This window comes from Microchirus variegatus (genome assembly GCF_963457635.1).
Source record: "Microchirus variegatus genome assembly, chromosome: 8".
In the NCBI taxonomy this organism is placed as follows: Eukaryota; Metazoa; Chordata; class Actinopteri; order Pleuronectiformes; family Soleidae; genus Microchirus; species Microchirus variegatus.
The window spans coordinates 8,951,562-9,009,505 of record NC_139809.1 but is presented as its reverse complement, the minus strand read 5'-3'; the positions used below and the strand labels follow the sequence as shown (position 1 = coordinate 9,009,505).

General features: G+C 40.1%; 1 protein-coding gene across 1 annotated transcript; it reads right to left on the bottom strand.

The window, feature by feature from the left end:
• Positions 1 to 9,761: 9,761 nt before the first annotated feature.
• Positions 9,762 to 54,909, bottom strand: insc (INSC spindle orientation adaptor protein). Its single transcript, XM_083893112.1, has 13 exons — positions 54,838 to 54,909; positions 35,828 to 35,919; positions 26,346 to 26,712; positions 25,453 to 25,505; positions 25,236 to 25,359; positions 24,004 to 24,117; positions 18,488 to 18,613; positions 13,947 to 14,118; positions 13,016 to 13,194; positions 12,812 to 12,878; positions 11,706 to 11,861; positions 10,857 to 10,933; positions 9,762 to 9,991 (listed from the first exon to the last, which is right to left on the bottom strand). The coding sequence occupies exons 2-13, from the start codon at positions 35,899 to 35,901 to the stop codon at positions 9,863 to 9,865; spliced, it is 1,638 nt and encodes a 545-aa protein (XP_083749238.1). The 5' UTR covers positions 35,902 to 35,919; positions 54,838 to 54,909; the 3' UTR covers positions 9,762 to 9,862.
• Between the last annotated feature and the right edge of the window lie 3,035 nt (positions 54,910 to 57,944).

The window sequence follows — 57,944 nt, the reverse complement described above, 5'->3', positions numbered from 1 at the left end:
TGTTAGAACAGGGTTGATATAAAAGTTTTAAAACAACCAAACATTTTTATTTAACCAGATATAATATAGTGTTTTGATGCTGTCATTATTTAATTGAAAAAAATCTTCCTGTTCTGTTTGAGAATATTCAGTCATGTAATACTCTACTCTGTCTGCGACCCTGTCTCCAGGAAATCATAGCAGATTTGTAACGTTGACTGAAATGCAGCTTCTTATCTCTTTTTTTTATCAAAATAGTGAGGAAATGCAAACCTACAAACTATTCATTACAAATGTTTCTGCAGAAATATCCACTGGCAACTTGTTTTCCATCAAGACACACTCTGGTCATGATGTGAGACGTGTGTTTTATCAATCACTCGCTAGGACTGCGATTACAGTTCCACAACATCTCTATTTCCTCAGATAAATACGGTCCACGTTGAACCATACACTGCAACGGGACAAACAATAAACCGTCCTTCCAGGAGTTAAACTTTGAGACACTGCATATGCTGTACATGCATTTAGGACTGAAAATGAATATCTAATTTGTGATTAATTCTGACAGGAATTGCGATTGCGATATGATTCTAGATACTAAAGGGAATGGTCATGTTTACATCACTATTCTCATTTTCATTCGAAAAACATTTAAAGTGATATTTGTGCAGATCTGTGAGAGACAAAGACCTACATGCATGCACAAATTAATGTTACATGAAAAAAACTGTGTGACTTAATTGCCCTGGTTAGCATCTAAATATATCAGTCATTTTTTTTAAAAAGTGGACACGTATTTTTGCTTGTGAGCCTGTGTTCTAAAAAAAACTGAATAAAATCAAAGTAATATCAAAACAGAGATCATTCAAACATTAAAATATCACAATTTGAAAATGGACATTTTACTTCCTTCCCGGTGCCTTAATGGAAACATATCACACACCGTGTCATTCAAAACATAAATGCTCTGGAAACAAGAAACAACTGCTGCCAATTTTGAACAACATTAAACTTACTCTGGCTTGTTAGACCAAAAGAAAAAAACGTATCTGCGAGGCTGTTATGTGACATATGCCTCGATAACTGTCGACACAGACAGTTAATACACGCAGCCAAAGTGGTTTGCTACTGTCTGCAGTTACAGGCAGCTATGGAGAGAGAGAGAAAAAACAAATACAATTCTGCTGCCTCGTCGTCTGCAGGAGAAACAATCTCCACACAAACCTCCTGAGACCGCGTGGGCCGGAAGAGTCTGCGAATGCTTCCACAACAGGGGTTTGTGTGGACTAAAGGACGTAAATGGAGAAGGCGTGCTGCGGTGGCCCCGTTAATGACGAGGAGGGGGCTCTGAGGACCGGAGAGGGAAGAGTGTGTGCATCCATCTGTGCTGCTACTGTGGACATCACCATCATTAACACATTCAACAGCATGAGCAAAGAGATCGCAGTGTTGGGACAACGCAGGTCCTGGCCTCAGTTGATCCAGCACTGTGAACTCTCATAGTATATCTATATATGTTTTCATGACAGATTCTAGCTGATTCATCTGGATTCATTGACTCTCTGTAGGTCACAGCTGGATGGTACAGGTCCTTAAATCAGATAAAAAAGAATAAAATCACCACACCATCACATCCTGAGCCTCTTTCATGCTACTCATGCCGTGTCTTATCGGATACAAGTACTATATGTAGAGAAATTATTACACTAGAATAGTGCATGAAGTCTGAGAGGTTCCTAAAACCACCTGTTAAATTGCCTGCCGTGCATATGGTGCAGACTATGGGGGGGGCCGTGTAGGGCATAATTCCTTTTTAACCTCACACATACACAATTTTATCTCTCACATACACAATTTTGCCTCTCACATTCACTATTTTTGGCTCTCACATACTGTCTTTTACATTGCACATACACAATTTTACCTTTCACATACAATTTTTTTACCTTTCACATGCAATTTTTTTACCTCTCACATACAATTTTTTTTTTACCTCTCACATACGTGTTTACCTCTCACATACGTTTTTACCTCTCACATACAATTTTTGTTACTTCTCCCATACAATTTTTTACATTGCACATACACAAAACACATCTCTTGCATACATTTGTTTGTGTGTGTGAAGCGTTTTATGTGAATGCGAGTTACAAAAGGGAATGTATAAGGTCCAAAAATAGTGAATGTGAGAGGTAAAATTGTGTATGTGTGAGGTAAAAAAGTAATGATGGACTACACAGCCCCCCCCCCCCCCCCCATACAGACAGTGTTTCCTCCCTTCTTGAATATCATTGTGTTCACCTTCTGTGCAGCAGGTTAAGAGGACCATCTAGTTGCTTATGTGCACTGTACATCAACGTCACTCACTTACTCATCTTCTACCACTTTATCCTCCACATGAGGGCCGTGGTGCAAATCCCAGCTGACATGGGGCAAAAGGTTGGGTGTGTACACCCTGTACAGGAACATGCTCAAAAAACAGAACCATTTCAGTATCAAAACACCATGAGCTATTGTAGCAGGCCATGCTTTCATCATGAGCTCACTCAACACGACTCAGACAGGTCAGGTCACACACTGCTAAAGAGAGATTATGTGTCCAGTACACTTCCAGATTTAAAAAAAAAAAAAAAAAAGTGTATTTCCTTTTGTGTATGTGCAACTGTCACTGATGTAATGTCCAGGCTGCTACTGCATTTAAAGCTACGGCATAATAACCAACAAGCACCAGATGTGACAATCAGCTCCACCTGACACTCCACCTCCACTTCTGAGTGCCAACCACTCCCACAAATGTGTTGTGGACAAAGTTACTTGCCGGCCAGGACATTTCATACTTCACGTGAAACTCAAGTGTTGAACTCATAGGGAATGACAACATTTCCGCATTAACCACACCCACTTTCTGGCCAGTCACACAATAGTTGTCGGACACCACATGAGAAAAAAAAAAGCTCTGCCCAGACGATGTGTCAAGAACAAGCTGCAAGAACTCCCAAATGAAGACTGCAAGAAATTAATGACGTCATTCTTTTCTCTCGGCTCTGGGAGAGAGAGAGCACTTTCCCATGTTCTTGCAGAGCATGTGCAGACTTTATTTTAATACATTTTGAGTGTTACACTTCGTAATCTAGTGCAGATTGATCCCCGAGCTCCATAGCTATTTGCTCCAGACTTGACCACTAACATGCACTGCATTCTGTTAAACTTACAAAGACTACAGCTGAGTAAGAATGTTGCCGTCAGACTTTTAATCCCATCGGCCCCTCTCTGGCTACCTGTGAATGGTCTGGCTCCTGCATATACATGGCTGCCTTGTTAATACCCTATGAACCTGTTCACAGCCTGAGCTCCTCCAGCTGGAGTGACTGAGTGAGTGACTGAGTGTTCCAAAATCCAGGCTCGTCACTAAAGGTGACAAAGGATTTGCTGTATTCGCAGATAGGCAGATATTATCTTTTAAAGCTTCTCATAAAAGTCTTTGATCCTATTGTGTATTATACATTTTTTATGATTTTGGCCACAGTATATTTATTACCATGTTTTGATAATTTCATCACTTGTATTGTTTGACTTATTATAGAGCTTGATCTTGTAACTTTGCTTTCAAAGGTGCTATATAAATAAAGTTATTATTATTATTGTAGTTTGGGTTCCCAGACTACATATATATATATATATATATATATATGCACATGTATGTGTGTATATATATATATATATACACACATAAATATACATATACACATACACATATATATATATATACATATACATATATATACACATATACATATATATATACACACATATATATATACATATACACATATACAGTACATACAAACACATATACATATGTATATATACATACGTGTGTATAATTGCTCTGGTGCTGAAAGTGCAGTGGTCCCTTTCTCTCTTTCCCACTTATGCAAATATATTTACATGCAGGCAAGCACACATACAGGACTACACACACACACACACACACACACACACACACACACACACACACACACACACACACACACACACACACACACACACACACACACACACACACACACACACACACACACACACACACACACACACACACACACACACACACACACACACACACACACACACACACACATACATGCAGGAACACACACACACACATGCAAAATAGACATTAATAAAAACAGCCTTTGAAACTAACAAGACTGTGGCTGCTCAAATTTTAATCACCACATTTCATTAATTCATTCCTTTTTCCACAAGCTCGCTGTCCAATGAGCTACTGTACACCACGCCGGGGAATTATTTTAGTGGAAGAGAGAAAAAAAAAAAGATTGAAAATGTTCATTTTCTTTTCACTGAAAATTAATCACCTTTGTTTATCTTTTACTTTACGGCGTGAAAAAAAATAAATTACAGTCCTGAATATGCCGAACATTTGATCAAGGCCGTGCGTCTTGAGACAAAAATGAGCTTTTGGAGCCTTGACGCAGTGCTTTTATTTGAGAGTCAATTCTGACCCACACAGAGCAACCTCCTGCCATCCCTGCCTGGCACGAACAAATTAAGGTGCACTCAGGCAACAATTGAACAAATTCATGTCAGTCCTCAAGGAATTCTTTTTTTTTTTTTTTTTTAAGAAAGAGTTACGTTTTGTTTTACCTTGAAGGACTGTGACAGTAAAGTACAGCACATACAGCCTGACTTACTTTAACGGCAGTTTCATTAAAAAATTAACATGCATTTTACCTAAATTAGATCATTTACAAATGCCTTAAAAATTTAATGTCTTGGTCTTACGAGGTGGTGAACAAAGCAAATATATTGGGAAAAAAAATGGGTAAGCAACTAATCAGACACTGTATACAGACAACCAAAAACATTCTAGCACTTTTTAGTGACTAAAAAAAGAGTCTGGAAAGTATTTTTTTTTTTTTATCTTATGCACATGTACATGATAAGTATTTTGTGGGAACATTCCTTCTGATGACAATCCTAGAGCTAGAAGCAGCCAGCATGTCTTTATGTGACGCACGAAGGTGACAATAAAACTTGAATAGTTGAGTTGACGGCAGCCGTGAGGATCTTTAGAGACACGTGTGAAATATGCGCAGTACTCTTTTAAACTGGAACGATGTGACTGAGAAAATGCAGTTGAAACAATGTGGTGAATAAAGCTGGCATAATAGACTTTCTTTTTTTCTCCACAGCATAAAATAATAGAACAAACAGGTTTTTACCAATAACATTAATTAGTGTTCCACTCCAGTTTACGAGAGCCAAGGTCATGCTGGTGGGTCACATTGAACACTTTAACAAAGAGGCGGTTTTATGTGTTTATTTTCATCCTGAAGATAATGCAGCTTTATATATTTTTATACCGTTAGTTCATTATGGCATTGCTAAAACAACAAATCCAATTTGAGGCATTAGATGTTTGAATTGTATGTATTGTAGAGGTGCACAAAAGAAAATAATCTTGTTTTGCACTAGATAATATCATGTGTGCACACCTTGTCTAAACTAATCTATTGGAGAAGAAGAAGAAGAAACTAGCAAATACAACGCACCTGTAAATAACAGGCCAGATAAATGGCTCGTAGCACTTTCTCATTTTAATTTCTAAGTACTTTTTGGATAGTATGGTAAAAGAGACGGAGCAGAACCAGAAGAATCATGGAAATATTGCATTTAAGCACTCATGGCGTTAACTTCTGCTGCGCCACAGAACCGACAGAAAATCCAGTTACTCAGTTAGTGGTGGCGATGGTGTCATTATTGCATTACATGAAATGTGCTGTATTGAATCAAAATCTGAAATGCGTTCCAGTGCATTTGGTTTGAACTTGATATTGTGCTTATGCGTGGCAGTTAAATGATAAATCCATACGGCCACAGTACACAAACCTCTGACCGCTGTTGGCATTAAGTCTTTACCCTCCACTGATTTTGGCCAAAAGTTGTGAGAACAAAGTGCTGATATTAATTTGCGCTCAATGCTCTGGTTGTATTTCAGCAATTACTGTAAAATCTCCCTGTTCCCTCTAATGGGAGTCAGCTGGGGACTGGACCAGGCATGGTGCACTCTTAATTGGCTGTCCATCAGGTGATAGGAAATAATTAGTCTTGATACGGACGGATCTATATGTGCTGCTGCAGGATGCTAATGTGGAATTAGTGTGTGTGTGTGTACCTGGTATTGCTTATGTTGTGGGGACCTTAATCTGTTCACACAATCACATCTTGGGGACTTGTCTTCCTTATGGGGACAAAAATGAAGTCAGCACAATGTAAATTACTACATTTTAAGGTGAAGATGTGTTTTAAACTTAGGCTGAGGTTCAGGTTAGGTTCATGGTTAGGGTTAGACCGGTAGTAATTAAGGTTAAGTCTCCAGGAAGTGACTGTAAGTCAACGCAATGTCCAATTCTTGGATACCTGTTAACTTATGTGGACAAAAAGTAAAGCCCAAAACACATGATAACATTTTAAGGTGATCGGATGAGCTAAGGGTTAGGTTAAGGTCATAGTTACGGTTAGGTCAGTAGGAGTTGTTCAGTGTTTGAAACATAATGTGCAAACAGAGGCGTGAGTGAAGCTAATACACAGTTCCTCATCAATGCGTGCATGTGTGAGTATTTGGGAGGTGGTCTTGTCGCGTTGGTTTAATTTTGTCCGATGCTCGTCTTTATACCTCTTATATCGGTAATGCGTACAGAATTTTAAGTATTTTTAATACATGTAATAATAATGCTTGATTGCTTAATATCTCCATTCAAACAAAAAGACTATACTGACATTACACCAACATTATTGATGCAATCATGTTAAAGATGGCAACAGGGTGACTTTATTTTGAAATGATCAAAACTATGTACGAGAGGAATCCATTTGAATGAGCCAATAATGTGACATATATGACTGTATAGTTATACTACCTCTAACTTTCAAATTTTTAACGTCACATGCTTCTCTCTGGAGTTTCTAACCTTAAGTTATTGAGCTTAACTACATCTGTAGCACCATTCGTTAGGACACTAACAGTAGTAGCTCCCAATTTGTGAGGTTCTTGTCTTTTTAAAAAGTTACATATAACGTATAAAGTTTGGGAAGCAGATTAAAAGCAAAACAAATTTGGGGTTGCTTTGAAGCAATGAGCAAAAGACAGAGGGGAGCATTTCCCATTCAGAAGCAAAAGATGTGACACATAAAATATTAAAGCCTCAAGGGGAATCACAAAGAAGTGTCTTTCTGCATTAGACCACAGGTCCTCAGATCCCACTCTTACACAAAATGTCTGTGATTTGGGACGTGAAACAGCAAAGACGGACATGGAAATCACATCTATGTTTACGTCTATCTCGTTTTTCATCATTTAGTCGCCCTCTAATGGCATTGGCTGCAGATTAAAACATTAACAATAGCCACAACACACATGCAGAACACAGGGAAGAGGGGAAAACGGATGAGCCAAGAAACAGAGAAGCAGGAAAAAAACTCCACAATACTTTTAGACTTGTTGTTCAAGGTCCAAACCAAAACAATATCAAAGGAACCTGTGTTTTGAGGCCGTCTGTTTAGTTCTCCTCTGCGTCTATACATATTTCAGTGGGTCTCAACAAAGCGAGGCAGGAGCATATTTTATCACAAAGGCCTCTGAACACAGTCCCACGTGGATGCTGGACAACACACATGCACACATACAAAGCAGCTCAATTGTCCCGACACTGGGTGAGGGTGTAACAAGTTGAGGCTCAGCATAAGTGCCCTTAGGTGAAAAAGAAGCTACAGAGCGAGCAAGAGAGGCCCTCGATTGTCTCTCCAAGGAGAGGAAGACTTACACAGAGAGAGAGAGAGAGAAAACTGAGAATGTTTTCATCAGAGAGATGACAATACGAAGGGCAAGTTTTTCAGATAATCCTCACATTTTCTTTTCCATCACTCGCTGCGACTTGTGAGCTAAAAAAGACGAGGGGAAAAAGAAAACTCTGCTGGACTGCAGCTCGTGAGTCCTGTTTCAAAGTGATGACACGTGTTTGTTTTGTGCACATCTGTTCTGCCGCTGCTATTCCTCCCGATGAGTAAGTGAGGTAAGATTTGGGAAAATTGGAGGGGCAAAATTGCAAACGCCCCCACCTCCCCCATATTTCTTTGAGAGGACCTGCTGGTTCACTGGTTACTGAGTGTGCTAACCTTGAGTCGCCTTCCTTCTTTGTGTGGCTCATTCAAAGGCTTCACTCGTCCCTGTGCCTGCATTTGTGACGATAGACAGATGTGTGTGAGTGGAGTGTGAAGGCAGGACCTTCTGGAAGACTCGAGCTGTGTGGACCTAGACCTTGTTCGGCTCTCGTACCAAGGTTGAAGTTCTGTTCAGAGGTAAAGATGAGCTAAACTGCCTTTGCATTTAGAAATATTGGCATTGTAATAATAATAATAATAGTGTGTGCATGATTAAAACTCTTGTTTGTCCACTTGAGGGCAGCAGATATAAGGTGTGTACACATTATTGTCCACATGTTCTAAACCTAAGCAGAAAACTCATGAGCAGTTTCTCACATTCAATGTACAGTCTGTACTTTGTGTTTTATTATAGCTGTTGAATTATAACCCATAATACAGTAACGATAAATTAGGACCGTGTACCTGTATAAGTCTCTTACCTGCACACAACTTGCCCAAGCTCCAGCACCAGTGACCTCAGTCTTCATGAGCTGCAAAAAAGTCAGAGGTTAGTGAGCGAGTCATGAAAGAGACAGGAAAAAGTGCAGCATTGATGAGAGTTTTGTGTTACCGTCCTCTTCTCACTCCCTATATCATCCTCTATAGCTGCCAACAGCTATTACTGTAGCTGCTTATAATGATGCGATATGAGAGTGAATCAAATGGACTTGAGCGGAGCTGCAGGTCATATTCTAACAATAAGAACGTATTTACAATAAACAATAAACAATCAAATCACCACATACCAGTTTAAATGCTGTGGCTGATTATCATTATCTGATTATCCAATATTGCGAAAAATGAAATGAACCACATAATATCATTATCAAAACAGTTATGCAATTCACTATTTTAAGCAGAGTCATTTGCGTAATTTGCAAATATAAAATACACATCTTCTCATTGCTCACTGTAAATGGAACACACCGATCATGAGTGAGATGCTTGCCTTTATTCCATGCATAGCACACAATAACGGTAATTCTCTTTAAATAAAAAAAGCAACTTAATATTCAAAAATTCATGAATATTTTTTTTTAATGATATTTTCCAGTAGGAAATATGGGTTTAACTTGATTAATGGCAAATTACGTTGCTATTAAAGAGACAATTCATTTCCACAACAGGACAAATAGATAACGTCGCCATATGCTTCTGTAAAAAATTAAATATCAATTGTGCCCCGACAATAAAGGTAGACAAATAACATACAGACAGAAAACATGTATATAATTTAGTTGTAAATGGTTATCCGAAATAAAGTGGCAGCTGATTTACATTAAAAAAAAAAAAAGAGTTACAAGGAAATAAACCACATACACTTTGGTTTTACATCGTGAAATCAGACAGGAGCCTTTTACTGTATGATCCACTGTTTTTGACGGGAAAAAAAAAATCAAACAAGAAGAAAAACATTGCACAGTGGTAGCAAATAAAGTGTTTCATTCAGAACAGGTTGTACTTTCATTTTTTTTTTTTTTTCAAGGAGTAGCATTTTCATGACATCACCGACGCGGCACAAAATGGTCACTCCGAATGTTTTGGAATGTAAACGCTCTGTCGTCCTCTGCGTGTCATGACCCATTATAACGTACACGGTTGTGTGTGCTAAGACTTCCAGCTCTCCACTCTCAGTGTCGAGTGTCCGGAACCATCATACAAAGCTCTCCTCCATGTTGGAACACAGCAGGAAAGAGTCCACCAGCCGCGGTTTGATGAGCTGCTGGTGGTCGGCTGCCTCAATGCTGTCTGGACACCCTGCTGCCAGTCTCCTCAAGGCAGCCTAGAGACACACACACACACATGAATACACACGTGTGTTAAAGCGTGTGTGTATAATTTCACATACCAACATGTGTGTAAATATCAATATAAATAACACAAATGGATCTGGGATCTATTTTATTTTTTAAACCGGGTGTATTCTTTGTGACGTCTGCACCCCTTTGAGTCAGTTTTTTTAGCGTCCAACATTTACATTTAACATTACAAATGATCTGTGAAAGCCTCGGCGTCCTTTGAAGATACAAACCCAACACCTCCAAACGCACTCCTTAACCCCAGGGCCAAAAGGATTAAATAGAATGAAGACTAATTTGAATAGACTGACGAGTGTGGTTACAGTGAAGAGGAGGAGGAGGAGGAGAAGGGCATTCCGCAGCAGTCCAATTAAGACCGTGACCGTTATATCGGCCCTAAGATCTGGTTTTTAATAATCATGATCGGATTCACAGAAAGAGCATGAGCAGGGATATTATTCATGATATGTACATATTTAAACACAGAACATTTGATTCACATCACCTCAAATGATGTGAATCAGTCTACTACTTAAACATGACTTATACATAGAGGTGGAGTTATACATATACACGTAAATATATATATATATATATATACACATGTTCAGTTTCAAACGTTACCCTGTGGATATAATTATACCGGACAGTCATTTGCTGCACTCGTGTTACACATGCAGGCCTGTGCTCGAACGTCCTCCGTTTGTTCTTTTGAAGTCATAGATAGTATGCACAACGGCAAATTCTTGAAAGCGATATAGACAATTTGAATGCTTACATATATTACACATTTGTATTCAGGACATATATCTGAATGTCCACGCACACACACACACACTTTACACCCACCAGACAAGCGACCAGCACTGAGTCGCTGTTATTTCTCTCAGTAGGGGACCGACACAGCTCAATAAGAAGAGGAACAGCTAAGACAAGAGAGAGAGGGGGAAAAAATCAGTTATATGCTCGTCTCATTCTTAGATATTGATATAAAAAACAGCTGCAATTGTGTAGAATAAGATTTCAGAGTAAAAGCACATACTAGGATATTAAAAGTTATTATTTGCTTTCACGTCATTTTCTTTACTAATAACAGAGTCGTTTAGGGAAAAATACACTTTTTCTTTACATGGCTCGTTATGCAGCGTCAAAGACCAAATTGTGAGACTTTATAAAGTATTCATAAAGGAGCTAATTCCCATGGAGACAATGAAGTATGCAGAGGTATGGAAATACAAACATGCAGTATTTACAAGACCAGTGATCAGATACATGGTGGTATTAAAATAAATAGAAGTAAGAAAATATTAGTATCAATAATTAAGTCAATATTCAGGCTGTTGGATGAGGGAATAAATTCAAATCTCGTACAAACTCTTCAGCTACAAGGAATAGTTTATAAATTAATGTTCTCTTTATACATTAATATAATTGTTTTCCCATAATATTGTAACAGAAGCCTTAAGACGTTCTAAAATCTTAGTGAGAGCAAATATGTTTTATTTGTTTGTTTGGGAGCCCTCTAGTGGTTGCAGGAACCTACAAGGAGGTCATTTACTCAATGTTCTGTGGACTGTGGTGCTGGAATTTCCCAATATTTTTAGTTTTTATTTCTGTTGCTGAAATACTTGCACTTTAGTGACATGTGTGTATGTTTTTAATTTGACTGCTTGATACAACTCAGACAAGGTGTGGCACCTTTTAGCTGGATAGCTGTTTGGGCAACATCAGGGTCTCTGCTCAGACGGGCCAGCGTGACCGCAGCTTTCTGCTGGACGCGCTCGCAAGCAGCGCCCTCTGATGGACTGGGAGAGGACGGCTTTTCTCCCAAAAAGAAGAGCAGTCGCTCTGTTCCTAAAACACAGGAACAAACAGCACAGATTAGATTACAGTACATAAGAAATCTAAAATAAAATTAAATAAAGACACAGCAATATACGACAGTCAAAAAACATATTAACAGATGAAGTTGACACTTTCTGGATGTTAAGACTCAACATATCCATGTTCATGTGAATTAAGAAGAAGCCAGACATAACATTTAGAAAGTGCATTTAGAATTTAACATCTAACAACAGCACATCAGTCAGTCTGGCTGATTCTAGCTCTAAAACAATGATTTAGAATCATAATAAAAACACATACGTCCATATTTGACCATGAAAAATAAATGGAAGAGTGTGTACGTACACACTCTGGTTTCAGAAATACAAACGTGATGAACTGCAGAGATAATAAAGAGCAGGACAAAATAATGAACATCAATCTGGCCCAATACTGCACAGAGATTACCTGGTGCTGCCATCATGAGGATTACAGAAGAATTGCACTCATTGTTCATTGAATTGGCAAATTAATGCAAATGAGTAGTTTAGTGGTTTCTGATACATACAGAGCTTAACACATTATTTATCACAATATATTTGTTTTATGTTTCTGTATGTAGAAGCTCTTTAAACAAAAATCCATGTTTTAATCCACATTTTTATGTCTTATTTTTTGTTGTTTTAGATGTATCTTATCACCTCGTGTGAGCTTCTATGCCTTTTATTTAGTGTGGCTTTAATTTATTATTCTGTGCAGCACTTTGGTCCACAGTTTAAAGATGGATTGGATCAAATTGAATTATTATCGTTATACATGACTTCAAATTTACTGTTTTACAAAAAAAAAAAGAAAAAGGAAAGCACATTATTTTTATTTCACGTCAAATTATAGTTGTTGAACATAAACATCTGTTCTCTATAATAAAGAATAATTGCATTTAACATTCAGTAATAAACTCTATTTAAAAAACACATTACCTTGTTCTTGCAGGACTTCAGAGGCACACTGCTCTAAGACAGACAGGTTCGCCAAAATTGTCACCACCTGAATAACAAACAAGAGACAATTAAACACTTAGGCACTTTTCTCACTAGTATGTTCAGAGAGTGTCAGTTTTGTCAAGGTCATTCTCACCACAAACAAAGACAAACTGAGAGCGATGAAGGTGCACATGTGTTTACCTGGTCTTTGGAGTACGGCGTGTCCACTCTCTGGCGATCTTTGCAGGCCTGCAGCAGGATGTGTATGGCGTTGAGCTGAAGGAGAATCTCACAGGCCATGCTGTCAAAGAAGGTGATGTTGGCCAAGGCTGCGGACGCAAGGAGGAACACTTCACCACAGGAGGCGCTCTCGCACAACTCTGAGGGAAGAAGGCGACACTGGCTTAAAATGTAATCCAATGAAAAACAGGCTCAGTCTTGAAGAGAACTCTTTCATTATCACATTATTTGTGGTCCTTTTCTCACACTGTGTGCGCTCAGACCCTGGGGTGATTGTAACTTCACTGCCTTTTTGTTTTTAAAGTATGACAGTCATTTATTGTCTGTACACTGTATACTGTATATTTAACAAATTCCTCTCCTTAGAATTAATAGTAGTAGTAGAATTAATGCCATTATTATAACTATCCTGTAACTATAACTACAGGAGATCAAATGTGTTTAAAGTTTTGATGCTTTTTGTTGTTCATTTAAGTCTTATTTATTAGGTTAATTGTCACTACCTAAGATAAGACTCTATTCTCATAATTACTTTGTTATTTTATGTGTTTTTGTGTGTGTTTTACTTGAAAACAGCATCAGTACAACATATAACAGTAACATAAAATATAGACTCTAGAATGACTATAATGTTGGAACACCATGTAAAAAATTTATCCAGCCAACAGTTAAAATGTGTTACATTCATAAAGACATGGTTTATATCAGGGATGTTCCAGGATTAATAAGGTGTACCCAATAAACTTGCATCCAGGATTTTATGAAGATTCTAAGCACAATATTAATCAAAAGAAAAAAAATATTTTTGTTGTAGTTTTCATTCTGTCTTGTTTTGAGAGTTTATTCCTGCAGGTCAAAGGTCAGGGTCGACATCAGTGTCATATGTACTCACTGATGAGCGAAGTGACAATGTCATGCATGCTCTCCAGGAAGCTGGCGAGGTGCTGCGTGGACGTGTGGTGAGGCGAGGTGATCTGGGCCACAACCGCCGCCGCCTCAGCCCTGGCTGCTTCCACGCTGCTTTCGTCAGTCAAGATGTCGGCCAGACACAGGATCCCATCCACCTGCACCACAGGCGACACACAGTCTAAGTATAACAACTCATCATATAGCAATAAATGATCAAAGCTCTCAGACTGACTGTGTGTGTGAGTTATGTGGAATTGATTACTCTACTTCTTCAAATGACTAAAGATAACATTAATGAGCACAAACAACATAAAGTCCACTGTGTGTGGCCCTCATTGTGTGAGTGTAACACGCAATGCACCAAATAAGAGGATCTTTCACACTCCAGTCACGACTAATAGCTACTTCATGGTCACAACAATGTGTTATTGATTTTTAGTCAGTACACTTAAATCCCTGAGCTCGCCCCACCACAAACCCAATGGAAACTAACTAAATAAGACTGGATAATTTAATATAAGAGCATTTTCAAGTGAATACATCTCAAAACGAGTCAATTATGTTGGATAAATACTTTAAAGGGGCTGATTTTTCCTTCTGTGCTGCAATGAAGCTCCATCTGTACAAAATAGTGCTTGTTGGAAATGTAGAAGTGTATATACCACATATACATTTAACACTTTCTATTGCCTTTTACAGAATTTTAGGAATCCAAGGATACAATTGTTGGTGATATGATGGAACATTACGTATATGATCACCATACATCTGTAATTTCAACACTTGTAAAAGTAATAATATAATACACTGTATCTGTGTAGCACCTTTCATACTAGGATTGCAGCTCAAGTACAATTTTAAAAGAAAAGAGATTTTTTAAATAAACTAAAAATGCAAATAAAACACAACATGGGGTGGAATAAAAAGGAGCTAGTTGAAGGATAGAGTAAAAATATAATATCTAGTGAACTGGCTTCTTTTTTCTTCTTCTTTATTCACATAATTGAGTCATTCATTTTAGTGTACGATATGAGCTACAGTACTGTGTTTATGATCTGCTTTCATAGTGGAGAGGCTTTAAAAAGTTGTAAAATTGGTTTTAATCCACTTGGGGGCAGTGTTGCTCAGTTCGTACCATCTTTACAGCAGTTGCTGGGTGATGACGATTGTTACTCAGCGCCTGAACACAACTCCGGTCTGTGCTAGTGTTGATAATCAGTACTCACTTCCAATTTGAATTCATTGTTAAAAACCTGCAGGAAGATGATACCCAGGGTGGGGATGGACACATAAGACCGTCCACTGCCTTTTATCACAGCCTCCTCTCACTGATGTCATTTAGCAAAGAAAAAAAAAAGGAAATAAACTCTAAAAGTTTAGAGAGAAACATCCAGGGTGACGTCGACACACCTGTCAGTCCTTGCTGCTTACGGGCATCGGTGCACTCATCTTCGCAGGGTGAATCACTATTTTTTTGTCTTGCGGACGTCTGCAGCCGTGAGCCCGTGTGACCCAGTGACGAAGAAGCTCCCAAAAATAAACTGTTCTCCAAATCTGGTGCATGTCAGGACAGTTGATAAATAACTGTCAACAGTCATAACTGTTGCTTTCAACTATGTTTGATTGTGATGAGGTGAAATTGACACTAAATGTTTTCACTTTTGTTCAAGAAAGGATTTGTCAATTGTGGGCATGAATATAAAGCTTCTCACTCCCAAAGTAGACGTCAGTAAATTTTAAAAAAAGGGACATTGCCAGCATCATCATGAATCATATAGTTTTTACTTTTGACACTTCAATCAACAATATAGACCATGGAATCTATCTTACTCCACAGAGAAACAGAAAAAGTATAAACCTGTTGTATGGAGTAGGGGGTGTGGGGGTATGAGGATTTGTATGTTATCTGTTCCAGTTTTCTGGAGTGTTTTAAAACTGTATGATGTAGATATGAATGTGGTCAACTTGCAATCTGTAACATTTAACGCTCATCAATGACGGCGTGTAGGATTTAGCAACATCTGTTGGCGAAGTTGAACGTTGCAGCTGAATCTCTCTCTCGAAGCATGAATGATCAGTTTGATTTATCAGTAAAACTCGAAAGATGTTTTGATTTTACCATTGTGGGCTATTGTAAAAACATGGTGGCCCAAACCGACACCACCAGTGATTGCACTAAATTAAGTATAATTCTTTTATTTTGAATATCTGCCAAATGAAAATTGTACACACTGGATCTTGGTACATCCAACATGGTGGCCTCTGTGGAAAAGCCCCACTCCTGCTGTAAATATAAATGGCTCATTCTGTGGGGGATTGTATTATCAAAAAAAATAAATGTATATCTTACATACTGGATCTTTAATGTGGATGTTATCTTAGTTTGTGTGTTTGTCATTATCAACATGTTTCTGTTTACATCATATTTCTTTCTGTTGGGAGTGAAACTAAGAAGCATACTGTATATTCACCGGTGAGCAGTGTTGCTGCGTACCGGCCCCTTCTCTCCATCACCCTTCAACAGAGACAGTTGTGTTTCTCAAGCTTGAGCGATCGCCGGCAATCGCTTGGTAGCGTACACTTGCCTGACAGCGTCTCCCCTGTGGGATGAGGATGCTAATCTGGGGCGGACTTTGGTTCCTGTTAGAAAGTTTTCACACTCAGATGATTCATGCCGTCCCAGCTGCTCCATACATGTAAACACAGACACCACTGTGGCATCATTATTCGCCGGAATCGGGGTTTATATTTGTCTTCCCGTAAAGGCTCACTTGACACAGGTGCACATGTTTATTTTATTTGAATTCACAAAAGGGAATAAACAAGGAGAAAAATGAAAAGTTTTATCTCCATCTCTCTTTCCCCTTTAACCCCAGAACACTATCGCTCAAATTCAAAACACCATCATTAACGCCGGGTGATTTTTACCCGAGATAATAAATACACCCAATAAAAAGTACTTGTCATCAAAAGATATCAAAACATGACAATGCATGACACAAACTGTGTCATGCCGAACAAAATGAAAGAAAAGCATCATGAGGGGACCATATAAGAATGCTTTGGGAACAAAACATTTCTAAAAAAAAATAAATAATGAAAATGAAAACTTGGTTTTCATGAAAATCACATAAATGTATTTGCTCGGGTGAAAACCACCCGGCAATGGTGTTCTAGGGTTAAACACAAATCAAATTATTTGACCTCTCAGCTCAGAGGTCAAACATTCCCATGTTAGAATGTTACTCATTGCTCATCTCAGTGCTCTCTCAATGCAATGCAGTCAAAATGTATTGCTTTAAAAAAAATAAAAGTAAAGTAATAAACCTGTATGAGTCAGCGCTTGCCTCCGAAACAAATGAACAAGCTACATCAAGTATTCATTAAGAAATATAAAGTTGTGTTGCAGTTAAATTGCCCCCGCGATGTATGGACTCTTTTAGGAAGGAGTTGAAAACTCATCTTTTTAGACAGGCTTTTACTTAGGGTTGATTATAATTTGTGTATGACAAAATGTGCATAGTATGTGCTCTTATTTTTCCTTGCTGTAGCACTTTATTTATGATTGTTCATCTGTGAAAAGTGGTTTGTTCAATAAAGTTTAAATAATGGAAGAACATTTGTCAAGTGAGATCTATATGTAGTGATAATGCCATGTATAAAATAATTATATTAACACTTTAAATTACACTTAAAAGTACTTAAAGTTCAATACATTACAAGAAACAGATTCATTCAATTTCCCAGTAAAGAAATGCTTTATTTCTGCTCAAACCTCAGCCAGGCCTCTAGCTCCTGATGCAATTGTTCCACACTGGCCAGTGAAAACAAACTGCAGCCATAACATGGACAGGAGGAGTGGAACTGAACGTGTGCTATAGAGAGAATATAGTATGCTGCTGGAAAGAGGAACAACTGCCTGTCTGAGTTACAACTTTCAGCTGATTAGTGTATATATAATCTGTCTGTGCTGGCAGTAGCCAAGATATTTTACTGGAAGTGCTGTATTTACTTACTTTTGATTAATGTTGAATAATGTCCCCTCTATCTCTCTTGTATCGTACACATCCAAATAGCCTTTTTAATATTGCAAGAATGTTTGGATTAGTGCTCATCCTGTATAGCCCTCCCCCATTTTCATTGATTAGTTATATCTAGACATAATTAACAGAGAGAGGTTTGCCGTGACGCTGGTTTCGAATCCCAGTTTGACCCTGTGTGGAGTTTGTGTGGGTTTTTTCCAGGTACACAGGTTTAATTGGACACTAAATCGACTGTAGGTGTGAGTGTGATGGTTGTTAATCTCTGTGTGTCGGCTCTGTGATGGACCTGTAATCTGTCCAGGGTGTATCCCAAGTCCTGTCCTATGTCAGCTGGGATTGGCTGAGAGGGTCAGTGAGATTTGCCTTGAAGGCTAACAGTTGCTCAGTGATGTACAATAATTACTCAGTTTTCATTGGGCAATGACCAATATCTTGTGCCCTTTACCCTAAGAATTCAAGTTTTGGTAACTTTGAAACCTACCTTGTCCAGCTGGTTGATGCCCTCCTCCACACAGCAGATGGAGGCCACCGTTCTGAGAGCATGTGCGTAAAGGTCTTTAAAACGGTCCTGTCTGCAGATCTTGAACAGGGCGACCACAGCTCCTTCCTGTGGAGGAAACAATAAATGTAACGTTATCTTTGAGCCTCTTGAAAGTATGCAATGCATATTTTTGTTTTAATCCCTTCTACAGTAAAAGCGTGCCATGAATCATGATCAGAACTAAGAAAATCTGTGTTGACTCCCAGTTTGACTCTATTGAAGAAGTAGTTAACTAGTAGCTAATAAGATAAGTGAGTGTTAATCCTTTCCTGCTGTTTAACAGTCACACCATGACTGTTAAACAGCATTTTATGGCTCGTACCTCAGCTTGATACAACCTGGCTTTCAAACAGGTATGTTTAGGTAAGTATGTACTATGCTCAGGTTTGTTTTGGGACACGTTCCAGGCTGTTCCATCATATTAATTGGAAAATTGGAATAATAATAATGTGAGGAGGACTGGGAGCTAAAGACGTCCGAGCAACCTGCATTTGGTATCAATCAAATCAAAGTAGCATCTCATATGCAGGTTTTGTTTATTTGTGTCGTTTGGTACACTGAGTTCTCTTATAAATGTATAAGTTAGAGCAGGATAAACAGGTGGATAGTTTCAAGATGATGACTATTTTTAGACTTTTGAAAGATGACTCTTTCATCCACAAATTATACACACCCTCCATCATCATCTTTAGCTCTTGTCCTGAAGCACATGGGACTGTGCAACAGATCAAATCTCTCCTTGTTAGACGGAACAGTGACCGTCATCACGTCCCATAGACCTAAGCTAATAGCAGCATGCTGCTTGTAGAAACCCGAAGAGACCTGAAATGGCCAAATATTTTGGCCAGCACTGCTCACAACGCCTGCCAAACCCACAGCCAATCAAATGGCTCAAGCATTTTGTCACGTCTTCTAACAACAGCCAAAATATATATATATGTACACATTTCATGAATGGAAAACATTGCACAGAACCAAAAAAAGCCATAATAGCAGAGCATTTTCTGTTGGATTATGCTTGTAAACATACAAAAATAGCTCCATGTCTACACTAAAGCACCGCACTGGCAAAAAAAAAAAAAAAAGCATTTGCAGGTATTGAATTCTATTCACTGTGCAGATAGACAGAATTACCAGGAGGAAGACGTGGCCGATAACTACCACCATTATCCTAATAAGGCCATTATACCAGGCTGCTATGTCTCATGCGCTGTTAAGGCCACGCTGCTGAGGTTTGGAGTGGCTAATCATTCTGCTCTCTAGCCTGACCGCTCCTCTCTGTTCTCTGCTACATAATATTGGTCCGCCATCTCTGGAGGAACTGCCAACACCGACAGACACTTTTCAGTAAACCTTTCAAAACTCCAGAGTGGCTCACTGGCTTATTGAATCTTGGGCGGCGGTGATGAAGAGGACATTGAAACCTGTTTTGTTATGTGGTGAAAAAAAGAATCTGTGAAGAATCTGAAAATGGCCTGGTGTTCTTTTAAAGCCTTAGTTCTTTGGTTCAAAAATGATAATGTAGACTGAAATTCAAACATGTTTCAATGATTTACAGAAAAAATGTCCGTGGCAGAACTTGAATAAAACAGAAAACATCTTTTGACAAGGTGATGTCTTTGCCGTGCTAACACCATGTCGGTCTGCACGGCTGCAACACTTTGGTCCAAACTAAAACATTTTAACGACTGTGGGATGGATTGCCATGAACGCCGCTCCAGATGGTGCACAGAGTTTTTTTTTTTTTACCCAGATCCCCTGACCTTTTCTCTACCTTCACCATAAGGTTCACATTTGTGGTTGTGAGTGAATTACCGACAACAGCTGTTTAAGGGATTGCCATAAAATACGGTCAACATTCTTGTCCCACTTTGGATGAATTGTAATAATTTTTAGTATGTGTCAACTTCTCATCTAGAGCCAACACCTTAGCATTATGTTAGCATGTAGCACAAAAGCATAAGCAGGCTTACAGCGATACTAGCACACTTATTTTTAATTTAGCTGCAACTACTACTTCCATAGTGTATATTTTTGATGGGTATTTTTCTTTCGGCTTCTTCCTCTCTAGATGTCACCACAGCAGATGATCATATATTTTATTTGGAAGTAATTTTTACACCGAATGCCGTTCCTGATGCAACCCTCCCATTTATCCAGGCTTGCAAGAAGTACACTGGATGTGGCCCCACCTGTGGCTAGGGTCCAATTAACAATAAGCAATGGGGATTGGGTACTTTGCTAAGGGGTTCCCTGGTGGGGACTCAAACCAAGTTCCCTTTCTGCTTGGCTGTAGGCTACCCTTTCTACTACAGCACATCACAATGAACTATAATTACAAATGTTTCAAAATCCACTCTAAAAAACAGTGAGAGGAGAAATGAATCGGGAGGAAAAAAAACAAAAAACTACTACCACACAAACAAACAACAAGCCCAACGATTTGTGAAAATCAAACAACTTCCATTGTTTCCACTGACTTCATACTCATCCTTTATACAAAACCCATTCAACACATTTGTTCACACACTCTCACACCAATGACTTTTGGTACTTGTTGCGATAACATCATCATTTTAAAAGGTGACTGCTCATCTAAAAATCCCTCTCTATCCGTGTATCCCATGCAGTGTGTAATTGCTATCCCATCATTTTCCGAACCCTTGCTTTTGTCTGTTGTACATGGAGTTGAAGTTGCGGGGCAGTTTATTTCTTACTGGTTAAGGGATAAAAATATTTTACTGTGTTAAACAAAAGGTGGGTGGAGAATCAAGTCCAAGCCAAACCATAAGTTAACCCCCCAAAAATACTCCTTTCCTTTGTCTTATTCTAAAAATCTCCTCCCTCTCTGCCCATGTCATTTTGATGACATGTTGACTGTAGCCAGGCCTGAGTTACCGCCACATCATGCTCTCCCACACCCTGCAATCTAAAGCTCTCAGCGTGACAAGAGCTAGGACGCACACAATGAGTCTGTCAACATGGACACATTTAGATCAGCATCCATCACTGCAGGAACATGAGGCAGCAAACTGGTTTGTATGTCATGACACAGTTGCTCTTTAATATTTTACATGATTTACGAGGGGTCACATGTTTCTGTTTTATGTCAGTTCATAATAATATTGCTCATGTGTTTGTGCTTTTGTTTTCCTCTCCCATAAATCGAGAAAAGGAAATTGGACTCGAATGACTTTGGTGGATTAAGGAACAAAACACTTTGTCTTTCGATATACAAAGTATTAGTTATGTCATCATTAAATAAATAAAGACAAGGATGGTGTTTGATTTGTTCATACGAGGTTTGTGAAAATAAAACAAAACATATATATAAGTCTTCCAGGAGCTGGTTGAATAGAAAAGGTGAATGAAAAGTTTGTCATTTGACTTCAATTGTCCATTTCAACCCTGTCCTGTACACTGGTGTATTAGCAACAGATAAAACGCAAAATGGGCAAAAGCACTCCAATATCATTATCATGGAAGCCGGGTGTAATGTTTGTAAACTGATGCATAATTATGGCTCATTAATCTAATTTATTTTATGAAACTGTCATTGCGTATTCATGCAGTGGCTGTTGCTGGTCTTTGAAACAAGGGAAGCTCATTTCAGGCCCAGTTATAATACATAAATTCTGTAAATGAATAACTACAACACGGAAAATTCAGTAAAACTGAAATGCTATAATAGTGTTTTTATTTACAGTGTATATGAACAAACTGAGCACCATGCAGAATCCCAGCATCTGTGCCCGCCCACTGCTCCATTGACTCCAAGAGAAGCTGAGCTTCAGTGGAAGTGATGATTTTGTGATTCTGTAAAGCTCACCGCAGTGAAAGAAAAAACTATTCTGTTCTGTCCCAGAGAGAAGTTTTAATGCAGATCAAGTAAAATTTTCTGTCATCCGTGATAAACGGCTCATTCTGAACGCACTAGTGACACACGTTCTAATCACATTATGGTGCACGTTTAATATTGCAAAGTAAATACAACACGGTACATATTTGACAACATTTTAGAGGAAGCATTTTATTGTCATTAAACTCCACCCATGCAACTAAATCAACATAATAAACCTATAAATACACAATGATCCACCTGTCTTTATCATGATATCTGCTTCAGTGCCACACATTTAAACTATACCTCCCTCTCCTCTCCACACGCAGCTCACCATTCACCAAACATTGTCTTTCAACAGCCACGCTGGTAAAGAGACGGAGGAGACAGAAGTATCAGGTCCCCACCCAACCATTTAAAAGGCTAATTGCTGTTATTCAAAACAAGGGCGTGCAGGCTGCGGAAAACGATAATGAGCAAATAGCTCGGATGTGAGCCAGATGATACGCGATACTGTAAATGTTGTGTGCGACTGACAGACTCGTGGAAGCCAATTAATTCAGGTGGCAGGTGGATGATTGTTTTGTATTGGGTATTCATTAGCAGCCATTGGCAGGATGGTTTCCCTCAGATAGTTCTCTGACAGTTTGATCAGCAAAGCTACAGAGGGAGTTAAGAATGTGGGAGCAGACCGAGAGTAAGATGCCTGAGCAACCCGCATTGCGTGATCAATGCTTAGTCCTAATGGGAGCTGACAGAATTGATCTGATGATCTGTAAGCAAAGATGTGTGTGTGCATCAGTACGTGTGTGTGTGTGTTCTTGTATTTATAGCTTTGTGAGGAGCCACAATCGTATAAACCATACGGAGTGAGGACATTTTGGCAAAGTGAGGATATTTTGGATGGTCCTCGATTCCTTTGGGGGGTTAAGACCCATTTTAGGGTTTGGGTAAAGGTTAGGGTCAGTATGTGAGAGTGTGTTTCGTCGTATTTATTACCTCTCTGGGACATTGCTGGCATAAACACTCACCAGCAGTCCTCATGGTGACTAAAATCAACATATGTGTGTGTGTGTGTGTGGGTGTGTGTTGTTCCACGTGTGAGCATCAGGAAGAGTCTTATCAAGATTATTCTGGACACAAGCAGTGACCTAATGGCCACCTGAGACTAACCGTCTGGTCCGTCTTGTCTTATCGCACAATGAAATAGAGCAGCTTTTAGAAGCATGTACAAAGAGATAACTGCAGTTTTTTTCTCAATAACGCACAGAGGTGGAGGTGGATCTGATCACAGTGGTACAAAGAAGCATGTCACTTCAGTCAAGGGCTCTTACAGTGAGAGTAAGAATATTCAGTCTTTCTCAGTCATTTTTGTACATTTCTCAAATTTAAATTTAACCTTCACAGCATTTCGCACCTTGCTATCTGCTTGATAAATGTGCCAAAAGTGACTGAGAAAATCTACTCGCCTGTCACTGATTTAAAAGCATAAGTGGAGGAGCATTAATCACAGACACACATTTCAATGGGTGCTCATAATCTCAATGTAAGAGTGAATATCCACTCAGTTGAATCAAAGATCAGACCAGTAAGTTCACTCTACTGTCCACAGTACCTTGGCAATGATGCTGCAGAGCTGAGGTCCGTCCTGCGTGAGGGACAACAGGTTGCTAATGGCACTGCCAATGATGTGAATGCTGTCCGACGATTCAATCTGTTTGATCAGGACCTGCAAAGAGAGTTTATATTGTCTGTGATTATGTATCCAGGTCATAATTCTCCAAATGAACCACTGACAGACAAATGCAGTGAACACTATCAAGCTGCTGATTTTATCTTGAAGTTAGTTTATGCGTGTACATTTTTCTGCAATTACAAAATGTTTTATTATTCAAAAACTTGAAAATGTGTACTGTTTGTATGATAGGGCTGAACTATTCTGAATAAATATCTAATTGCAATTATTTTGACTAGAATTGTTACCGCGATATGAGTCAAGGTATGAGAGGGAAGTGTACTTTTTACATCCTTATTCACATTTTCATTTGAGTGACATATTTGAAATATTCTTAAGTCTGTAGAATATAATGTCACAAGCCAGGCCAATATTTAATCTAAAATGGTCATTTGACACACATTTTTGCCTCTATTGCCCTATTGCGATTTTAATAAATTTATTTGCAAATAAACCTATCCAGGAAAGAGTCTGAGAGAGTTGGAGAATCAACAAAAAAAACTCCATTGAGTGAAAGCACAGGACAGAGAAGTGTGATCTCAAAACCTTGGTGATTTGACAGCCTGTGGCTGAAATTTAAACTAGTTTTTTTCACTTTCCTGCCGAATACAGTTTTAAGATGATCCATAACAAATTTTCCCCAGCTTATTGGCTGGATTTAAGTGAGCACACAGAATCACAGATGTTTCAAAGGAAAACAAGTTGCGTAGCGGGCAAAGGTCTGATATGCAGTATGTGAAGTGTCTAACCTTTAAATAATAACTATACAATGAGAAAATATATTTATATGAAATGTATTTGTGCAGTCGTGGTTTTATTATAATCACTGAATAATTCTGCCCATTCCTTATTATACAAAGATGATGTAATCCTCCATTAGCACTGCTCACATAATGGTCACATAGCACTCGTGTTTACATTTCCACTCAACCGTTTATTGTTGAATGAACTGGGAAACTGCACCTTAATTGACTCGCTGAATAAACAGATCGAATTATCAGTTTTAATCCCAAAATAAAACAAGCGCTATCACTAAAACCGAAAATAACCGTGGTGCATTATAACCTTCAAATAGAACAATACAGTAATGATGAAAGCAAACCACATATTACCCGGATCTCATTAGCTAAGGCCATGTCGATCATGTTGCTAAATGAATCGCTGACATCAGTGAGGATCTCATGGATGGCCTCCCTCATGGATTTTAGGAACAATTCGTCGTCGGTGTGAAGGCACCTGTAGGCGAGGCGGTGATTAGCACAGCATTTAGTCACCATGCATCAATCCACGTGTGGTGCTTTTTCTTATGGTTGTGTATTAGCCATTTACCTCTCTGTGATGTTAGTCAGCTCCATGCACTTCTCCAGCAATGATGTCTCATACTGCACAGGAGACACAGAAAATAAACAACCCAGGTGAAAAATGAACCCTCGAGCATTTTTGTTCCTTTAAATAATAAGTGTGATTAAATGTGGGCTCATTGTGATGGCAGATTTCAGGCTAATTATTTATATTGTTATGCTCTGTTCTTACAAAATGTATTAAATATCTCTTGAAGGTAAAATAAATAAAAATAATAATCATAAACATCGTAAATTTAACAGTAAAACAAAAAAGTAGTTGTACAGACTACATTCAAAATATGAACTATTTCCATGGCGTATTGACTTTTGATGACACTAAAGTGACCAAGTCTCCCTTGAAAAGCTTCATAAAAATTCACATAATTTCTAGCTTCATTATTTATTTATTTTTATCCAGTCAAATTTGAGATTTTAGGAGTTTGAACAAACAAACCTGACAGGAAAAAACTTCTCAGTCTGGTAAGTATTGTGTTGGTGAAGGACAACAAATCTTAAATGATTTTTATGTAACAGCATATCTGTATTATTATTTAACTCATGAATCATGACGTCTTTACTATATCCTTTCATTTGTAATTTCAGCTGAAAATAATGTATGTCACTGAAGTATGTTTGTAGTGTATAATCGGTTTAAAATGAATATAGTTTGGTTTTCATAACCTCAGAATCAGCCTTTTATTTTAAGTATCTTAGGGCAAAGGCCTTGTGGACATGAGTATTGTGGGTTATACAAATAAACAGTGCAAAAAGGCAGAAAGAGTGGGAGAGACTAGTTTTCTTTACATCCTTTCTTTTATGTAAAGACCACCCGATGCACTTGATAAGGTAACGAGTGAGTGAACAAGTGTCAGTCGTTACCTTCTGCATCTCAGGCGGCGTGCTTCGGGCAGTGCTGTACTCGTGCACCAGAGAGCGAACGTGACAATTGGCCCGTACGGCCGTGCTGTGGACCCTTTGCCAGCGTCCTTTCTCCAGCCGCTGGAACATCTTGCCGAGCTCCGTGCTGACCACCAGCGCTCGGCGGAGGAGAATCTGCAGGTTGTTCCTGGCCACGTGGTCACCTGCGCCCACTCCGGTGCCTACAATCAGCTCGCCTTGCTGGGAGTCCTCCTCCACTCCGATGGGTTTGGCCTGGAGGACACACATACACTCCACCTCTGTCATATGCCGGAGATCCTCCATCCATCGCTGGACAGAGTCCACCTGAAGGGTTTGCATCCTGGTGCTGTGGGAGAAAGGCACACTTATAAATACCAGATGATTGCCATGCTCTTCATTCAGTGGTTACAGAATAACTTTGTACCATGAATTGACTCATTTGTCTATGAGAATAATGCAATTAAAAGCAAGGGTTATAGGGGATCAGTAAGCGCTGTTCAAACTGTTTAAACATCATAAAAACAATACTCTTGTAATTGCTGGGTCTGATTCTTGATGTTTGAGTCACCGACAATCACCGGTCCTACCCACTCATTAAGCACTACATGGGTTCAGGGTGAAGAGTAAAATTAAAGAGGCAACATTCTTCCCAGAACAAGTCACTGACTCATCAAAATTACTTTTAGGCGATTATTTTAGGGTTAAAAAAAAGTTGCATTAACCAGCTTTCATAGGGTTTACAGAGAAAGGTTTTGGGTCGATTGCTGTTCTGTCAGTGCCAGGGTTCAGTTTGGAATGTACACCAAGAGAAACTGACATTAGGAATGGCTGCGGTTTACCAATACCAATGTGTGCACGGATTTCCATGGCTGCTCAAATTTCAACCGACACGCCAAAGAAGTCAAATTAGGTCAGACGGGATAGAAACTAAACATGGCTCGAGTTGATTCACTCACTGATTACTGTTCAATTCACAGGGAAAATTCAGTTTTCCTTCTTGCAAACTGATTGGCTAAAAGGAAATAAACATATATTATTTATTTGGTTTATCAATAGACACTCATTATTGACAATTGTATGCTCACTATGTGGAGTCCAATGGAGATCGGAGGACTCATCTGCACCTATTAACTAATGCATTAACTTTATAAGCCAAGATAAGAGATAACTAAGACAGTCCTTTATTTGACCTGCAGTGGGGGACTTTACAGCAAGACAGTAAAGATAAGGATAATAAATAATAAACATGGATTAACAAGAATAGTACAATATAAAAAGATATCTACACTGAGACTAAATCAAAAAGTTAAATAGAGTAAAATAGAATAGAATGTATAGCGTACATAATAGACAGTATGGACTACATATTTACATTATAAACAGAGATTGAGCATGGGATATTATATGCTTATATTGCATAAATTGCAACTTCACAATTAATAACCTGATTAATCATTAAAAAAAAAAAAAAAAACCATCAGCTCTAGGTTATGACACAAGATTGGTCCGTTAAAAGAAAACAGCATACACGTTATATGGGTTAACATTGTCATCTAAAATCCCACAAAATGGTCACATGAGCCTTTAAACATACAAATAAAAGCATAAAAGCCTGTTAATGCCACACTGTTTAGTGTTGATTCCCATTGGAAAGAACAGTGATAAAATCAAAAGCACCACAGCATTCCTAAAATCAGTGCCGTGTACCCAAGGTCAATTAACCGCCAATAATTGCAGTTTTCCACAGCTGTAAGTTTAACACATCATTTCCTCACAGCGTGAACGCAGATTCAACAATGGGTTCATCGAGCAAACAAGACCCCCCCCCCCCCCCCGCCTGCCCCGCCCCCACCGTCATTAAACACTATGGCACTTCTGAGGCCCTTAAGCTGGTGTTATGAGGGCGATTCAAAGTCCTGCACCAATTACTGAAAGCTCCCTGAAAGTGGACAGGTCAATGGCTACAGCAGCCGCCTCTGCTCCGAGTCAACACATGGTAAAAGGTCTCCAGTGAAATATCAAATTTCCCTTTTGGCTCTCTACTATTTGCAGTTTATGGTAAAGGGCAGCTCACCAGAGACACGGGGATATTGCAAGGGTTATTGAAAATCGGTTCTTACCAACAAACCAACATATTAGCATGTTAAAGATCAGTACTGGGTCAATCTGAACCAAGAGACGCCGTTTACTCAAGCAAATCAATATTTTCTGTTGTTAAGGCCAGAAAAGGGGGTCTTATTATCAACTGAGAGGGACTAAACTATCTGACGTGTGAAGACATATCAGCGACTCTAAATGAGGACAGTAAAGGAACCCTTTATTCATCAGAATTCAGATTGGCATATGTATATAAACTGTATTTGTCAGCTGAGAAAGTGTAGTAATAAAAAGGGACACATTTGCTGGATGCACAAGTTCAAACCTTGTCAGCAAATAAATCTCCTTCAGCTGAGAAAGAGGATGAAGATGTAATTAGGAGTAAATGTGGAGTAACTGCACACAGTGCCACGCAGCGCGGTTATTATTAATGCAGCGCTTGTTCGGGGTAAGTGGAGTAAATGGATTCATAGTGATCTCTCCGTGACATCTGAAAATATATGAGATATGAGTTTTAGTTCAACTCGAAGTGATTAAAGAAATTAATTTCCTATAAATGCCCCTTTGCGAAATAACAACAATAAAAAGTGTGACTAAATCTGAGTGGGATTAGCTACCAAGCCAATAATAACAGGTTCAGTTTTTATAAATATCACCCGATTAACCGATACATTATTTTGTTGATAATGGATTTGTGATGTCTTGCTGACACGCGCTTCTGTACATTCATAGGCAAACAACTAAATCAGTCTTCGGGTTCAGAATGTCCAACTTCTCTTCACGTCATTCCTAATGTGGTCATTTCAAAACCATTTTCCACAGTTATATAACCGCATCACATAAGGATGAACCCATCTTGATTTACACGCCAAACAAGCCACAAAATGCTCCCCTCACCACCAGTGGAAAAAAAAAAAAAAAAAAAGATTATTATAATAATAGGTTTGTTTTCCAAAGGAGGGAAAGCGGTGCACTTCAGTTTGCAGGGAATGACAAATATTTACATGCAGGGCCAAGAGAGGGTCAGTCAACAGCGGCTCTATTATCCCAGACAGGGATCCTGTGGAGATGAAGCATCAGCTCTGCTCATCTGCCGTCACTGAACCCAGGGTCAGTGGCAGCAGCATTGACAGGAGATGGTTAACAGGAGATAATGCTTGTTTTTGTTTAGTTTAAAAAAAAAAAAAAAAAAAGCAAGTTAAAGCAAGATTTAAGCATGTTTTCTTATTGTTTCTCAGTTAAAAGTCCTATCAACTTTTTAATCATTTTAATACTTATATTTGGGACTCTGGAGGCCCTAAGTTTGAAAAAAGATGACTCACTAATGTTTTAGTGATCCAACTCAGTCTAAATACAGGAGATAAAACACGCAGTGTTGACTTCCGCGCTCCTTGGGACGTTACTTACAATGCGCTAAATTCCTGGAATTGTTGTCTCACGGAGCTCCGTTTTGTCCGCAAAAAAACACGCGAGAGTGCTGGTGAGGGCAATGGTATCCGAAAACCGGAGGTCCGCGAAAAGTTCTATTCTTGGCTCCACAGTGCAGCACAGAGTCCTACACAAACTTCCAGCCTCAGAGGATTTATCTGTCCAGTGGATATATGTTATATATGACAGCAATGTGCCTGCTAGAGCCTGCAAATGATCACCAGGGAACTAGTTTAACTTGGAGAAATAGGGTACAATATGGGACCTTTAAAACCCATTGGGGGGGGGGGGGTTATGAAAAACAAAGTGTTAATATAAGTTACTAAAAATAGCTTTTGACAGGAAGGAAAATCCATATCATCATCCAATATCATCATCCTTAATCTTAATAAGTGTGCTTACTGAAAGCTTGATTTAGTAGAAATGATTCAAATTAATTAGGGTTAGGGTTGATGTTAATAGGGTTAACATGATGATTACGTACGTACATAAACCAAGAAAAGAAAACTCTAAATTTAGCAAGACATATCTGCAGAAATGACATAACCTTTAATGGACAGACACAGCTGACTTTAGTGATCAGCATCAGAAACAGCTGAATCCCGTATATATACCCTTGTAGGAAATGAGGATGTTTGTGTTCAGTTACTGTCACAGTGCAACACATCGACACTTCCTGTAACACAGCAGGTGAAAATGATAACTTGGGCTTTTAGATGATTCATTTATTTTTTCTTACTTGTGCATCAAGTTGTTCTGCAGGATGAGTCACTGAGAGGCTGCCAGAGTGATGTCTATCTGTGTGTGTGTGTGTGTGTGTGTGTGTGTGTGTTCAGGTCAGTTATATCAAAGTTAATTGCTGTGGGATTAAGGGGGGAAGTAAATGCATTTATTATTATTATTTGTTGAGTAAATATTATATTTTCAGCACATTTACATCCTGCTTGTCACAATTTGAGGTTGGGCTGGATTATTTCCATCCCCTCATTCTGCATTAAATGCAGAAATAGCTCAACAAGCCATTTGTGCCAATTAGTATCATCATTTGAGAGTTTATTTAATCCATAAATTGAATTTAGCGAATCCAGATTCTGATCACTACCTAAATGTAGGGACATAACGTACATCCCCAGAAACTATCAACAATATATGTCATTTATTTTTAGAGTTATGATGCACACAGACAGACAGAAATGTGGCTAAAAACATAACCTCCTCGGCAGAAGAAATAACAATTATAAGCCATAAAAACCTCTCAAAGCAGGCTAATATTAGTTTAACTGAATTAGATTGTGTGCTGCAACCTCTTTCAGTTATTGATTTATGTTACAACCAAGCTAAATCTGACATTAGAGCTGAAACGATTAATCGATTATTGATCGATCACTAAATGAATCGTCAACTATTTTGATAATCAATAATCGGTTTGAAGCTTTTTTCATTATTAAAATAAAATTTCTGGTTGTTTCAGCTTCTTAAATGTGAATATTTTCTTTGTTTCGTTGCTCCACATAACAAAAAAAATCATTAAAACTGAATACTTTTTGGTTTGTGGACTTTCAATAACATCGTCATTTCCAGGTTTGACAAACACTGATCAACGTTTTTAACATTTTCGGACATTTTATGGACCAAACGATTCATCGAGAAAATAATCGACAGATTAATCGATGATGAAAATAAAGCTGAACCCCCTGAAGAGCTGAATCCTGATTCAGAAAATTCTAAAGATCTCCTGGTCCATTGTGAAGTTTGAGAGCAGATCTCTGAACTCGATATCATTTGTCACTCATGTAAAATTATACTATCTCAGTAAGTTTTTCGAAAACTTTTGTTCTGTCGCATCTGTTGAATCATCTGCTGACAGCAGTTCCGTGCTGAGGGGAAACCCTCGCCGAGCAAAGACGAAAAAAGCACAAAAGCAGCATTTGATTTAGTGCACATGGGAACCTCTTAGAGAATGTCTCATCACAGGGTGTGAGTCACTTTGTTTGATGCTAAAAACAGCCACTGTGCGTGCACGGCAAACACACTGTGAACATAAATGTCTCGGCGTACACGGTCTGCGGATCATTCACTAATCACATCATGTAGGCAATTAAATGACAATAAAATGGACTGAGAACCGCAGTGACGGTCACATCTTTGCCCAGCACACAGGGAAGTAGAGTTGTTAGTGAGCAGCAGACGGGCAGGTTTGAAAGCACACGTCGCTGCACCTGTTGTCACGCATGTATAGCAGTTATTGGACAGCAGGAACTCATTTGTTCTTCAAGGGTGGCTGCTTATTATTTGTTCATAACACTGGAGGCTTCGAGTCAGTCGGGGTACTAAATACAACACTTCACACATTAGACCAGGTTGCATAATGTCTCTCTCATGCCACCATGATGTCAACCCTTTAAATTAAAGTGTAGAAAAACATGTGGTTCAAATATACCAAATATAAAGCATAAGATAGAGTTTCAATACAATTTATTCTGTATGCACAGTTGTGTATTTTATGACCCAAAACATAATAAATAGCAGGAAATTTTAAATGTAATCCTTTTGTGACCATTTGGCATGCGTACTTCTCATTCCCATAAGTCCTAAACTGTTTGTGATATCTACAAAATTAAAAAAAATATGGACTGGCGATCTAAGGATGTGAATCTTTGGGTGTCTCACGATTCGATTCGATTCAATTCCAATTCTTAGGGTCACGATTCGATTCAAGGCAAATTATGGCATCAAAACAATACAGTTTGTATAAGATAAATGTGATAATGTGATCACACAAAGGCAAACTTAACGACCATCCAATCACAGACAAGATTCACCAGCGTGGCACACGTTTATGACATCGGCTTATTCCTAAACGGTTGAATAACTGCCAGATATCGAAAGTGAAACTTATCTTGGAAAACAGAGCAGAAAAGGGCAGAAGCACTCACTCACCGAACATTTTTGACAAAATAAATCCAAGCAGCCTCATTATCTTGAGGGTTAAAAAGCGGATATAGACAACATTTTAATTTAAACTTGCCTCTTGGTCTGTTGGCTACGGGAAACTGGCAAATAGATTTCTTGAGAGCTTGGTTCCTTCCATAAAAAACAGGATTTGTGCCGCATACAATACAGTGGGGCTTTTGGCAAAGAGGTGCTTATTATGGTAAATGTTGGCAATAATGGTGTTACTTGAAGAGCTCAATATTTTCTCAAGTGGTACTTGGTGTAAAACCTTTGAGAACCACTGCACTATATTACTCGCCATAGAATGAAATAGAGGCCAAGAATGTGGTTTGATTCTATAGTAAACGACCCGTATAAAATGACTTGCACGGCTACAAAAATGATTTGCATGACTATTACCGTCTGACGCTGATGTAACATAACGAAGAAATGGAAATATTTCTCAAATATAACAGCAAAACCACAGTTCATTCGGGCAGAGCCAGTGGAAATGTGGGTAGAGTGAGCTGTGAGATTTCAAGACCAGACCATTGTGGCTTTGGCTTTAACTGACGAAGGAAACAAGGACACTTTTGTCCCAAAAGGAATTAAGCATGCAGTCACACATACAAAAAGACCAAATAGGATATTAATACATTCTTCTTCTGCTCACAAACCAGAATACTGCTGCCCAGAACTCAGCTCAAAGTTAAAGATCCTCTAAAAACTAATATAATTCTGTTTCCCTACATTCAGAGGTCTCATATGTGCTGAGGACTAAGTAAACAAATACAGCTTATGGTACTTTTAAATGTTTAAAAGTCAGCTTTCATATTTGGGGAGCACACGTCTGTATTTTCCGGGCATAAGTAAATTCAGTGCGCACTCTTCCTGCAGTAGCATGTAAGGGGATATTGCGGCAACAGACTGGCACAGTTTAATCCTGGCAGCGGGGGCAGACATCTGATTTCCAGATGTTTCAGGCAGCCTCTCATGTCGAGCCAAGACCAGATTCACCTAAAACAGTACACACTACTCACTAGTTCTCTGTCTCTAACTTGTCTATGCTTTTTGTTCTCTTTTTGTCTGATATTCACAATAGACACTGAAATACTGACACCTCAGGGATATGTGCAAGACATTATACGCTCTTTATCTTCATCTTAAACTGCATTTCCAGCTGACTCTTTCACTTTCTTTGCCCTGGATCAGCAAATTCACACTCATATAACTTTTCCATCAACGGCAACCGCTGCAACATGAAAAATAAACTTCAACAGAAGATTGACGCCACACAAAGCCGAAGAAGTCATGCGAGAGCTATGATTGCCCCGGCCGTTTTTTGACTGTAACCCAAAGCCTAGATTGTCCAGACAAGCAAATGTGGGCAAAGCTCTGGTTCAGTTGTGGAGATGTTTGTCAGCTGAGTGCACGTGTGCTTTCTATCCATGTTTGCAAATGTATTTTTATTACAATTCTGCCGTTTGGCTGCTTTCATCAGCTGATTAATGGACATGTGCATGTATGCTTGAGTGTGTATATGAGAGACAGACACAGACAAAGCAAACACACACACAGATCGTCTGTGTGTGTGTGTGTGTGTGCGTGCCTATCTATGCCGTGATAGCTCCACTGATTCGATAATTATCCAAGGGCATTCACTATGCATCCTCTGCAACACTGTGTAAGCGTAAGCATTTGTAAACACAAAACTGTCAGAAGACATAGACATTCACAGCCACTGCAGCTGATGAAGAGGCTTTCCCCATTTCATGAGGAGGAATCCGCACCTTGCACGTTGGAAACAAGCATACAAATCTCCAGTTTTTGACTTGTGCGTCTTCTTAAAGAGTTGTCTGATATTTAGCACCGTTTATTTATAGATTGAGAAACATGAAGGTCTGAAAATGCATTTTAATGCACCAGTACTTGAGGAGGACTTTTCTTTCTTAGTAAAAACAAGAGATGAAATCAATGAAGCGCTGTCCTCTGGCGTGTTATACTCAATTGTTCTGTTCTGGCTTAGCCAGTGTCTGGTTTCGGTCAGCTGGCAGGTTTTTGCTCTCTCTGTTCTCAAACACACACCCTCCTCTTTTTTTTATATTAATCAAAAGTGATGAGATGAATGTGTGTATGATGAAACCACAGAGAACAACTTTTAACCACTTTCAAGCTGCGATGACTCCACTATAGTCCACCAGATCAGGAAACAGCAGACAGACAAAGTTGAAAAGAGCATCAATCAGCTATAATAGCAAGGTTCTTCCCCAACACAGAGATTATAGCTCTGTGTAGAAAAACTTCAATACTGGCTGCTCTGTTCAATCTATAAAAACTGAGGATAGTCCTCAAGGGGTTTCTTTCATTAGTGCTTATGTTAATGTGTTTGTATGAGTGTGTGACTGTGTGTCTTCCAACTCATAACCACATGCTTATTTCCTCACAGCTCTCTAATCTGTGGCCAAATCACTTTGTGTTCCATCACCACACACCTCTTCACAAACCACCGAGAATGAGCGGTAACACAACTAGAGCTCCGATACCTTCGTAAACCTCAATCTATCGGTGCTCCTGTGAGAGCGGCCATGATGTCAGTGTCTCTCGCACCACCTCCGTCATTACACTGCATTACCGAAGCAAAAAAAAACAAAAAAAACAGGAAGGTTATTTCTTGCCGTCGTGGTCGTCATATACGCAGGGCTGCGAACCACAAGGAACGAGTGGGATAATACCTCATTTTACTGAAGAGAACCTACGTCACAGTGTCAGTCGGTACGTCAGTCAAAATAAATGGATGTGTTCTGTGAAGAATAGACGTGCAAACCTGTGTGTTCCCGGTATTTCTGATGCTGTGGGGACACTTGGTTAGGATGAGGTTAGGGTTAGGATTAAGCCAGTTGTACTTACGGTTAAGTTTAGAGTAAGTCTCCAGGAAGACAAAGTAATGTCCTGCAAAGTTTCTCTCTTTGTGTGTGTGTGTGTAGTCTATTGCCAGCACTTGCCTCATTGGAGATGAAGAGAGTGAGCTGCTCTGTCTGGAGCTGCTCAGAGGAGTTGCCATTCTGTCTGAGGCCATCTTACTTCAGCTCAGCACCTGAATTAAAACACATAACATACAACATGAATCAGTCAATGTCACATGATTCCTTAATCATCATCTTTTTTTCTTTAGTTAAATATGGAAATATTATCAAATGTGGTAAATAAAACAACATGTTACCCACAATAACCTGCATCCTTACAGCAGCGCTGTTCACTATATGCACTTGCTTGCTGCCACAGTGTTATGCACTACAACAAATTTGTATTGATCCTCTGCCTCCAACCTTTCTATTCTTGTCTTTTTTTTCCCCTACAAGTAATTCAATTATCAATAAACCTCCCTGTTTTAAATAGCTGCAAGCCGCTGGTGTGCCAGTGGAATAATATTTCTTATCTTCTAATTTATTGGCTGGCTGCCAGCCAGAGACTCCCCTCCCTACTTTGAGCCTGAGAAACAGGGCCTGACGCTCTTAAGTGCCCACAACTTTATTCCGCTGTTTTATTGATGTATCCCATTTAGATTAGTCCATTTTCAATTGGGACAAGCCACGGATGCCCTCGTGCCTGAGCCACACTCTAATCCTTTTAGTTAATGATATCCTGTAGTGCTGCGGTTACAAATTTCATGTTTACTGTGGAGTATAATTAGCAGGTACAGTAGTTACAAAGTGAGATAATCTCTCCCACACGAACACAGACGCACACACCCTGTAAGTGTCACGGAGCGGGTTTCAGATGTGGTGTCCTGCTCTTTACTTTACGCTAAAGGATCGATAGATATAAACCGAACTACCGGTTTAACCGCTAATAAAACAAGTGAGAGTAGAGATGTGTGGGCTGCACACGAGATGATTCTCGTATTAGTCCCACGTCGGCCTCATGCTCTTTTTTCTATCCTGCTGTGTGCAAGCTGAAATGCCACACTGACTGAACAACTGATCCATTTTTGTGGAGAGCGGAGATGGAAAGGATCAGACAGCGGCACATCAGAGGAATCACAGATTTGGTTTTACTGTTTGCTTCAATTGCTCCGAAACTCCATTGGTTGCGTAATTATGAGCAACAGGGGAAGTATTTATTGATGGATGTGGGGGTTTTCTTTGTGGAGGGGGGACGGGGGTGGTGACTGAGTTACTGACTTTGACAAAGAGATACCCAGATGGAGGCAAAGAAAAAGAAGAGGGAGAGAGTAGGAAGAAGTAGATGCAGAGAAGGAGAGAAAGGAAGATGGGAGGTCCTTTAGCTGCAGTCTTGGCATGGCTCCTCTATGGCCATTTCCACAGAGAGCATCACAGTGCATCAGAAATTATATCAGCACCGTGCCAGCAACAACGGAGCTCTGGACGTCTGACAGTACAGGCAAAGCCGAGACACAGATCCAGCAGATTCCATTACATGTGCCCACAGCGCTCTTCTGTGGATTACCATACAAATAGAGACGAGTTGTCCAACCAAGTAATCTGGTCCTGAGCTCTTAAAATGTGCCACTAAAGGCCACATTATACTTCTTCGACTGCGTAATGCGTTATCCGACTGCGTAACCACGGAGACCCCTCGAGCCTTCATACTTCTCCGTCCTGGTGACGGATACGCACTGCAATTTCCCGCCCGATCAGTAGGGGTCACTACGCAAGTTTGTTGTGCTTTTGGCTACAGTGAGCAATGGCGTCCGAGAGAGAAAGACTGTTGTTGTTGTTGCAGTGGAATAACATTGAAACAGTGGCCGTTTCTCACTTTTCTGTCTCCCGGAATGCAGTTTTAAGACAATTTGAGGGGAGAAATGAGCCATTTAGAGTCTAAACATGTGGTGTGTGTATTAAGATATGACGTATATTTATAGTTAGGCAGCGACGCTGTCAGCGGTGATCAGCTCCGCCTCTGTGGACGCTCATTGCGCACAGTGGCCGGCACAGAGCAACTTTATCTCGGCCTGTCCTGAGGACCAATCGCAGGCCATCGTCTCCGTTGTCTGTCTCCGTTGTCCCTTGACGGACACTAAAAAAATATTTTGTGCAGCCGGAGACGATGCAGAGGCTCTCCGACAGGCTATCCTTCGACGCAGAGGGCTCTGCGTAACCTACGTAGAGCACTTTACGCAGGAGTATAAATTGGGCTTAAGTGCTGCGTTAAGGACCATTTCGCTGCAAGTGATCTCTCAGTCTGGTGTGAGTGGAGGGAAGACTGTGAAAGGTGCCCTGTGATCTTGTGATTGTTTCTTCCAGAGCATCCTGGATAAAGTCTTTGTGGTGCAGATGTTGTGGTGTAAAAGCACATGACATGCAACAATTAGGCGTTAAAACTGTGCCTTCTAAAGACCACATTTTCATGAAGCTGCAGGCGCTGAAGTTAAAACATCCCCATGTGTATTAAAAGTTGCCAATGCTACAGAAATAGGAGTTTCCTAAGCAGATGGTCGGCTTTGATCAGAACCTAACAAATTTTCTTGCTGTGCTGGACATTTCTTTTCATGTCTGGGCTGAAACCTGAGCGGCCCGGTGGGTTTCCCAGTCCGGTTGCCGTGGAAAACGTTGTTGGTTGTAGGTAAGTCAAACAATGGACACCTCTGTCTCAGCCTCATGTCACATGCCGGGTAAAATAACAACCACTCAGTGACTTGTGTGTGTGTAAGGGAAATCACTGGGGTGTGCATTCCAGATTTACTGCAGCACTTGTATTTATTCTTTACATGTGTGCAGTGGGAGATTTAAATGTTGGTGTGTCTTTGTCAGCATGTTTCTGTCACTTTCAGTTTTCTAGTTACAGTTTGTTTTACGCCTGTACCTAGTTAGAGTCATGACAAATTTGCATTGGACACAAGAGTTATCTGGACTCTATCTAATCTTGCTTGTATATTGTGGCTGTACAGCTCAAACGCTAAACTGGAACAAATAACTAATGTCCAACATAATAAACCAATGTCTACGGATACAATATATTCACAAGTAGAAAGAAGAAAAAAACACCAGCTCTTTTGTGATATTAAAAGTTATACAACATCCAGGAACAACAGTATGACTCTTTGTACAGGAAATGGTAGTTGAGACGGTGATATCATTATTTCATTTTACTTTTCAGAGCATTGGTTTATTCATTTGGTGGAAGAAATGCAGCTGGCAAAACCTTTCCAGCTCAAACAGAGCGGCCACATAATGTGACTGATGGAAAAGGTTTGAGGACACAGTGTGGTTGTTTAATTACAGAGCTGGAAGAATGGGGATTAAAAATACTGCACACTGAGATTGTAATATGCCCATCAAACTTTGATCTTTGGGTGCTCTGTCTGGTCAATTGATACAGCAGCAGTGGAATATTAGGTTCAACGTGGTTCATATGTAGCTATAGAAATAGCATCATTTCCAAGGGTAAAAATGGATTATGTCTAATATCAGAAAGAAAAATGGACAGATAATCTGCCAAATTACCACAGTGCCTGTAAATTGTGTGAGGTTGCTCCTAGATGACCACTGAGTGAGATTTAGTCAAACACATGTGTGTGTGTGCAGATTGAAACTCACTTTAGGCCATTTTCAGACATGCATTCTGGAAAATGTCTGGAGGAAATTGAGTTTGGACATTATGCAGAGTTCGGGGAGATCACAGACATATTTACAACAGCAGGGGAATGTGCACCCATTGCCTGGATGAAGTCTGGCTTGAGAATGAATCAAGTTACAGAAAATGTGTTAATGAGCCTCCATGTTTTCTGAGCTATTGTAGAAACATGGTGGTACATAGGTCTGTGGAAGAGGACCAGCTCCCTATATTGATATAAAGGGTCCTTCCTGAGGTAATGAAAACAAAGTTATTCATCATTTGAGATGATTATAAAACCAATCGAAACATAATTGTCGTATTGTGTCCCTCTAAATCATACACACTGAAAAAGTTCCTCTATGCTTCTTACTGCTGTAACTTAACACTCACAGATCAAATGAGCACATGTGCAAGCGGGGTGACGTTCTACCACACTGTCCACTCACTGTGTGTTCACTCTTCAACTGCACAGTCACTGGTTAAAATACAGTCCCAGGGCTTTTTATAAGACTCTGTGGTGAAGCAAAATGCTTTTTGCAGATTCTGGGCAAAACCACCAAATGAATACAAAAACTGGTCTGCAGAAAACAAAGTACCACACAACTGTGGCTCGGCTTTGTTTGTGTGCCAAAAGCAATACATTTCTGTTTGTCAAAAACACAAAGAAATCTAACAGTGAGGAGAAACGGGCCAAGCCACTCACCATTTTGACAGTTCCATACACAGGATGCATCAGTGCGATGGAGCTCAGGATTGAGTCGAGCTATGTAGTCCAAGTTTAATATCCTTCTTGGTTCAGGAGTGATTCTTTATGGTTTGGCTTCATTTCAAAACTGCTGATTAAGTACTAAATGTTTTTTCCTCCTGCTGCTGTCCAAACTCACGCAGACTAAAAAAGTTTTCTCTGGCCTTAAAATACAGTCCACATGCTCTGCCCCTACAACTCAATGGTGCCGTACTCCTCATGTTTCGTCAATGAGCTGGAAACTGGGTTCACAGGAGGAGCCAGTCTCACCACAGAACTGTTATGTGGAGGGAAAGGCAGAGCTGCATGGGTACTGCATGGGTGGCTGGGTGGGAACAAGTTGGAAGCAGGCTGTCCTGAACCATGGACCCAACATTCCCATCCCACACACAGTGGGTTGGATTAATGTGGGCCCTTGTACTTGAACAGAGAGGCCGCTAGATCATGCCCTCTGTGAAGTGATAGGGCTTGAATGTTTGGTGAGTCAGGTTAGGTTTCCATTACAACTGATCCTGGTCTCTCTCTTCTATCCCCACCTCTTTTCCCCCCACTCCCCCCTCCCATTTTTCTCCAAACTTTCACCCTACCTCTTTTTTTCGGCCCCATTTTTCTCCTTTCACCTCAACTGGCCAAGGCAGATGGCTGCACATCTCTGGGTCTGGTTCTGTTTTTCCCTCCACTGATGCCAAGTGCTTGTGCATTGTGTGGACTGTTGGGTTTCTCTCTAATATCATAAGGTTTTGGCCCTACTATGTAAATTGCTATGATTTGGCCCTAAACAAATAAAATTGACTTCGATTTGATAAATAATGATATTTTATGGTCATTAAAAACAAACACGCATCCTTAAACTGTTTTGCTACATTAACACAAGGGGATATTTTACATCCGCTGTGTATGTTTGAATCTATTGCTTCATAAATGACTGAATCATGCATCAATGTGTTTCTTTTGCACTGAGCCGGATATTTAAGGACACACTTTTCTTACCAACCACAACAGCCCCTCATGCCCATTATCTCAGTGTGTCTAAATGTAGAGCATTCCAAAGATAACATTGGCATGGCCAATTTATTTTAAGTTTGCAATTTGTTTTGCCAGATAGTCGATGCTAAAATATTTGTATAAGCTTTGTAAACACAGCGAAACAAATTGTTTTTTGCTTGGTGTGTTTGTTTTTTTTATTTGTTGCACTATAGGGTCACAGTCAATGAAATTAAGTCGTGCTGGTCCTTTCTCTCAGTAGAGTTGATGAAAGCTTTATTTTTTTACAAAAGGTACAGAATTGAAGACGCCTCTTGGATGAGAGATGAAACATGAAAAATTGATTTGTTGATCTGTCACAGATGATTTACACACACATATACATACATACATACATATATATATATATATATATATATATATATATATATATATATATATATATACATATACACACATACATATATATATATACACACATATACATATATATACACACACACACATACATATATGTATATATTTTCCATTAATGTCAAACAGCTTGGCTTCTATTTTAATCTCTGCTAGACTGAATGGACGTACAGACATTGTTGGAGTTAAACACTTACCAAAAAGAATTATTCTATCTATAAATCTATATAATCTAAAAAGATTATTTGGATAACCCAAGCTTTTAGATGGTTATCACAGTGATCTTGGCTGCTTAAGCTCAGTCTGTCACACTTCTGCAAGGAAGGAACATACTTTATATTTATATTTTACGCATATACACACATATCCATCAAACTAAGAAACAAATGTGAAATTTAAAGAGAAGATGCATCACCTTTTAGCATTCCCTCTGCCTACACACCGGTCTTCCGGTCTGTCAAAATAATACATTTCCCCTCACTGATGTCTGACACAACCACCGGTGAAAACACTGACACCTCCTGCAGTTAACTCCAGATTCCACAATCAACTGTTTCCTTTGCACGCGAAGACTCAAAAGAGAAGCCAGAATATTTCATCTCCAGATGCAAAGGTGGGATCAGTGTGCATCATAAACCTGGCTGTTGTAATTCTGTTTGAAACACTGGAACATGGATATGCCTTTGAAGACGCACAAAACTTTATTCTACTGCTGTGTGGCTAATGATAGAGAAACAGTGTGAGTGTGTTGACGTGCCTCAGGGTGATGGTGACAGGGGCTTAAAGAGCATCACAAGTTTGAGTATGACACACTGCGATGTCAAGAATAAACATGTAGGCGAATGGAGAGGAAGCAATGTTGCTTTTTCTGTATGTTTTTACTACCAAAAGTGGTTGGACCACGTTTGGGAAGAATATTGAAAGAGTTGAAAAACCAACACATGATGGTACAAACATGCTTTTTCATTAACCAGTGTCCAAAGTAGATTGGTTTTTCACTGTGAAAATATTGTCACAAGAAAAATATCCTTCGGCACAAGAGGTTCATGAAAGGAATTCCAGAGGGCCAGGTGGAGTTAGTTCCCTCATTCTTTTTATTTTTGAATATTTCATATGATTCCATGCTGAGTGTTGTCCTTGCGGCTTTGGCATCTAAGATGCTGACATCCTTAAAGGCTTTAGCCTTCTACTCAAAAGTGAAATAAGACAGGCTGCTACCTCAACTTTCTTATTCCACAGAAAATCTGGTTTGCAAACAGCATTAAAATATATAGATCATTTGATTGTACATGACAGCTAACGTCAACTACAACAATTAGAGGCTTCTACAGACTGCAGTTGTGTGGAGCTTTTATCCAAAGTGCTTTATAATTTGCCTCTTATTTGCAGCAACCCTACCATGAAGTGAACTTGCCCAAACATCGGGACTAGTTTAGTGTCCTGCTCAAGGACACGTTTATGATATAATCCCATATACAGAGAAAGTACAGATAATATTCCTGGTTGCACTACATACAAAAACTTACAGTGCTATGGGCGTAGCTTTGACAAGAGGGTTGACAGGATGGGATGGGATCAAGAATCAAGCTAAGCAATTTCAGCAAGAAAACATAATGTGGAAGATAGGTGACAACAAGTGTCTGTGACTGAAATTGTTCTGAGAGTTGTGAGAGATTAAAAAATGTGAAAAAGTGTTGGCGTAGGGACCGCGAAAGTATAAAAAGAGGATGGACTTGCTTGACATGTTGAATTTTTCCCCGAGCAGATCACCTGACAACTGAACCACAGCTTTGATAAATTATTATTCTGTCATTTATAAATGTACAGCAGGAACATCTTAATCTGGAAGAATATATTTAAATACATTTTGGTGTGATCCCTACAGCTGAAACACACAGCCCTGCTCCTCTTTAGCTGCTTACCTGCAAGCACAAGCATTGCACTACAGACTTGCATGGCCACTGCTGCTTTACTGATATTCTTCTTCCATGTCATTATTTTCTCTTCTCTCTTCTTTTATCCCCCTTATTAACCCTTCCCTGCAGCCAGTGACAGTATAGTTTGTGATTACCCTAAATCTATTTTTAATCTAATGTTAAGGTTCCTCTATAGAAAACCTATAGTTTGACCTTGTATTGTAAGCCGTTTCCAAACGTCCCTGGTCTTTATGAACCTTTGGCTGTTTGACTACACACTTCACTGCAAAAAATAATTGAAAGGAACAATAGAAATTGTGCATCATTGTCCAGGACTCAATGCAATGGAAATGTTTCACTCAATGAGATTACAAACAAAGCCAATGCAAAGACCTGAGCAGACACCAACTTTGATTCAGCTGAGCTGAGATGATGCAAATAACATGAATACTATTATGCAAATTTAGCATCTTCATATGATTCATTAGCTTGAATATTTAAATTCCTGCAGAGCAATGGGATTCTTCCTTCTTTATTCATGCTGTTGGTCAACACTGTCATTAGTTGGTTGTTAGCTCTAGCATAAGGCCCATAGGCGAGTTGCCGTTTCCTATAGTCCTGATTTCAATGACTAATCATTCATAAATTTCAACAGTACCGCTCTTCCACATTTATGTTCTTTTGTGGGTACACCAACTGATGTTTCAATAACTTATAACAGTAGTCCAAAGATGCTGTATAGTCCTTCTGAGGCTATTCTGAATATGGATTATTGAATTAATTGTATTTTATGAGAAAAAGTATCCATTGCATTCACTAATGTATCTTAACATGACACATTTTGATCTCTGATTTGATCTATATGCATGCTTTTTTATGAATTTATAGAAGTTGAGAAGTCCCTCGACATTGTTATTAATTTTGGGCCCCTTAATAACAGAGTTTGACACCCCTGCATTAGCTATTATTAGAAGGGCATACAAAAAAAATACTTCTCTACAAATAAAGTTCATTTTTGTTTTATCTCGCCCTCGAGTCTTTGTCTGCAACAGTTTAAGATGTAAAAACGTCAAGTCCTTCCCCAAGACACTCGCTGAAATGAGAAGGTTCCCTTAAGGCCAGAAAAGGTTTAATCTATTTAGGTCTGGTGCATTCTTTCTTTTGGCATAATGATATGGAGACTAAATGCTCAGCCCCCATGGGGTTTCTAGGCAACCAACCTAGTGTATGGATATGAGATCAGATGGAGTCAAGTTGTACTCCAAAATGCACAGAGACCTGTAGCCCAAGCATAGATCACCCACCCGGTAAATGTCACACTAATAAAAGTGGACAGATTACTACAAAACAGAGCAATTCCACTTCAAGGCAGGAGTAATCACACCAGCTTCTGCTAAATTCTCATTTTTCACCATTGGAGCCTGGGACACATTTTCCACAAAACAGAGATTCAATTTAGCTCCATAAATAACAATTCTGCTTTACCACAAGCCTGTTAAATGCACTGTTGCCTTGGTATATTGTGGTCAAGTCTGAAAGTACACGTAATTCTCATTTTAAAAAAAAAAATTTTTAAAACAGCACCATACCTCCTCAGAGCTCAAATAGCCCCCAGTGTCTCGCCAAGAGAAATATCCAAATGCATCTTAAGCTTCCCAGCTCTGCAACAGTTAGCCGAATAAATAACTGGGAAATTAGCCGAGGAAGAGTCCAAAGTTGACTAATGTCGTACAGGTTTCAGGAGCAGCTTTAACAGCTCATAGAGACTGGAAGTGGATCCTCCACAGTCTGAGTCAGTGAAGGGGATCGTGTGGGTACCTGACACCGGAGCGGTGGCAGCCAGCAAAACATCAGGAGCTGCTTAATAATGAATGAGTAAGGCCTGCAGAAAGGCACAAACACACACCACATGGCTAATAGGGAGTCGGACTGACATAATTGCATACAGGCTTACACCATGGTCAGGTAAAAGTAGGATATATGACTATAATCAGCTGGAGCACCTTGACACATGTACTTTGTCATCACCCTGTAACTCACAAGTGTTGAGTTCTAGTTTATATTAACAAACAGCTCTGTTTGTATTTTGTGTCACTAACCTTTATTGAAATGACAAAACAACAGTGGAAACTGCAAAGTTAGAACCTAGTGCAGTGTTGAAAATAAAAGGTTTGGTGGGTGTTGTCACGTATGACGTAAAACCAACCACACTGACCACACAAACAGAATATGGTGGGACACAATAAGCACAATTCGTGAGAGGAGAACCAGAGATGAGCAGCTGCCAGCTCCAACTAACAAAAGCAGAAACCATTTTACCCAAAGTAGCATCGGCTGAGTCACAGCGGACCCAAGAAAATAACAACGTACTAAACCCATGGTTTTACGGACTGGGTCTTTGTCAAAACCTAGATATAGCTGATGCAGAGCAGCAAACCAAAAGCCAACCTGAGTGCATCACCAAGCAGGAGAACAATATAATGGTAAAAGGATCTGTGCAATGTTTACGCTTTTAGATGCACAAAAGTCACAGACAAACTGGTGTTCATCCACTGAGTGTGCACAAGTCTCCTGATCTAAGACACCATTGGCTGATTTTGACAAACCTGGATATATTAAATGGAATAACTTGAAACCAGGTAAACACACAGATGATTCAAAAACTAAACAAAAAACATTTTTCCTTTGTTTTTTCCCTCTAAAATGACCTGATACATCACACTTTGTACAATATACTATATTCAGATGTCAGATGTCTGCCCATTTGCTGCTTAGTCAGCACTGTTTAGAACACTGTGTTCAGACTTTAAAAGTTAAAGGTGAATTCTCATGAAATTGCTATTGTCAGACTCCTGGTTGAGCATTGGGCCAAATCCTTTGAAGCCGAGTGCCGACAGCAGCAGGAGCCTTCAACCTCAGCATCATTGCCTGATCTTCTGTCAGTCATGTGGAGAATGACCTCATTGGCATTTATCTCTGGTGCTGCTCCTTTAGTTAGAAGGAGTGCCCTGGCAGAGGCATGTTACCAGTTACAGCCCAGATCTACATGCCTGCAAGACCTTAAGCACAATCCATAGAGATAATTTATAGCCAGGCTCTATCCATCTCCACCCGCGGACACCTGCGATGTAAATTCAAGACATCACATGCATCCATCGCCTCAACCATAAATAAGGCTTGAATGGATTCTTGATTTGGGTGCCATGTTTGGCCCTGTGACTGACCTGATATTAGGGGCCACCCTCAAAATGGAAAGCAGGGAGGGAAGGGGGGGTTTTAATAGCAGCAATTCCTTGCAAGTTAATGCTACAGCTGTTTGACATTAGGAGGTGGGAGTAAATGAGGTGGGCTGGGTCCATGTGTGTGGGTTTGGGAGTGAGTAGGAGAAAAAGAATCAGGGGTGGAGGATAGGTCCACACGGCCCAGATCTAAGCTGAAGAACACAGGCAGCACTTCAGGGCAGAGTGGAATTTTTCAAGGCGTTGTCCTTTGACTGTTATTCATCTGCTGAACTAAGGCACAGGGTAAATGGGATACACATGGAGCTCGTGTGATAAGTTAATGTCAAAAGCCATTTCAATACTATTTTTTTTCCCCCATTCCAGACACAAAAAGTAAACAATATTTTTTTAACTGGGTCTGGAAAACAGTCTGCAATGTCTTATTTGAGATGCAAAGAACATTATAGCCGATATAGTGGGATATAAATGCTAAATTCTAAATCATCATAATTAAGATTTCATCTTGCCTCTTATATTTTGTGAAATTCGATATCAAAATAATCAATTTAATGAGGAATGAATTGCCACCAGAACAATGAAAATCACCATTAGTTGCTGCCATAGGGATGACTATCGGAATTATCTGAACTTTAAGACCCTTTAATGAACGTGAGTTACATGCTGTTGCAAGAAGCTGTCAGACAGCAGTACTGAGGGTGCAGAGCTTACCCAAACAGAAAATGACACCACCAAAGAGAAGGAGTCATAACTCATCAAAAATCCCTGAGGTGCTCTCAACAGCGTCAAGACATACACTCGAGGAGGAGGAAGTGATGACCTTTCTACTGTGAATCACACTGCAAACGGATGCGCAGAACTCCTGAAGCCTCCATTTCCTCTCATGATCTCACCAATGAAAGGGCCATAGAGGAAACGCGGTAGCTAACGGTCACAGAAAAGACAGAAAAAAGTGACCGTGGCCCTCAACGCCATGACCTTCCTCCAATTAACAGATGGAGATGGGAAGAAAAGAAAAGAGCACTGAAAAAGAGGCCAATGACAGCGAAGCTCAAGCTGAAGCTCTAATTCAAATAGTCTGATATTGATTTATCCCCCAGCCTTGGGCCCCAGAGTGGTTGCCATATTGGGTCCACCTACGCAAAAATTTATACGTGCACTCTCCTAATTGAGTCCCCACTCCAAAGGGAGAACCTCCACTGAGCTATGAACGGCACTGCAGTGATTTGTGTCAACAGTCACCATTACCCACAGCAAAGCAGCGTCAAAGACGTACACGTGACACACGTGCAGCATCTCGATCTTGTGATGTAAAGAAGATTAAAGTGGAGCTTTCTTGTGAGATTCATGACTCCCGCTTCATAGTGCTCCTATCCGTTTGAACGCTACGTCACCTTTTATTATACCATCTGACTCACTTTAAAGATAAAACAAGTTTTTTTTTAAACAATTGTACACAACTTTATTTGATCACGGTCATCTGATAGCCACAAAAGCTGCCTCTGTGATTAATGTTGACAAGAGGCAGCTGGCCCCATGTTGAGGAAGATGTTGTTCTGGTCAAAGGTCAGCAACTCAAAGGTAACAACAGAACTACTGGTGATACTGTAGCTGTGCAACTGCAGAAATGCCTGTATAACTGCATCCCCTCTTTGAAGGCCTGAAATGCTGATAAAAGGTTTGTCCTCGAGAACTACAGAAACGTGAACATTCGTATCTTGAAAGGACATCAAAAGCTTTATATTACTGCTTAGAAATCATGGCTTGCCGAGGGTAGTTCAGGAATGCTGGTGTGCTTGGACCGTGCAACTTAAATCACAAGAAATTATGTTTGTTTTACCCACCAGAGGTGAAATATTTGAACTTGAAAGAAACCTTTAAGCTATAAACTGTGCACTTAATGGCGCAAGGTGTGTGGTTAACAGTGCAATGTATTACAATATATATTTCCTTATGATGGAAAACATTATAGAGAAGTAGAAAGTAAAATATTCATAATATAAACCTTAGTACAGTTGTTTTCCCAGAAGAAATTGCAATAATTCCATTCTGGACCTTAAATAGTCTGAACTCTAATCTGTATGAGAAATAGCTTCTGGGGAATACCAGACTTGAAGAGGGAGAACTAAAATAACCCAGTCTTGACTCCAAGGCCACACAGGCACAATAAAGAAAAGTGGAAAACAGAGAAAGAAAGAGATGACCTCATCTGGAAGAGAGAGGTTTCAAATGGAGAGTGACAGACACTTGTCCAGTGAGATCTTGTAAAGAGAAAATATACTGGATGAGTTTAACAGTCCTTGGTGAATGAAATAAAATCTGAAGTTGAGCATAAATTCAGTTTAGCATAACCTGGAAAATTTGAGTATACAATGCTTTGGCGTCGAAAAATAAACCCTGACAAGTGTGGAGCCAAGTGCAGCTTTGCGTTTCCAGGTTTAGCTGGGGTTACAAAGTTCAGTTACACCCACAGTCGCTGTGCATCAGTCCTTGTTGGCAAAGGTACTCTCTGAATGTCTCAGGACAAGAGATCAGTGGAGCCGAAACTACGAGACTCCACGCCCGCGGAGAGAAAACCTAATTAAACAGCGTGACAGCAGAGCGAGGGCCACACCTGCATGTGTGGTTCATGTTAGCCACGTCACGCCCTCCTCAGCTGTTCACCAGGCAGCCAGGAGGAGAATGCGTGGCAGAGCTGTGTATCCACACTTTACCCCCAAACAGTCATGTATTATAAGATAGGAGTGGTAGACAGATGTTTCAGAGGGAGCGGTCGACGTGGTTTGTCATCAAGTGACGTTGAATGAGCTGTTTGAAATGGTTTTGGAGGACAGACCTTCAGGTTTAAGGGTTTTTGGAAAATGGTAAATGGTAACAGTTGTGTTCAAAAAATAAAATAAAGTAATGAGACACCATATGACACATTTTGTCGTTTTGCCTCTGTTCACCACCACAATGAATTTTAAATGAAACAATCAAGATGTGATGGACTCTCAGCTTTAATTTGAGGGATTGAACAAAAAAATGCATTAAACCTTTGAGAAATTATCAACATTGTCCATTTTCAGGGGGCTCGGAAATAATTGGACAATTGACTAGAAAGCAGTTTCATGGCCAGATATTACCTCAGTATTTCCAGTCAGATGTTGAAGTGTTGAATTTGCGTTTTTTTGGTGTCTTTTCACTCAAATCTTGAATACTAGATCATAAGTCGGACTGCCATAATTCGGCTGAGAAAACAAAATCAAGTGGCCAAATCATCGCAGAATTCTTCAGATGGTGAAGAAAATCCCCTATACAACATCCAGCCAAGCCAAGAATACACTTTTTATCAAGAAAGTGCAACAAGTTTATTGCCTTCCATGCCTTCATTTCTACAATGACAATAACATAATATGGAATATGATGTTGTGTTTTCAGGGAATTGATCAAGAGGAAATAAGTACAGGGAGAAGAGAAGAGGCCCAAGAATAGAACCTTGAGGCACTCCGCAAGTGAGAGGTGCTGGAGAGGACTCAGCAGCTCCACCAACACGGACACAAAAACGTATCTCCGTGAAGTAGGACCTACTCTAAAGCACCAACCTGAATGCCCACCCAGTTCTCCAGGCGAGACAGGATAATCTGATGGTCCACTGTTGGTCCAACAGAACCAAAACAACACAGAGTTCAGAGTCTGTGGCTAAAAGAAAATCATTAAAAACCCTAAAACAGTGCCGCGTCCTCACTGTGATGGGTTTTAAACCCAGACTGGAACACTTCAAGAATGTTGTAATCATTTTGGAACAATTTTAACTGGAAGGAAACAATTGTCTCCAAAACCTTAAGAAGGAAAGGGAGCTTGGAGCCTGGCCTTAAATTTGAAAATACAAAAGAGTCTAAGCCAGGCATCATTGTGTCACCACTGCATGTTTAAGACTCACAAGTACAATCCCATTTGAGAAGTTGCCATCAATAATACTGAGCATGTATGGTGCCAAAGTGGGATTGGATCATTGGAAGACCCAGCAGGCTTCATGTCACCAATTATTTCTTCTAAGGTGAGCAGAGTGACAGGTTTAAACTGGTCAGTTAAGTTGGAACACTCTGAAGCTGATTGTGGGGCTTTAGAACAGTTGATGGTTTCAATAAAACATGAGGGTTGTGACCGTTATAGGAAATTATATCAGGAAAAATGCTTGGTTTTAGCAACTTTCACAGTTCACAGCTGTACCTCAACATCTGGACAGACACCTGTAACTTGTCCTCCATCCACTTATCATCAGCTCTCCTGCACCAACGTCATTTAACCATGGCTCTTGTTTTCAGCTATGCTAGAGGACAATGCGTCAACATCTGAATTAAAACACAGAGATTCAAACAGTTGGGCAAACCAAAGGGTACAAACTGCGGAGAAGTGAGCGGCAGTTTGTACCCTTTGGTTTGCCCAACCGTTGCGCAGGAGCGCGAGGTTTAACCATAAGAAATCTAAGGAATCTCAAGCAATCAGTCTGAAAACAATTAGCATCACAAACGTTTAGCTTACAAACAGAAAAAAATGTCTTGGACTTTACCTGTCATGTTATGTGACCTGACGTCATCAAAAAGTTAAATATACGTGTAACCAGGTGAGCTAACGTTCACAAAAAGCGCCGGACTTACCGACACAGATCCAGATATCCGTTCCGCACTGAAAATCCAACCCGCGGCGCATCCTTGAGAATACATGTTTTGCTAGCTAAGGATCTAGCATTCACCGGGGGCCATCCTGGCAATCACCGAGGCCCGGGCATTGGCCGTCTGTGGAGCCCGGGCATTAGTGAAGATTCACCCCGCGTTTGCTCCAGGAGGGAAACGAGAAGCACTCGAACCGACGACGGTAACCAGACAGGAGCCGATCTGATCCAAAGAGCGCCACGAAATGAAGCGACCCATTATCATCCGAAGAAAGCGACACGAGAGCGCGCCAAACCGGCTTTCAGTTTGGATCGCCTCCCGCTGTGTTTCCCCCCGGCGCCCCCGCACTCTGCGTACAGGTAGAGCCGGAACACGGTAAAGGTATGTGGGTACACCAACAGAGAGAGAGAGGCGTGGGCAGACAGTTTTCAGTCCACCCTGTTGAAACTGAACCACATTTTCAAAGGAGGGTCTGAGATTCGGCTGAGTTTGACTGTAATAGACCAGTAAAGCGTTTGTATTTGCATTGACTAGAGACAAGAAAACCTTACACACAATCAAAGTTGCAGACACATACACTGGCGCCATCTTCACACTATCACACTATCAAGTGGTGTTTAGTGATGATGTGACTGCTGAAGTAGTACAGGATAATAATCATCTCCGATTCAGCCAAATGCTGCAAAACTGATAGGACGCCGCATTTCGCATTACGGACGGATAATGACCCAAGACATACTGCAAATGCAACACAAGAGCTTTAGAGGGTAATGGAATGTCTTCAGTGACCAAGTCAGTCCATCAGTCAGTCATCTCAACTCGATGCTTTTCAGTTACTGAAGAGTCAGACACCTTCAAACAAGCAGCAACTGAAGGCGGTAGTAGGCAGTAAAGGCCAGGCAAAGCATCCACAGAGAGTCCACACTTTAATCACATCTCGATTATTTCATTTCAATTTCATTGTGGTGGTGCACAGAGGCAAAATGACCAAATGTGTGTCTTTGTCCAAACAAAATACATTATATGGCCCTAATCGGTACATACCAAACACACCCTTTCAATTTGGCGGACTATTAAACCTGCAATGCTGCCCATGCATTTCTTTCTGCCATTTGTACACCTTGTTCCAGTGTTGCCACCCATACTTCAGACCCAGCACCACCCCAGAATCCATCTGTGACTCCAACAAGGTATTTAATATAATCTGTGGGGAGACTTTAAAACAAACTCATATGTGTTTTTTTCTCCTACAACACACATTTGACCCAATACTTTTACAGGAGGACCATGATTATCTGAACCAAATGTCATGACAGTCCATGAAGCAAGTAAACCTCATGATGGGATTAGAATAAAATGCAGAGTTAATAAGTCTGTACAAAAATCACATGGCTCCCAGTGTGTTCTGAAATTCTTCAGTTTTTCCATTTGCAATCCTGCATTTAATCTAATCTGTCCAATGCATGCACACGAGCACATATGGAAAAACATAATGAGCCAGCACTGTTGTAATCTCTAATTCTAGCTCTCGTTCAAACACACGACATTTCTCCACCACCACATCACACACGCACACAGAAGTCTGTAGTAAAGACGTAGCTGTGCGCTCATCATTACCATCAGCCTCACTGTAATTTTTGCTGTTTTCCAGTCTCCGCTATAACGTCACTCCCACACGAACCAGATCAGCCTATACTCCAAACAATTAGAGCCACTATGGTGCTCAGCGCGAGTGTGACTCAGAACAAATACACATTACATATTTTCCAGTTGAGAACACAAGCAGCATCTTGAAAGGATCATTCATATTCATCTTGATAAAACCAAGTTCAAGTTCCCGCAACCGTGAACTGAAGCAGTGATTAAAATGGGTGCATTCAGCCGATGTTCTCGGGTGTAAAGGTCAGTCGTGTGTGTTAGCATATGTCACTGAACTATCCAAACTCATGGTGATTTTTGTCGTAACCCGGCTGTCACTGGGTTAAAAGATGATCTGAAGGGCCTTACACAAGTGGCAGCCGGTCATGACGTCATAAGAATATCAACTTCTGTTTGGAAACCTAGAACTTTGCAATTTATCAACACCAAATTCAGTGACTTCACCTGCAACCACGCTCTTATCCGATGATATTAATTACCCTGGTGTCCATTTCATATGTGCCATGGTTTATTGTCTATTTTCCTCTAAATGGAAACACTTTACAAAATAAACATCATGTTCCATTGAGAACAACAGAAATGAGCATTTGAGACCATTAACTCCTAAAATGGAGCCACCAGGAGTCGCCCCCTGGTGGCTATTCAATATATTCTTACTTCCTGGTTTGCATCAACCAGCAAACCAGAAGACAACATCCATTTTTTGTACATAGTCTATTCCATTACTCAACCTAAAGCTCCAAACTTTGTAAGTGAGTGATGCACACACCACTCATATATCACCTAACTCAGCATTTCCCAAGCTTCACCTCATTGTTTTGGTTTTACTATTTCGACTCTCACTCTTTGCACACGGATCCTCTCCTCATTCCTCTGTGTTTAGCAGCTAAAAACATACATGTTGACCTCATTGGCAGATGGTGGAATAGGTGAACAGAGACACACACCACTGGTGTTTGGACACGGATGCTCATGTAATGCGACTGTCAGTGCTGATGAGCAAAGTAATGACATTCAGTCTGGACCCTTGGTCCCTAGGCACTGCTCAGTGGCTGCCCACTGCTCCCAGTTATAGGAAGGATTCCAAGTAGGATGGGTAAAATGGGATTAATAATAATAACGTGGCCTTATCCTTATTGAAATGAATGCCAAATGATCATCACACAGCCTTTTTTTTTTTTTTTTTTTTTTATGAATATGTATCAGAATCTGTCACCATGACTGTATCAGGGTTATTGTTATTTTACTTATTCATTTATTTTATTGTGCTTCTTCTAAACTTGTTAGGCCAGGATTATTAAGAACCCAAAAGCCAAATCCAAAATCTGTTCTTTCCAAATGGCCTCGTATGACCTTTAAAACCTGTGTGTCAAGATGATCAGCACGGCTGCCCTTTTAAATCAGAAGCTTTTATGTTAGAATCCCACTGACATCTTCAGGAAATCTCCAAGGTTTATGTGATAAATAGCACAGTTGGACACTGATCAAAAACACTTTCATGAGGAAAAAAAAGGGCTCTGACATCAGTTTATTCCCTGTCCATTTAAATGCAGCCGTTTGAAAGCACTGCGAGCACTTAGCACAATATAATAACTGAATCACCAATTGGTAAATGCTCTGTTGTAATGTCTGTCAGCCCCTGAACCAAAGAACAGCTGCATTGCCGTTGAAGGTTTTACCGTTGTAATATTTGAATCAGGTGCTACATGCTTTACAAACACTACAAAGTCATGCTATCTGAAGTTTGCTATCTGAACTCTTCCCAGCATCATTTTCCCCTGGTCCAGAAGTTGTGATAAGACCCCAACTGGTTTCCAAACTTACCCATTCCCTCGGTCAGCTAATGATTAAGTGTTCCCAGGAGGGTTCATCGTTTCAGCTCATGGTTCTTGTCCTCTTCCCTTTGCATACTGTCTGTCTTTGTCCTCGCGTTGACTCACTCTAAGTTTGTGTCTCAATTGCTCTGTTCCTTTCTTGGAGCCCAGCTGGGCCAACCAGCACTGAAGCCTGCTGGAGTAGGACTGCTCTAAACGTCTAAACGTGACCAGCCTTAAAGACTTTCTTTTTTTTTCTCAGGGAGAAAAGCTCACATCCCACTGTCAGTCAAGCACTGGAGCATAGTTTCAGCTGGGCCGCCACCCAAACAGACATGAAACTATTCTATTTCAGTCTGCCATATGAGCAGATGAGTGCTGCTCAGAAAGGAGGGGGGCTCTCTGTGGTGGAGCATGTAATTGCAGAGTGACCAGTTATGGCGAGATGTAATTGCAGACCTCATCGGTTGGAGAGAAACTGCCAGCAAGACAAGGTAACTGCATGGCAAAATAAGAAAAGAAAGACAGACAGACCACATAAATAAATGAGGGGCTGGGTTCCAGATGTGGCAGCGACGAGAGGGAGGAGAGGAGAAGGAAGAGAGGGAGGGACCAATGAAGGAACTGCTGTGGCAGCTGAATGAAATCCCACTTCTGACACTGTGAAAAGGTGTTTACCTTCCCAGGAACAGTCACACAAGACGGAAAGGGGGGACTGGGGAAGGTGAAAGGATGTCGGGACGGCCGAGTGTTGTTTCTGGCCCGTCACCATAAGAGCTCCTTGGTGTCTGGTTTCACGTCGGCCTTGGAAATGACTACCTTATGGAAAAATTGGGAGCTTTAAAAATGAGGAAGGGAAAAAAAAAAAAAATCTAAACGGCAGTCGGCTGTTTCTCATTATGCACAAGACTCAGCTGGTCTGTTGCTGCAGTTGCTATTGCTTTGTATATGCGAGTGAATAATTGCTGTATGATTGTGTGAAGGGGCCGCTCCACTCTCACTCCCCCATGTGCACATAAGAGCCTGTTGCACTGTATGGAGTCAATAAACATTAGCTTTGGCTTAAATCTAAATGACAACAACTAATTTCCTCACAAATTTGAAGCATATTACCTTTTCTGAAAGCATGAGAAGAGTGGTCAAAGAGGCACTGCATTGCTAAATGTGAAGGTAATGCTTAACTGCATGCGACTGGTATCCGTCTGATTACTGAGGAAATGGCTAATGACTATTTAGCAAAATGCACTTGTCAACACGTCATTCGTCAGCCGTTCAGAAAGAAAGACTGTTCATATTGGTAGACAATGGTGTCCTGTTGTTTTTGTGTTCAATCTATTGCCGAGTTGTGAGTCCATAATGAAATTATGGTAAATAGTGTATGTTTGAGTCTGCTCCAAAATTGATGTCATGAGTCTTCCACTGGCTTCCTTTTCTAAACATATATAGTTATGTTTTCAGTTGAATGTTTAGATGAAGTTTTCTTATATTTGGCATTTCACCCAGAATTTCAGGTTTCAATTTGGCTGACTGAAGAAGGGAAGTGAAGTGGCTCAGTTGTTAGCCTTCTCATTTGGTCAGAGCTAAGCGAGCTTCCCCTCCCAGAGAAGCTGGCCTCCAGTTTGACATTCATGCCAAGTTAATAAACTCTTTGGGGAAAAGCAAACAGGCACACGCAGGGCCAACATGAACTGCAGTGTAAGAGAATAAGAACATCTTATTCAAAACACCTAAAACTAAGGAAAAGTTTCAGTTGTCAACCGCTAAAGATGTTTTCAGAGGCCACTAATGCTGAATGAGAGGCTGAATTTAGCTGCAGTAAAGACAAGCCTCCGAGTTTTAGATCGTAATTTTGGCTTTCCTTTTCCCAAAATTGTAAACTTTTCCTCTCAAACATCAAAAAGGAGCCTCTTCCAAAGCCTCAGGTCTTGAAATGCGTTTGTGGTGTACATTTCTGGGAAGTGGACGAGTTGCACATCTTCTCTCTCTCTGGAGATGGGGGGGCTTGCTCCTCGGTTTCCTTCAAAACAAAACATCTAATTTGGAGCGTGAAGGGCCCCGTTCAATGCAGCTGTGCGTCATTAGGACGGCATTCTCTCATTGGCACGGTGGAATTGTTTGATTACTGCTGAGAAAATGGCTCTTAAAACCAAAACCAACCCACGAATCAGCCCTCAAACTCTCGCCCCCCTCAATTACCAGATATTTCTTTTTCCTCTTAAGTCATGCAGGCAAAGTTTCCATGTGGATTCGAGCATGGCTGCAACCTCAGTGCTGATTTTCTCCAGGAGCACAGACACAGACAGACAGTGAGACAAAGACAGAGAGCATGACCGGAAAGATCATAAATGAGCTGAGCGTGTTAAGCGCTGAGGAGTGATAGAGCACAAATCCCCTTTTTCTGTTTATACTCAAAGAGCATAAGTTCACATATTAGTCACATGAATCTGGTAATTAACACGTTGTCCAGTTGAACAGTTGTTTTCATAACCAATCATCTGTTGCTTTAAGTGCATATAGTGTGGACATGCCACGTCTGGTGTTGTGAAGTAGATAAAATGTATCAGAAAAATACACGCTCTTTTCTTGGAACCCACAGTGATTGTGTGCTTGGGTGTGATGCACACGGTGACAAATATCCTCATCTTTGCTCCAGCGCGCACTCTGCGTTCATCCGTGCAATCAAATAGAATCAAGTGCATGTTATATATTTGTCATCCAAAAGTGAGGGACCTTTATGTGTATGTTCCCTTCAACCCACGAATAATTTGAAAGTACTGGCTGTGCATACGCAGTGTCTTATTGCACAATACAGAAGTGTGTAAATACATATTTATGTTGTCTGCTATTCTTTGTAGATTAAACATTGTGTACCTGGATAAAGCAGATGAGGATTCTGTGCCCGGCGTGACTTAAAAGAAATGATGCGTAGGACGTGTTGTCGTCTCTTGTGTGGATGATTTCCTAAAGATTCCCTGTGTTTGTTCATAGGAAGCTGTTTGATGTGTGTGTGTGTCAGCAGCAGGTCTTCCTCTGTGAGTCACTGACTCGACTTATGAGACACATATGTACCGTCTAACGAGTCTTCTCATCAAAAGGCAACGTACTTTATTCATAAAG

Bases quoted from the DNA above. Each gene is read 5' to 3' on its own strand.
- insc (XM_083893112.1), bottom strand. From the start codon at position 35,901: ATGGCCTCAGACAGAATGGCAACTCCTCTGAGCAGCTCCAGACAGAGC. The intron at 25,360-25,452 runs GTAAATGGCTAA...CCTCGCCTACAG, and splicing joins CTGACTAACATCACAGAGAG to GTGCCTTCACACCGACGACG. The intron at 9,992-10,856 runs GTGGGTGTAAAG...GTGTGTCTCTAG, and splicing joins CAGTGCTGGTCGCTTGTCTG to GCTGCCTTGAGGAGACTGGC.